Source organism: Typopeltis vanoorti, chromosome 2 (genome assembly GCF_054136105.1).
Source record: "Typopeltis vanoorti isolate ZY-2024b chromosome 2, IOZ_Tvanoo_1.0, whole genome shotgun sequence".
Classification (NCBI taxonomy): Eukaryota; Metazoa; Arthropoda; class Arachnida; order Uropygi; family Thelyphonidae; genus Typopeltis; species Typopeltis vanoorti.
Genome location: NC_143550.1, coordinates 139,324,091 through 139,396,179, shown reverse-complemented (window position 1 = coordinate 139,396,179; position 72,089 = coordinate 139,324,091). Strand labels below are relative to the sequence as shown.

At 37.4% G+C, this 72,089-nt stretch overlaps 1 long non-coding RNA gene across 1 annotated transcript; it reads left to right on the top strand.

Annotated features, from left to right (window-relative positions):
• Positions 1-21,015: 21,015 nt before the first annotated feature.
• LOC150109469 (uncharacterized) lies at positions 21,016-57,216 on the top strand. Its single transcript, XR_016550364.1, has 2 exons — positions 21,016-24,117; positions 55,989-57,216. It is a non-coding gene; the product is annotated as an uncharacterized LOC150109469 (long non-coding RNA).
• Positions 57,217-72,089: the final 14,873 nt, after the last annotated feature.

Genomic DNA, 72,089 nt, shown 5'->3' with positions numbered 1-72,089 from the left:
GTTACTTTCTTCAGCTAAACAAGCCCAACAATCACATTAAATATACGCTTTTTTTTCTGACTACTTCAGCGGTGTGAATAATAGTTTCAGTCCATGTGCTGCTACTTTGCCCATATAATCTTGTGTTCATTTTTTTTTTTTTCACGTAAGCTCTGAAAATATTATTCAGAATAATCCTAGAAAGAATAAAAGGCATTTTGTCAATAGAAATAGATAATACTCAGTCAGATTTCCAAAAAGATAAAGGTACAAAAGAAGGAATTTTCAATCTGAAAACATGTGAAAGAAGCCTTGATAATCAGAAAAGCATATATCTTTGTTTTATTGATTACACCAAAACATTTGATTCAGTAGATCACAAGAAATTAATACATATCCCAGAATAATGGTCTAAAAGGAAAAGATCCATTCATAATTATAAATATATACTGGAATCAAATAGCCTCAATAAGATACAAAAATGAATATTCTGATAGCTTTAAAATCAAAAAAGGAGTAAGACAAGGATGTATCTTATCACTTTTATTGTATAATATAATATATATATATATATATATATATATATATATATATATATATATATGTAGTGAACAAGTTTTTAAAGATATGCAGATTGAAGGGTCTAAAAGTGGGGTAAGAACTTCAACAACTTTAGATACGCAGATGACACAATCTTTATTGCAGAATCTGAAGAGGATCTTCATAACTTAGTCACAGAAATTTACAACCGAAGTTTAGACATGGAATTAATTATCAACCTGAAGAAAACAAAGTGCATGATCATATCAAAAGTACCAACAAATAAGAAACTAAGCATAACTGTTAATCAAAAGAAAATTGAACAGATTAAATCTTTTATATATCTGGGGCAAATGTTTACAGAAGGAGGAAATTTTCTTAAAGAAATAAAAAGAAGAAGAATAGAGATAGCAAGAATAACCTTCATTGGTATGAAAACTGTTCTAACATCCAGAGACATTAATAAGACCAAAGAACAAGATTAATAAAGTGCCAGATATAGCACTTTTTAAGCCTTTTCTACAATAGTGAAACTTGGACTTTAAATAAAGAAGCAGAGAAAAAATTAGATGCTTTCAAAATGTGGACCATCAAAAGAATGCTAAAAATATCGTGGACAGAGAAAATGAAAAATTAATATGTTTTAAAGAAAGCAAAAATGAAAAGAACATTACTGAAAATCATTAAAGAACAAAAACTTTAATATTTTGGACATCTAATTAGACAAGAAGTCATTCAGAAACTAATATTAGAAGGGAAAGTGGAGGGAAAACGAAGGAGAGGTAGATCCAGGAGAATGTAGTTTGAAGACATTAAGGACTGGACTGGCTTGAATTACCACAAATGTTCCAGAGCTGCAAAAGAAAGAAAAAAGTTCCAGACATGGTGCCAACCACCTAGGGGATGCTTGAAGAAGAAGGACATCGTGATGCCAAAAAAAAAAAAAAAAAATGATCCATGCAAAAAGAGCCTATAGAAACTTAGCCATGAATTGAATTAGAAATAATTAAAAGAATTGAGAAAAAAAATACCATGGAAGCCATCTGAAGCAAAAAAAGATGGAATTTTAGAAAGAGCCAAAAATTCTGACAATCTTGAGGCTCCTGTAATATACCCAAAACATCTTATCATTATTTAGAAATGGAAACACTTCTTAAATTTTGGTTTGATAGTTATATATAATTACAACAAAGGCTAAGAGCATTTATGATGATTTCAAAAGTAGGTTACGTGGAGGTTCTAGTGATGCGATGTCATTCGTGGGTACCCATCACTGATTTCATAGATTTAAGAAAAGTGCAAATCTTCAGAATTTGAAATTAACTGGTGAGACTGCATGTTCAGATATGATTATGTCATTGATGCCATCTGTTCACTTGCTGAATTATTCTCAGACTTCCCATATCTGTGGTCTCTATTCTTTGATTAGAATTTACTTCTAACCCAGCCTTCAGATCCATAAGATAAAATTGGTTTGAACACTTAAATACAGCTAGTGTAGTGTTTTTAGTGATCTCTCTTATTCCACATAAATTTCTTTAGTTGTTATTATTATTATCTCAAGACCCCATGGAGTCAAAGACTCATTCTAGGAGGTTCTTTTGTCATACACATAGCTCATCATACTCTACCTTAAACACACTCAAATTCTCTGCAGAACCACACTCTCAGGCAACCCATTCCAATCATTCACAACTCTACATGCAAAAAAACCTGCTTCTCATACCCTCCTTATACAGCTTCCAGGGATGACCTCTGGTTCTCCCACCATTTTCTGTAAAACCTCTCCAACATTTATCTTATAACAACCCTTTACTAACTTGTAGGTCTCTATCATATCACCCTTCTTCCTCCTATCCACTAGACTCTGTAAATTGCATCTTATCAATCTTTCCTCATACTTGACATTCCAGAGATCAGAAACTACCTTTGTCAGTTGCCTCTGGATCCTCTCCAACATCTCTTCATCCTTTTGAAAAATAGGTGAACAAATCTGTGCACAGTAGTCCATGTGCTGCCTAATCAAAGCTCTGTACAATGGAACAAGAATGTCCTTACTTCTACAAGTTAGTGTCCTCCACATCATTCCCAGAATTCTTTGTGTTGTCTTCACAATTTTGGCAGTGTGTCCCCTAAATTTCAGATCCTTATCCACTATCACCCCAAGATCTCTTATTTCTTCCACCTCTAATATATTTCCCCCACCAAGCATAAATTCTACATTACATCTTTGTTTCCCAAATTTTAAAATCTTACATTTTGCAACATTGAACTCGCATCCCCATTCCCATTCACTTAATTTATTCAACTCTTCTTGTAAGGTCACAACATCTTCTCTACTCTTCATAGTTCGTCCTAACTTTGCATCATCTGCAAACAACTGAATACTCCAATCCATATTTTCGCCAATATCATTAACATACAGGTTGAACAGCAGTGGCTCTAAAACGGGCCCCTGAGGCACACCACTAGTGACTTTCCTCTTCTGGAATATTGCTCTCCCATACACAACTTGCTGATACCTATCAGATAGCCAGTCTACGATCCAATGCACTAATCTAATCTAATATCCAACCCCATCCACTCTAGTCTGACTATCAACTTATCATGCGGTAATTTATCAAAAACATTTGCAAAATCTAAGTATACTACTGTGTATCCCTCTCTTCTCCAAGGAAGTTCAATAATACCATTGTTGGATCCTAGGATCCAACCCAATTCTGGATCCTAGTTCTCACCAGTTTTTCCTACAACTTAACCACACAACTAGGCCGATAATTGGATGCTTGAGTTCTGTCACCTCTCTTTTATGAAGTGGCACAATCTTGCCCTCCTTCCACTACTTTGGAACTTGATCCAATGCAAGACTCATATTAAAAAAAATATGTCAAGGCAGATGTCAACTCCCTGGCACATTTTTCAGAATGCATGGTGATATATTATCAAGTCCAACAGCCTCATTAACATCAAGTTTGCTCAATTCCCCATACATTTCTTGCTCACTTACAGCCAGTCTCTCCTGCCAGTCATCAACTGCTCTCAATCTCTCCATGATGTCACATTCACAAGAATGAAAGACTTTTATGAACTGATCATTAAGTATCTCCACTGTATCTTCTGCATCAGTTGTCTCAGATGACATTTTCTCCAATCAATGTCATCCTTCCATAATCATTCTTTTTTTTTTTTTTTTTTTTTTTTTTGCTGGCGACATATTGAAAGAACTCCCTAGGATTCTTTTTGGCTTCATTAGCTAACTGCTGCTCATACTTCGCTTTTGCTTCCCTTACCAACCAAGTCAGTCTCCTTGCCTGGTCTTTGCAATCCTCATGGAATTGGTTATTATCACTTCTTTTATGCTGCCTCCATAATGCTCTTTTTTTTTTCTCTGTATTGAATGTTTAATTTCTTCATTCATCCATTTCACACCTACCTTATTTAACCTTCTGACCCTTCGAATACATTTAGACATTGCTTCTACTAGATAGTTCTTGAATATCCCCCAAGCTGCATTGATCTCTTTTCCAGCTAACCCTTCATTCCATGTTACACCTGCAAGCTGTCTCCTGAGCGCCTCATAATCGCCAGCCTTTTAGTTTCTCATATACCCTTTTCTCACAGAGGCTGGCAACCATCCAATTAATCACCAATAGTTGATTCACCACCTGGATGGTAACCTCCAGGTAATCAACAATAGTTGATTTCCCATGATACCAATTTTGCTTATTCTGTTGTTTATTTTAATCATTAATTTGCCATTAATTGTGTTTAAATAGTGTTTTATTTGTTCAGTAGATATTGGTGTGATCCTACTAGGACTCACACTTTTGAATCAACAGTTTTATACATTTGTGGGACTACAGCTATTTTCAAGTATTCAAATAGGCTGGTTATTAATTCCAATTAGTTAGTAGATTGGTTTGGTTTATTTAGATTTACAGTCAAAGCAACTCAAGGGTTATGAGGCCAGTGTATTATGTATGTTAATTGTGTGTGTTCTAATGGCCGGTTTGCCTGTTCTGAGGGACAAAAAACCTGAGTTTTTGTGAGAAAAAAAACCTCTACCTCTGTATGAGGCCAGCTAACTAATCTTCAGTTGAAAAGCCCTGATAAAGGTTTCTTGCATCCTGAATGGGATTCGAACTCGGGTCTTTCCAACCAAAGGTCATCATTGAAACTGACTAGGCTACAGAGGCTCTTTAATTAGTAGATAACTCTACTTTATGGAATCATAAAATTGATGGATTATGCAATGAATTAGTTAGCAAGACACTGTAAACTTATAATTATTACAGTTCTTTTTCTTTATTATGCTCTATAATCAATTTATTTTTGGTTTTGATAATGCATCAAAAATTATAAGAGCCTAGTATGAAATGTTCATTTTCATTTATAGAAAATTCTGTGCAGTCAATGAACACTGCATTAAAACAGTTTAGGAGAAAGATTGAAGAAAGAGCAGATAATTGTGAATCAGATCAGTTAATTCTTCCAGATATTATATCACATTCTATAAATGAAGTACAGCATAATAATCGTAAGTTATTTTTCTTCTGAAATAAAAATAGTAAAAATGGATTATTGTTATGCACTTTATTATACTTATAAAAAAAAAATTATGTGTATAAGTGCGTTTTTCATCTCATCTTTGCATTTCGTGTGAGGTTCAATGGCCTCTCACCCACAAACAACTTGAATTCTTAGAAACCTAATTAATTGCCATGATTGGAAGGTCGGTGTTTTTTGCACCGACCTTCCAATCATGGCAATTAATTAGATGCAAAATCTGTATTACATGACTCTGCATGTAAACTCTGCACCTCTGTATGATACTGGTTACTCACCTTCAGTTGAAAAGTCCATATTTATATAGGTTCTATTATAACTGCTATTTTATATTTTTGAAGTAAAGTTTACATCTTATCAGTATACAATGAAGCTTCAACACTCAGTGGTAATTTGTTCCACAAACTCATCATATGTTGAAAATATTGTCAGCTGAAACCAATAATACACTGATTTTCTAATTCATTCCATACCCTTGATAGGCAACCCCGGTATCAAAGTAGGTATTTCCCACATGCTATACTTGATTTTTCATTAAAAACGAGTGTTTAATAAAGATTATTATTATTATTCAGGCCTCCATGGAGTCAAGTCAGTAGGAGTCTCTTGAAACCGGTCGTGGGAGGTTCTAAAGTCTATCATACCACTCCTTAAACTCATTGACTGTTCTTGCTCTCACCACTCTCTCACACAATGCATTCCATGGTTCAACCACCCTCCAAGCAAAGAAACCACTCCTCACTCTCTTGCTCACAGCTTCCTTTTGTAACTTCCAGGGATGGCCCCCTTGTTATCACTTCTTCCTGCGGTTCGACCAAGCGAGAGAACTCCCATATGTCCATCCTGTAACTGCCTCTCAACAGTTTAAAAATCCCAGTCATATCACCTCTCCTTCTTCTATCTACTAAACTCTGCAGTCCATATTCCCTCAGCTGATCCTCATAACCAACATTGTACAGTCCTGAAACCATCTTTGTTATCCGCCTCTGTAACCTTTCCACAGTTAATTTATCCCCTTCAAATCCTGGGGACCAAATCTGAGAACAATAGTCGATGTGTGGTCTCATCAGGGTCTTATACAACAGAATGATAACTCTTTTATCTCTGTAGGTCAGCATCCTTCTCATTATTGCAGCAATCCTCTGTGTTACCTTCACCACCTTTGCAATATGCTCCCTGAATTTCAGTTTTTTTATCAATCATCACCCCAGATCTCTTGTCTCTCTTACTTCCTACAGCACAGCTCCTCCAATAAAGTATGCAGCCTCCGATCGATGGATCCCAAACTTCAAGACTTTACATTTTGTGGCATTAAGCCGATTCCCCATTCATTTGCCCATCTGTCTAGTTTATTCAAATCCTCTTGCAGGGCTGCCACATCTACACTGTTACTGATAACCCTTCCCAGCTTCACATCATTCACAAACAACTGAATATCTCCTTGCAATCCATTGACAATATCATTAATATAAAGTGGAACAATACAGGTCCCAGTACTGAGTCCTGTGGAACCCCACTTGTAAGCTTCTGCCTCCTTGATATTGCCCCAATACACAACTCTCTGATACCTATCAGACAGCCAATCCTGAATCCAGTTGACTAACCTGACATTTAAATCCATGTGCTTCAACTTAAATATCAGTTTATCATGTGGCACCCTGTCAAGTGCCTTTGCAAAATCTAAAAAGCTGGCAGTATACATGCCTTTCCCTCATCAACTGCTCTTGTCACTTTATTATAAAAGGCAATCATATTACTAAAGCAAGAGTGTCCCTTAACAAATTCATGTTGATTCTCACAGATAACATCTGTAATCTGCCCAACACTATACATAGTCCCTCACTAATTTCTCTAAGATCTTAACAACTACTGTTGACACACAAACTGGTCTATAATTAGACACTTCCAGTCTGCTACCTCCCTTACACAATGGCACTATCTCACCTTCTTTCCATTCCTTGGGCACCTTTCCCATAGCCAGACTTTCATTGAAAAGCCAGGTTAAAACAGCTGTCAGTTCTTTAGCACATTCCCTCAAAACCCGTGGTGAAATGCCGTCCAATCCCACAGCTTTACAGACGTCCAGAGTACTCAGTATTTGGAACACACTACCCCTCTTGCACCTCTAAACCCTGAACCCACCCAATCCCACTAGTATTAAAACTTTCTTCTTCTTCACGATGTAATACTCCAATAAAGTGCTCGTTGAACAACTCCACTATGTCTTCTGCATCAGTCACTCTATTCCCATTTTTATCCTGCAATTTCATTCTTCCACAATCATTTCACCTCCTACCCACATAGCTAAAAAATTCCTTAGGCTTTTGTTTGGATCTTAGCGCCAATCTCTTATCATATTCAAGTTTTTCCTTCCTCACCATACTAGTCACTCTCCTGTCCTGCATCTTATATTCTTCATGCATCTGCTCTCCATCCCTCTCCTTATATCTCTTCCATAATCTCTTTTTCAACTGCAGTTCCTGTTTGATATTGTTTGTCATCTACTTTACACCAAATTATGTCCACTTCTTCACTCGTGGAATACAGCTTACTGTTTCTGCTAACAAATATTCCTTCACAATTTCCCAAGCAGTAATGATATCCTAGGCTTCCAATTCCACCCTCCATGGAACTGCCTCAAATTGATATCTAAGACTATTATAATCACCTGCCTTATAATGTCACATATGTTCCCTTTTCTTTGATATTCCTGCATGTCTATTCATCTTCCAAGTCAAAATCACATGGTCACTCTCTCCGACTGGTGGGAGAGATGTCATCTCAGTTATTATCAGCTCTTCTGATGCTATTAACAAATCCAAAAACTCCTGAACCTCTTGTTCCCTCTGTTACATGTTGCCTAAGACATTTGTGCCTCAAGAATTCTAGAAATTCCACTCCCTTATTACTACATGCATTTTCCTCTTCCCAGCTTATACTGCTGTAGTTAAAATCTTCCATAACAATCATTCTTCTTGCTTAAGTTCACATTGCCGAATTGAAGCCTTTGGCTCTTCATATAATTAGTAATTTATTAGGACACCTTGGCAATTCTTATAGTAGGATATGTAAGTTCTGTTTGCTACAAACTTGGTATTATCTAGGTCTACCTACTCACTGATGAGACCAATAAAGGTTAAAACCGGTCTGGGTAGTGACCTTCTCTCATAATGTAGAGCAGTAATACAACTCCTAAGAGCTGGGTTTCACATTATGGGTAAATACCAAGAATAGTGATCAGAGCTTGCTCCACCCTTACTATAAGTTGCCTTAGTGTTGCACTACCAAATGGGTTATGTGTTGCACTATCCAGGTATTTGCTTACGCTTGGACTCGCCGAACTTTATATATTTTCTATGTTCGGCATGAAACTCTTTGGAGTTTCTTATTTGGCTATGAAACTATATAGGATGTAATATCCCTTAACTTAAATAAGTTCACGTTGCCGAATTGAAGCTTTGGCTCTGCATATAATTAGTAATTCTTCTTGCACTTGCCAAGCTCAACTGCCTAAACATCTCCTGCTCCCCATCCTCTGCACTCCTTGGTTTGTAGCAACACCCTACTAAATATCCTGTCATGGCCACTTCTACTTCACACCATATGCTTTCAAAACCATTAGTGTCACTGCCTTCCTAAGCCTCAACTCTTAGAGGACTTAAGTCACACTTATCATAAGCAGTACTACACCACCATGTTTTCCTTTCCTATCCTGCCGAAAAATGCTGTACCCTGCTACTTCATTTCCTGTTATTATATCATCTTCCGTGAACCACATCTCCGAGCTCCCAATAATCTTTGGCCAGGCTGATGCTATCAGTGCCACCAGTTCATCTCCTTTATTTTGGATACTTCTGGCATTAGTATAAAGCATAAAAATGTCACTGCTTCTATACCTATCATTATCCCCTTTAGACCCCACTGGACTCAGTATTACCTGATGTCATCCCCTTCTCCCAAGCATCCATTCCCACAAGAGGCCACCCTTGCTATCATCTACCCTGGGAATTCTAGTTTCCCTGCATTGACACACTGACGTGTTCAGAAAACAGCAATCTCTCCAGATGCCTTCATCCTTCCTCATTCAAATGCAAGCAGTCTCTTGCATACAGTTCTCTTCTGTCCTCAAATGCCTTCCAAGCATCCACATATTCCAATCCTCTCTTCTGACACATTCTTTTTATTATGCTATTCAGTATTACTGCTCTTCTGTTCAGCTCGTCACTATCATACCTGGGCAACACACACACACACAGTCTTTTCTCTCTGTATTTTCTTTTGTACAACCTCAAGCAAGAATCTCGGCTCTCTCGCTGCCCAATTTACATTGCCTCTCAAGTGATTGGTGCCCACTATCACAATAATTTCATCCATCCTTTCACCCATCTTAATTGCCATAGCTACACTTTCTATCGTCCCTCCAGGCAAACACTCCTCTGGCTTCCTATTTTGCACACCACGGATCATCGAGTCTCCATACATAACACCAGTTACCACTCTGTTCCTTGATTGCTCACCTGCATCCCTCTCTCTCTCTCTCTAACCCTTTCTTTCTTTTTTTTCTCCTACTTACCTGCTCTCCTGGCATCACTCAATCCCTGGTTCCAACACTCCCTCTCATTCTTCTCATTTCCTCTCTCTGACTGTTTCCATTCTATCATTCCCATAACTCTCTCATTCTCTCTCTCTTCTACTGTTTCTTTTCTCTCCTCTTCTATCATTCTCATACCTCTCTCTCATTCCCTCTCTTCTGCTGTTCCTATTCTCTCCTCTTCTACCATTCCCATATCTCTCTCTCTCATTCCCTCTCTCCTACTGTTTCTCTTCTCTCCTCTTCTATCATTTTGATAACTCTCTCTCTCACTCCTACTCTGATTCACCTTGCATTCATCTCTTCCATTTGCCTAATCTCATCTTTCATACTTCTCATCTTGTTCCCGAGACATTCCACCTCCTCTTTCAGCTCATCTATCTCTCTCACTCTACAAGTTAGTCACTCCCTCACATTCTTCTCATTTCCTCTCTGACTTATTTCTATTCTCCCCTCTTCTATCATACCCATAACTCTCTTCTACTGCTCCTCTTCTACCATTCCCATCTCTCTCTCTCTCTCTCTCTCTCCCTCCCCCCCCCTTCCCTCTCTTCTACTGCTCCTATTCTCTCCTCTTCTACTATTCCCATAACTCTCTCTCACTCCTACTCTGATTTGCCTTGCATTCATCTCTTCCATTCACCTAATTTCATCTTTCATACTTCTCATCTCGTTCCCCGAGACATTCCACCTCTTCTTTCAGCTCATCTATCTCTCTCTCTCTCTACAAGTTAGTCACTCTTACTCGCCATTCATTCTTCCAATCAAGACCATCTCCAAAAAATTCACAGTCATTCAAGCCTTCCACACTCCCGACTCTTATTTTTCATTCATATTTCGCTCGTCATTCTCTCCTATCACACTACTTGTCTCCCGACATTCATTTCCCATCCCTGATGCAACTAGGTGAGTTATCAAAATAACTAGGTTCGATAACTGACCTAGTTATTTCGATAACTAGGTCAGTTATCGAAATATCTAATTCATTAAATTCCTCCCATTGCCAACATTTTGTGTATATGTTACCGCTAAAGTGCAGAAATCAGTTATTCTACAGATTATCTAGGTATTGTGCAGATTAACTAGGGTGATCCGTTAAAGTGCCGAAAATTGTTTCATTTCTCAAATTACCTAGGTAATCTGCAAATTATCTAGATAATCTGCACATTACCTACTAGGCACTCGTTAAAGTGAAAATAAGATCTTTGCTGGAACAACAGCAACGTTTCTGTACGCTTAAGTTAACATAATGTTATTTATTTATTTTTCGATATCTAAAGAATCAAGTTAATACAATCAAACAATCAACAAATTAGTTGATAGAATCAATCATCAATCAATTAAAAAACTATAATACAAAGAATCAAACGGTTTAAAATATTATTACAATTAAGGAAATGAATTTGCAAAACATATTACACTGGCGAAACCAAACTAAAAGTGGAGGGAGAGGGGGGAAGGAGTAGGGAAAGGAAATGAGAGAAACAAACTTTTGAACTTTAACGATAGGGAAGCCGTTAACGTGCACATTACCTAGGTAAAATGCGGAAAACCCTTGATTCTGCACCTTAACGGAGCAAATCAGTTAATCTGCAGATTAGCTAGGAAATGTGCACATTAACGGCTTTCGAGCTTTAGCGGTAACATATATATGCACTCACCCTTCTCTCACTGCCACATATCAACTCTTGTGACACATACGTACCGCAAGCACTGCATGCCACAAAATCCTTGATTATATTATGCAAAATTAGAGTCCTTAAATGGTGGACTTGGTGACACCCCATTTGTAGTTGGAGCTGCTGCCATCATTCACTTACTGCTGAGGAACTACTAAACTAAACGCTAAATATATATAATCTCTCTCTCTCTCTCTCTCTCTCTCTGTCTCTCTCTCTCTATATATATATATATATATGTAGAAAGTTTTTTTATTAAAAAACTTTCTACATCTATCTCTCATCCTGAGATTATGGTAACTAGTTTTGGTAAAATACTTATAAGCTCTGTATTACTTAAATCTTAAAACTTTCTACATCTATCTCTCATCCTGAGATTTTTATTTAATAAGGTCAAAACACCTTATGGTAACTTGTTTTGGTAAAATACTTATAAGCTCTGTATTACTTAAATCTTGGTATTTCTAAGCCTGGCTCCCACTGATGAGACCTCAATAAAAGTCGAAACCGGTCTGGGTAGTGGCCCCTTGCCTTCAATGCATAGCATCATACATCTCCTCAAGGAGATGTGCTTTGTATTAAGGGTAAATTACTATTACTATTATTACGGGCAACTCCACTGAGTCATTAGACTCATCAAGGGAGGCCCCAAATCATATTCATCACAACTATTTGACATTCATACAGTATCTATCATACCTCGCCTTAAATTCATTCACTGTCACAGCATCCACTACAGACTCAGGGAGCGCATTCCACTCATTCACTACTCTAAAAGTAAAGAACCCAGCTCTAACACCTTTACTAACCACACTTTTGCCCAGTTTCCATGGATGTCCCCTAGTCCTCCCACAACCAGCCCTGTTCTCAAAAATATCTTCTGAATTAATTTTATAGAAACCCTTCAGTAATTTGAATGTCTCAATCATATCTCCCCTCCTCCGCCTATCAACCAATTTTTGCAACCCACAAATCCTCAACCTGTTCTCATACGGTTCATTCCACAGACCTGCTATCATCTTGGTCACTCGCCTCTGGATCCTCTCCACCTCCTCCCCATCAAGAAGAAACCTAGGTGACCAAATCTGAGCACAGTAGTCTAGATGGGGTCTTATCAAGGCTCGATAGAGAGGAACAATAACCTGCTTGTCTCTGCTTGTCAATGTATTTCTCAGCAACCAAGTGATTTGATGAGCTGTTTTGGTCACTTTTGCAATGTGTCCCCTAAATTTCAATTCCTTATCTACCAACACTCCTAAATCTCGTGCCTCATCAATTTCCTGGAGCAGGGTTCCACCAATGCAGTAATCTGCTGCCAATCTTTTCACCCCAAAGTGCATAACCTTACATTTTGCCACATTAAACTGGCATCCATTCTCCTTAGCCCAGACCTCCAATCTATCCAAATCATCCTGCAAAATTTTGACATCATCTGCATTCACTATTGCCCTACCCAACTTCGCATCATCCGCAAACAAATGAACTGTTCCTCTCAGATCATTTCCTATATCATTTATGAACAAATTAAACAGCAGTGGTCCAAGAACAGATCCTTGTGGCACACCACTAGTCACAGGCCGTCTTGTGGACTCCACTCTCGAGTAAACCACTCTCTGATATCTCTCCGTCAACCACCCTCCTATCCATCTCACCAACCCCATGTCCATTCCCATATGCTGCAATTTACTGATTAGAATTCCATGTGGAATCCTGTCAAAGGCCTTGGCAAGGTCCAGCAGAATCACCGTAAACCCATTACCCTTATCCAGTTCAGCCGTCACTGTGTTATAATACGTGAGCAAGTTACTGAGGCATGATCTACCCTTCACAAAACCATGCTGTCCCCGATACAGTATCCCATTTTCTTCTATCCAATCTTGTATTTTCCTCTTGACTATTTTCTCTAAGACCTTGACAATGATTCCTGATATGCTAATCGGTCGGTAATTTACAACAGCAGTCTTGGAACCACCTTTATGCAGTGGAACTATTTTCCCCTCTTTCCACCCGCTCGGGACTAACCCAGACCCGAGACTCAAATTAAACAAAATGGTCAAGGGTACTGACAATTCTTTAGCTGCTTCTCGTACAACACGAGCTGGTATACCATCCAATCCCACAGATGTATTGACATTGAGGTTATGCAATAGACTACTCACCTCCACTTCATTAACCACAATTCCCGTATAATCTACTGGTTTATTCGTTTCTGCAATGTCACCACCTGGATGATATACTTTTGCAAAGTGCTCACTCAGTAACTCAACTATCTCAACTGATTCAGTTACCTCCCTACCATCGGCATTCTTTAAAATCAATCTGCCATGTACATTTTTCCTTTTACTTGCTACATATCTAAAAAACTGTTTAGGATTCTCTTTAGCCTGCATGGCCAATGTTCTTTCGTAATCCTTTTTTGCTTTTCGTACCACACTCGTCACCCTTCTGGCCTGCGCTTTATACCGTTCATGTGCCTGCCGGTCACCCTTCTCCTTAAATTCCCTCCATAGTTGTTTCTTTTTTTGCAACTCAAGCTTAATGGTGTTATTCATCCATTTAACCCCTACTTGATTTATTATTCGGACTCTAGGTATACAGTCAGCCATTGCTTCATGCAAGCACTTGTTAACTACCTCCCATGCACTATCAACTTCTAGTCCTTGCAGTTGTACATGCCATGGCACTGAACCAATCAAACTCCTAAGCTTGTCATACTTTCCCGCCCGATAATTCTACATGTACCCTGTTTTAATTGAAAATTCTACACCTTTAGCCACCTCCCAAGTTAAGACCCTATGATCACTCTCACCGATTGGTGGCAATGTGGTCATATTTGTTACAGCCAAATCCTCAGATGTAATTACTAGGTCAAGCACTCTCTGACCCCTAGTATTTTCCATTACATGCTGTCGCAGATAGTTATCCCTTAATAACCGCATAAAATCCAGTTCCTTCCTCCCGTGTGTCCTCTCCTCACTCCAATCGATGCGACCATAGTTGAAATCTCCCATAATAATCACCCTCCTTCCACCCATTTCTTCTATTTGCTTGTGCATACTGTCACCACCATCTTTTCCATCACCTGGTCTATAGCAGCACCCAATTGTATATTTAGTTCTGTTAGCCACAATCTCACACCAAATGGCCTCAAATGTGCTCTTTTCTCTATCCTGCAATTCAACTTCTATTCTCCTTGGCTGGAGCTCATCAGCTATCATCAACAATACTCCTCCGGCCATTTTATTCTCTCTGTCATTCCTGAACACACTATACCCATCACATTCAATCCCACTAGTTATATCATCTACAGTCAGCCATGTTTCACTAATACCTATAACCTGTGGTCTGGAAGCGCCAACCATGGCCAAAAACTCTTCCTTCTTGTTCCTAATACTCCTAGTATTAGTGTACATGAATTTAAGACCCCCATTAGCCCCAACCCTACCTTGATGCCTTATATTAACTATCCCACTCTGATTTGTTGTCCTTATTTGCTCTGGCATATTATATTCATTCTTACATTCAACTGCCTCCATAAGGACTGTATCTTCCCCCCCCCCCCCTAACAAATCTAGTTTCCCTGAATTTGCACATCCACTACATTCAGCAACACTTTCTCAAGTCTTCTTACACCGTAACCATTCAAATGCAAGCCATCCATCTTATATAGATCCTTTCGCCCATCAAACTCACTCCACACATCCACAAATTCCACACCACTCGTCATACATAACCCACGCATAAAGTCATTTGCAATTATAGCCCTCCTTTTAAACATTTCACTGTCATACCGTGGCAAAAGACTAATCATTCTAACTCTCTCACTCTTTTCTTTTGCTACCTCAAACAATTCATTCAGGTCTTCTATCATTTCCATTTTATCTCCTTTCAAATCATTCGTACCTGCCACAACAATCATTTCTTTCACCTTTTCCTTTTGCTCTCTAATAGACGCAGTTACGTCCTTTATGATCGCACCAGGTTGGTACGATTTTGTCAAATCCTCTACTAACACACCTCGTACTAACGAGTCTCCATACAGCACTCTATCCTTCATTTTGTTCATGTTCACATTCATACGTCTATTTTTCCTGTCATACCTTTTATTATTGGTTGGTTCATTCAGTCTACTTTTGTTCATGCACTCTAGCTACTGTTTTGCTCTTTCTATCGCACTATTCAGCAACGCGATCTCACTCAATGCATCTATCTCATCTTTTTTGTTCTCTGAGAAACCATTTATACTATTATTCACACTTTCTACATTAACACTCTCACAATTTTCATGTACAACCTTGCCGTTTCTTGTCATATCCCTATTTCCTTCATTCTGAAGGTTGACAAAAATATCACACTCACGATCCGAAATACACTTCAATTCCGCATTCTCCCTACATTTTCTACACACTGACTAGTACACTGACTCATTTCTTTTATGCTACCGTTCTTTGATAACGATGGCGAACCTTCATTACTGGCCGCCATTTTCCTACGCACAGGTGCCATATTTATCTGTAACGTGTTTTGTCAAATTAAACGTTATAACACACCAAAAATAGACGCACTAAAATACGCAAGGCAAACAAAACAAAACTACACAATATTAAGTAATTTGTATCGATAACTGAAAATGATACTTATCTTATCTGGAGCTTGCACGAACACTACTCATTACGAATTCATCTAGCGGCGACTTCCCGACATAGATTATGTTATAAAACACTTTAGTACACTAACCACGTTAATAAAGCTCTAATAATATACCAAAATTAAACACTTAAGTCCATTAAATTGAATCCAAAACACCAATAAATCAACAAAAAACACAAATCTCTCAGGAGCTCTCCGATAGCACGTCCGTTCACCAGCTAGCCTCGACACCGAAGTTATATGTTATATATATGTTATATATGGTCAATATATAATAAATATTAAGAATAGTGATCAGAGCTTATTCCACCTTTACCACGAGTTGCCTAGACTTGCACTACTTGCAGGCACAAACTTGACTTACTTGGGAAATTGATTAAAACCAGGTTTAAAATAGCTTGGTATCTTTAACATATATATATATATATGTATGTATGTATGTATATATAAATGATGAATATATATATATAAATATAAACGCTATATTTAACTATACTGAATAGCGAAAACTTATCTTCTCCACTGCAGGTGCATCCGACCTCGCCTTCTCGGTAACCCAAAAATAACACAATATATAAAACAACGAAACTCTAAAAGCAGCACCACTAAAGAACACTGGTGTTACGAACACTGTTGTTAAAAAATTAGCCTTTGCTGTAAACTTTGAAGTGCAGGGCTGATTAAATCATTGGTACTGTAGTAGTGCTGGCAGTAGGTATTCTTTAGAGCCATGGTCATTAATTTCAATTTATTTAAATAATGGAACTTCAAAATAATCCTTTTTGTGAATTATAATTAATTATAATTCACAAAAACATGTTCTGATCAACTGCCAGCGTATTTGATGTGGGAGGCTTTCTTCATTAGAGTTTGCTGAAAATAATACATAGCTGGAAAGGTGCTGGCTCTGCTCGAGTTCTGTTGTAGGAGATGTCTCTTTGATGCTCCTCTAGGTGGAGTTCGATGGATTTTTCTGTTAACGGAGAGGAAAGATTGGCAAAACAAGTATTCCCTGCCCATTTGGCAGGGAAAAAAACCAGAGGAAGACCAAGATATAGGTGGATTGATACAGTAAAAAGTGCCTTAGAAGATAGAAATATGAGATCTGATAATGTTGGAGTCTTGAGAGGTAACAGACCGATTTGGAGGAAAATTGTAGATTGGAAGTTAGTAATGATGTAAATTTTTCATGTAGTACTATCATATTCTGTACACCCCTTGAGGGTATATGTCAGGAATTTGATGACGATGATAGTGCATTTGTACTGTCAGTAAGCTAAGGAGTTTTTTCCCCCTGTCTGGAAACCCTGCTCTAGAGACCAAACATGGAACTTTTTTCAAGCCACTTCAGGCCTCCAATAAGCAGGGCAGCTCACACTAGACAATGAAATTCATCTCCCACCTAAAGACTATCATAAACATTCATGCCCACAGCAGGACTTGAACCCATAACCTGGTGGTTGGAGAGTGGTTATGCTAACCACTTTGCTAACCAGGCTGGCAATTGAACTTTTAATGTGATCATATTAGACAGAACAAAATTATCTTCACAGTTTTAAAAACTGCTCCAGGATCTATTATGATAATGAATTGTCACCCTATAGGAAACTATTAAGAAACATCTTTCTTTGATTGTTGGTTACTATTTCCTTACTTGTTTATATTGTAATAATTGAATGTCATGCTTTATTCTTTTTTTCTTTAAAAAAAAAGTTTATACTGGCATAATAGTTCATTCAGTTAAATGCTATCATATTAGTAGTTCTAAATCAATAATTTCCTTACTATTATGTATTTTTCCATTTTTACAGACAGCTCAAATGCTTGTGTGCAGCATTCACAGAACATACGAAGTGCAGATCCTTCCCTGTTAAATTCTTTTGAAGCAGCTGTGTTAAAATTGATAGAACAACAGGATAAACACTTCCAGCAGTTCATGGATTTCGAGAAAGAATGCTGGAAGAAGGAGATGGAATTTAAAGAGAAAATACTTCAAATGGAGGTTGCACAACAGGAGGAGAGAATGAAAAGATATTTGAAAGCTCAGGAATGTATGAGGAAAGAGGGGCATGCTTTACTTACACAAATGACTGAATTAATAAAACAGGCAGATAAATCCTCTATAATCCACAGAGTTAGAAATGCTGCAAACATATTTCAGTCACCAAGTGATAGCTAACATTCAACTGTATCATGTTACATAACACACACACACAAACTTCCATCCAGTATTAAATACATTTCACACAAAACATCATTTTTGTAAGGTTTATATAATCATTACATAAATTACTGAAAGAGTTATTACATTGCACACAACATTTATTGATGTTGTGTGCAATGTTTTTTATTTTTATTTATGTGTTTGTTTATATATTTATTGATAGATTAAATAATACCATAGATGCTTACTGTTGGAGACTGTAGTTAATAGTTTGTTGTGGTAGTAGGCTTAAAGGGAACATGGTTCGTGTGAGGGGGGGGGGGATTTCATCCTCATAAGTATATCAGTACACCTCTTAAAATATGAATCTCCTATCCATCTTAATAGAGTTGAAATGTTTTTAGAAGATTTATAGTTTATAAAATTTAATAATTTTATAGTTATTATTTCTTTAGAGGTAATAAATTTGGATTATGAATTCTGCAACAGAATTATTTATACTATTAGTTTGGATCTTAGAGGTCTATCTTACTGATAGTTTTTGTGAATACTGAGGAAAATTGTAAATTTAGTATAATGTTATTCAAATCATGTCAGTCAAATCATGAACCTGCATGATTTGAACAACTGATTAATATAAATCAATGAACTCGACAGCAATATGTAATATTTAATTATGATTAGTCAGTTTTAAGTCTGTTTTCAAGTAATAACTGGTGTTTCACTTTTGATTTGTACTCAAAAGTTATTCTTTTCAAGAATCAGCACTAAAATATTTAAGCCACAGATGCTGTTTTAGTTTCTTTATAGTTAATTTGATTACTTTATTGGTAATACCACCACCACCACCACCACCACCATCTTGATAGAAAACAATGTGCAATCAAAAGTAAATGTAAATAGCTCAAGATTTCCTTGACTCATTTTGTTGCTATTTTATCACTCATTCAGATGACTATATTTGACATTTCTTGATTATTTTATCTCTGGAAGTTTATTGCATATAGTCTAATTACTCACAGTGAGATGATCTTTCTTAGAGATTTTAACATCTATAATTCAGACTGGATCTTCTTTAACTTCACAGACTAAAATGGAAGAGAGAAGCTGAATTCTAACAAATTGGTCACCAGAATAACAGATAATTTTCATCGTTCTCTCAGCACCTGAGCTTTCTTAACTGGCTCTCCCTCCAAATACCCTGTGGATGTTAGTTCTTTTCTTGACAAATCTAACCATAACCTTGTCCATGTTTCTTTTTCTTTAGGTCATCTTTCTCTCAGCCTCGTATCTTGTAGCATAGTGCCAATGGGATGACCTGTGGGATTTCTATGCCTCTTTTTCATGATCTAATTATTGCTTCCACTCCCCTGATGCAGGTATTAATTGCTCTAATGAAATAACAAAAACTTCTTGTTGAAATCAGTCCTTTATTCTCCCTCAAAACTTCAACCCTCTCTCTTCCCTTGTTCTCCAGCAAATGTGCCAAAGCAGTCCATGACAAATTCAACATATATAATGGCTCAAGTTAAAAACTTCAGCTTCTCACTCAGCTGGAATTTTTCACTTCTGCTGATTTTTATAAAACAGATCTTTTTAAGGGTGAAAACCCTTACAAAGAGTGCTTTTCACCTATACAAAGGTCTGTTACCAAGTCTTTCCATTCCTGGTCTGTTACCAAAGATGTAGAGCAGAACTTCTGCTCTTCCAGGTTTCCACCTCTTTTTCTTCCTGATGGTACCAGGGGACGTCACCTAAAAATAAGGTAGACCAGACCTTTTAGCTTCAATCTTTACCTCTAACCATTGTCTAGATGACTTAGGTATTTCAGTAACACCCACAGTATGCTTCTGTGGGTGTTACTGAAATACCTAATCTCCTACTATTTCAGTAACAACCCACAGTATGCTTCTTTTATCTTTCACTAGAAGCATATCAGAAAAATAATCATTAGCCTTGATAATGATAAATCTCCTGTACCAGATGGTATCCCTCTAGTTGTACTAAAAAGAGTTGTGATCCAGAATTAACACCCATCCTGTATCACCATTACAAGCAGTTGTACTCGTCAGACATCTATCCAACAGTGTGGAAGCTCTTTACAGATGACCATTAGTTGGTCTGTAGAGAGCAGGAGCACTGAACATAAGTGGTTGTCTGAGTTGATGGCCCAGCCACCTCAGCTGACTTCTCTGAATTTTTTCTTTTATGACTCGTTGCTGTCTGGCTTCAAGAATGCCACGTGATCTTGCCATGTATATCCTAGTATTGATTGACAGCATATTGTCCCAATGCTATTGATAATTGTGATATTTCATGTCTCTGGGAACCATATAAATATGGTTCCCAGACATGGAATATCCCAAAATTCTACAAGTTAATTCCTTCACATATTTGGGATGCATGATTTCATGTGAAGATGAAAAGAACATAGATATGAAAATTACAAAATTCCTGTAAATAATGGGTGTAATAAATTGCATGCCTTAAACCCAACCTATTACATAGACTTAATTAAAAGTTTATAATACATTAGTTTTACCAACACTACTACTAAATGGAAGTGAAATTTAGACTATGAAACAAAAAAGATTATAAAAACAAAGAGACTATAAAAACAAAAATTAATAGCAGCTGAAATGAAATTTATAAGAAAAACAGCAAAATATACCTTATTTGATCATACAAAACAAATATAATGAGAGAATTAAATCAGGAACCAATAATATAGAAAATAAATATAAATGTAAATGGATGAAAATGTTAAAAGAATGCAAATGGAAAAACTAGTTTATTATAAACTATCAGGTTGTTTATTAAAGAGATTGATTGATGGGGCCAAAACAGGCCATATTGGGCTTAAATTCTTGAAGTGCATGAAGATGATAATGATCATAATGTTCACATGACAGAGATGTGATCTAGTACAGTGTTTCCAAACTCAAAGCATATCTGTGGTCAGTAAGATACTGTATTTCTTTGATTCTAAGATGGCATCAATTGTAAGGTGCACAATTATAATCTGTATTAACAAAAAAAAGTTATGATTCCAAATACAATTTATTGACAATATCTAAACTGTAGTAAATAATTTAATGTAGTTAACAATTTTTTTTACCATATACCTATTTCACTCCACAACTATCTGCATTCAAAACATTTACATTCAGTCTGATTTTTCTGAATCACTTTTTGACTCAAGAGTATTTTTATTTTGCCTTGTAAAATGTTGTCAATCCTAAATCCTAAACAAAATTTTAGGAACAAATCCTAAAACCCCATATCACCAGCCAGAGTTCAAGATCGGTACTATCAACATAAGAAGCCTGAATGGAAAAGAAATGGAGCTAGCTGAGGAATTGGATAAGCACCAGATCGACATAATAGGGATGACTAAAAAAAAAAAAAAAAAAAAAAACTGGTGAGATCTTTCTGAGCAATAAGAGGAATTTCAGAGAATTATAAGAGGTATTTCTCTACTGAGTGTTCCTGGTAAGATTTATTCCAGTATACTTGAGAAATGGTTGAGAAGGACTGTGGAAGGCTTGGTGAAGAACAAGCTGGATTGTTCTTCACCAAGCTATCTGTCTTCTCAACTATCTGTCGCTTTATGACAAATAGTTGAGAAGTTATGGGAATATAACAAAGATCTGTATTTAAGTTTTATCAATCTCGAAAAGCATATGACTAGGTGCCAAGAGAGAAGCTATTCAAAACGCTGCAGTTGTATGGTGTCAGTGGGGCATTATATCAAGCAGTACTTAGTCTTTATTTGAGCTGTAAGTCAGAAGTTAGAATTGAAGGAAGTACAGGAAGATGGTTTTATGTTAAATCTTGTGTCAGACAAGGATGTACATTATCCCCTCTGTTATTCATTATCTATATGGATTGCATTATGAAAGAAAGTGGTATTAAACCTGATATCTCCAATTTGGATATCAGGTTTAATACCAGATATGATGATGTTATATTTCTAAATAAATCCGCTACAAGTGTGCAAGATTCCCTAACTAAAATGAATAACTGTTGTAATAGATATTGTATGACGGTCAGCAATAACAAGACAAAGACAATGAAAATAGGCAGAAGCATTGAAAATATCAACTGCATTGTAAATGGAGAATCTATAGAACAAATAAAACATTTCAGCTATTTAGGCACAATTTTTAGTGAAGATGGTAAATTAAATATGGATATAGACAACAGAATCAACAAAGACAGTATGGTAGGAAGTCAACTGAATAAATTTATATGGAATAAGAAAGAAATTATTCAAAACACTAAATTAGTTGTATACAAGACAGTGTTCAAACTAATTTTAACTTATGGATCTGAGAGCTGGGCTAGAAGTAAAACGCTTGACCAAAGACTGGAGACCAACAGATATGAGAGTCCTGAGAAAGATTAGGGTGTGAACAGATGGCATCAATGGCAATATCATGTTAAAATCGAGGAAATTAGGAAAGAACTTTACATTGTTAACATCCAGGAATGTGTTAGCAGAGGTAATCTCAGATGGAATGGTCACTTAAACAAAACGGGAGAGGAAAGATTAGCAAAATAAGTGTTCTCTGCCAAGTTGGCAGGAAAAAGACTGGAGACCAGAGGAAGACCAAGATATAGGTGGGTTGATACAGTAAAAAGTGCCTTAGAAGATAGAAATGTAAGATCTGACAATATTGGAGTCTTGACAGGTAACTGATTGATTTGGAGGAAAATTGTACATAGGAAGTTAGTAATGATGTAAATTTTTCATGTAGTACTATCATGTCCTGTACACCTCTTGAGGATACATGCCAGGAATTTGACGATGATGTAAAATGTTGTCCTCTTTGCCATCTAATATGCTACTGATGGCATTTCTTAAATGAGTGTTCCATCAATGTTTCTGGCATTTTCTTCCAAGCAGTTCACTCATTCAGCTAGTTTTGAGAGTGGTGCTCTTTGTCTTATCAGAAGGCATCAAAAGGAAGGTTTTCAGGTTACTGCCAGAACTGATATTCCTTCATCAAATGGTTTAAATCCTAAAATGATTTGTTAACCGAAACATCAAGGGCTTGCAATTTAGTAGTCATGCCTCCAGGAATAACATTGAAGGCACATTGCTTTTCAGTAAGCCATTTTTTAAGTACTCAGATCAGTGTCCACAAAATGCATCAAGAGGTAACAGTTAAGTGGGATATGTAGAGTTCCTGAATGTCTGTTCCTGATGACCTCTAGTCATTCTTCCATTAATTATGCTTTCATTCATTCCTTTTTTTTTTTCTTTTTTTCCTCCCTCCTAGGAATCATTTTCCATTTTAAAAATTACATATGAGACAAATCGGCCATTAGCAGGTATGCATAACACCACAGTGATGTGCTGATTTTCATAACCTGTGTACTGACAATTGATAATTTTTTGACAGCTGTTGTAAGATTCATCCCATTTTAAGTGATGTTAAAACATGAAAAAATGTGCTCCTTTGAATTGAAAATTTGAAATATCCAGACTGTTAAAATTATTTAGGTAATAAATTCTTCAATAAGTACAATCAAGAGTATTTATTTACTTTTTTAATTACTGAAATCAGGACTTGACAAATATGATTGCCCCCTTGAACTTTTTTGAGTAGATTTTGCCCTCAATAGATGGCAAAATCTACTGGTGAATAGCTGCAGATTGGACAGAATAGGATATCTTTTAATTAAAAATAACTTTTTAAACAAATTCTTTTTAACTTTAAGAAGAATATGTGTAATGCAAATCGAATTCTAGTATCAAAAATTAATGTAGCAAATTATATTTAAAAAAAAAAAAAAAATTAGTATTTATATAATTTTTCCTATTATTATTTATTGATTTCTTCTTGGAAGCACAATGGAAATGTTCTCCAAGCAACAATACAGCTACTAATCACTTTTTGGAACTCTTATTGAATTCCATATAGTGGAAGGAGCGATCTTGGGTGAGTACTTTTTTTGTGGCAAGATTTTGGATAATTTGTCAATTCATGATTGAAATAAATCTCCAAATATCTGATTTCTCACACTTAGTCAAATGTAGAAATAGCTATCAGTCATTTTTGTAGAACTTATTAAATAAGCTTGTTATTAAATTTTTAAAGCTATATTTGGTACTGCAATGTACTGTTCAGGATGGAAAGATATATATATATATTCTCCCCCCCCTCCCCCAAAAAAAAAAAAAAAAAAAAAAACTGTATGAGTAGCATCGGTAAGCCCTGTGATGGGCAGCCTATTAGTAGGTATTAATGCAAATATTGAATGGGAAATGAGATGGCAATTTAGTATGATTTGTCGAGCACATTACATCTTGTATTGGTTTAAGTCAAACATATATTATGAAACTATAACATAATTAAATGTTGTGCTATATGAAATATCACTCAGTTGAACATATAGAGTGAGAGTTAGAAAGAAATCAGTTAGTCATACTTTGTAGTACCCCAAATATGAAATTTCTTTTGTAAGTCAGCTCAGAGAACTGATGGAATCCATGTCAGAATTATTATTATTATTATTTAGGCCTCCAAGGAGTCAAAAGACTCGTCGCGGGAGGTCCTTCCTAGGAAACACAAGTCTATCATGACATCGTGGAAAGTCCCTCCTAGGAAACACAAAGTCCATCATACCACTTCTTAAACTCCTTAACTGTTCTCGCTCTCACCACCCTTATCAGGCAATGCATTCCACGGTTCAACCACCCTCCATGCAAAGAAACCACTCCTCACCCTCTTGCTCACAGTTTCATTTCATAACTTCCAGGGATGGCCCCTTGTCATCACTCCTTCCCGCTTTTCAACCAAGCGAAAGACTCCCCAGTGTCAACCCTGTAACCACCTCATAACAGTTTAAAAGTCTCAATCATATCACTTCCCTCTTCTATCCACCAAACTATGCAGTCCACATTCCCTCAGCCGATCCTCATAACTAAACATTGTTCAGTCCTGAAACCATCTTTGTTATTTGCCTTTGTACCCTTTCCACTATTAATTCAGTCCCCTTCAAATCCTGGGGACCAAACCTGAGAACAATAGTCTAAGTGTGGTCTCATCAGGGTCTTATACAACAGAATGATAACTCTTTTATCTCTGCAGGTCAGCGTCCTTCTCATTATTGCAGCAATCCTCTGTGTTACCTTCATCACCTTTGCGATATGTCCCCTGAATTTCAGGTGTCTATCAATCATCAACCCCAGATCTCTTGTCTCACCTACTTCCTCCAGTATAGCTCCTCCAATAAAGTATGCAGCTTCCCATCGATATGTCCCAAACCTCAAGACCTTACATTTTGCTGCATTAAACCGATACCCCCATTCATTTGCCCATCTGTCTAGCTTATTCAAACCCTCTTGCAGGACTACCACATCTACACTATTGCTAATAACCCTTCCCGGCTTCACATCATCTGCAAACAACTGAATATCCCCCTGCAATCCACTGACAATGTCATTGATATAAAGGATAAACAATATAGGTCCCAGTACTGTGCCCTGTGGGATAGAGATCCCAGACACATTGGAAAAAAATATGGGACACTTATGACTGAGGGTGAAAGTTTAGTATGCGCATCCATCACATATGCCAGTGTTACAAAATGATTCTAACTTTCCAAGTGTGTGCGTGGTAAGGTTTACTGTGCACACACTTTACTAAGTATAAGTAAACAAATAGTAAATCAAATTGTTAGGCTGCATATTTTCATTAAGCCACTTTAAGTTGCCTTCGAATGGTTTTTTACTTACTATTATAGATACAAAATAGATTGTTGCATTATAGATATATAGGAAATGTATTATAGATACAAAATACAGTAATGCTCTTCTCACCTGACAATATTCTTATTTATCAATCAGTCTTGCCCACTCTTGAAATACTTTTCTGAAGAATGAATTTCACTTAACAATTGTTTGTTTTTAAGAATCATGTCATGAAAAGCTACACAATCCTCACTAAAGAATGATTTTACAGTTTTTACAGACAATTTGTTTTTCTCATCAGTCCACAGTGCGTTCATACGAGAAAACAATCTTTTGACACACGCATTTGTTCCAGGGATACACATAACAAACTCCACTACTTGCTTTAAATTTGATAGTTCTCTCTCAACATTTTTTAAGAGATCCACCCAGACTTCATCTAAATGTTTGGATTTCAAAATGTCCACTTCACTATCTTCTTTGGACTTCAGAGCTGTTTTCACTATCATTACTTCATCAAACAAATCAGATTCAACAATGTTTGACATGACAGCGGTTTGATTGATAGTTTGGACTGTTTGAAGAACATTTTCCCAACATAATGCTGTTCTCGGTTTCACCCAAGACATACTGTCTAATTTCAGCATATACTGTGACCATTCTTTTATATATAACACGTGTTGTAGAAATCAATTTTATGAGACTGGAATGCCTTTTCACTAATCAATCCTTCCTCTTGCAACTAATGAAGTAGCTTCTTTTCAGTGGTAGTTGTCAAATTTTCATCTCTTCTCATTTCAGTTTTTCCAACCAGTGACTGTATAATTGACTGTGCTTCAACGAAAGATATCATTTCGCTTTCTATGCTCCTGATAGTAGTATGGAACATTTCACATTGCAACTCCAGAAAAGCAGAAAACAGCTTCAACACTGGGTTCTGGAAAAAGTCTTTCAACATTGTCGGACATTTATCTATTGAAAGAAAATAGGCTTTAAGTCCTTCATACATTTCATTCAACCTTTTGATAGCTGGATGCAACGAAGACAGCCACCTTGTCTTCGAGTGTCCTAGAACTGTTTTATGCTCATTGTCCACAAATTCACAAAATTCTTTTAGGGACTGGACTCTTACAGAGTATATATACAAGTGTTGAAATATTTTAGCTATAACAGCCTCAGTGTCTACAGGCAATGTATCAGCTGCAGTTTGCACAGCATTATTTAAAATATGAGCTGAGCAACCAACTCCAATCAATCCACGGCCAAACCTAGTTCTCAATTTATGGTACACGTTTCTTCCCTTTCTCGAACATCCACCGAAATTAGTATTAGTATTGTCCGCTGACAAGGCTATGACTTTATCTTTAATCTTCCAAGATTTTAACAAGTCCCATATGTAATCCGTCGTTTTGCACTTTCACTAGGAAGGTCTGTAAATTCTAGAATCATGGTTTTAACACCTTTTTCTGGAACGAAATATCGAACTATCAATGGCACTAATTTTGAAGCATCAATCAGGATAAATATATAATTTGCTTTCTCCATTTCCAGTTTGAATTGCTTGATTGCAAATGGAGCCAAAACATTTACAATTAACGCTCATGTTTTTGTTTACCCAAACATAAATTTTATACCATATAACTTACATATTATTTTAGATGTACAATCCATTGATCGAAAATTCTGGTTTTGAAAACACGTGTGATGCACAAAAGTTGCTTCTTCTGCAGCAAGATTCTTTTCCACTTCCTCCATCTCTTTCTTGGTAAAGAAATCACTGACTTTTGCACTTGTAATAGCTCGAGATGCAGATTTATGTCTTTCATAGCAGTGTGCTGGGTAATGTTGGACTTTCCGCCTTGCTCAATGCTAAACAATCGCCAAAAACCATACACTCCATTTTATCTGTCTCACCCAATTTAGTAGATTTTTTTAAAAATGGAAATTGAGTTTTTAAAACGTCTGTATAATCACACTTCCCTTTCAGCATTTTCAACGTTCAACAGGGCCACAGGAGAATTGAAAAACCATACATTTTAACAGCAGCCATACAATAATTAATACTCTGCAAGCACCAACCTGTTTCTCTCGGAGCAAGCTTCTAAAATGGCATGGGCCAAGCGGACTGTTCCATGCTATTTAAAGCTGAGCTAATATCACCACACCAAAATATCAATGCACATGCGCACTGTTCTAATGAACTAATCATTGTAGTAGTGTTGCCATCACTCTCCTTGAGAAAATAACAACGCATCTACAGTTCTCTGTAATGACATCAATGTTTGTAATAGAATAGAAATTGTAACTCATCGATTTTGTTATTCAGTCTTGAACTCTAAAATAGAGGACAAAAAGCTGTCCTGAAGAGTTTTCTCGGGACAACGGGACGCATTAGCCAAAAACAGGGTGATCCTGTATTTTATAGCAAGTCTGAGATCCCTACTGTGGGACCCCACTTGTAACCCTCTGCCTCCTTGAAACTGCCCCATCATATGCAACTCTCTGATACCTATTGGACAGCCAATCCTGACATCCAAACCCATGTGCTGCAACTTTAATATCAGCTTATCATGTGGCACCCTGTCAAATGACTTAGTTAAATCCAAGAAAATGACTATATGCCTTTCTCTCGTCTACTGCTCTTGTAACTTTATTATAAAAGGCTAGAATATTACTAAAACAAGAGCTCCCCTTCACAAATCCATGTTGATTCTCAAGGATAATATTACCCTCATCTGCCCAATGTTGTATACGGTCCCTAACTAATTTCTTCAAGATCTTAACAACTACCAATGATACATAAACTGGCCTATAATTAGACACTTCTAGTCTGCAACTGCCCTTATGCAAGGGCACTATCTTTCCCTCCTTTCATTCCCTGGGTATCTTTCCTGTAGCCAGAGTTTCATTGAAAAGCCAGGTCAAAGGAGCTGTCAGTTCTTTAGCACATTTTCTCAAAACCCGTGGTAAAATACTGTCCAGTCCCACAGCTTTACTGACATCCAGAGTACTCAGTATTTGGAACACGCTCTCCTCCTACACCTCTAAACCTCGAACCTGCTCTATCCCTCTAGTATTAAAATTTACTTCTCCAGGATGAAATACACCAATAAAGTGTTCATTGAACAATTTCACTATGTCCTCTGCATCAGTCACTCTATTCCCATTTTTATCCCACAATGTCATTCTTCCACAATAATTTCTTCTCCTACTAGCCACATAGCTAAAAAATTCCCTAGGATTTTCTTTGGATCTTAGGGCCAATCTCTTCTCATATTCCAGTTTCGTCTTCCTTACCATACTAGTCACTCTCCCGGCCTGTGTCTTATATTCTTCATGCATCTGGTTTCACCTGTCTCCTTATATATCTCTTCCATGCTGCTTTTTCACATGCAGTTCCTGTTTAATATTGTTTGTCATCCACCAAATTCATTGTGGAATACAGAAAAATTGTGGAATACAGCTTACTATTGCTGCTAACAAATATTCCTTCACAATTTCCCAAGCACTAATGATATCCTGGCCTTCCAATTTCTCCCTCCAGGAAACTTCCCCAAACTGATGTCTAAGACTATTATAATCACCTGCCTTATAATTCCACATATGTTCCCATCTCTTTGATACTCCTGCATGTCTATTCATCTTCCAAATCAAAACCATATGGTCACGCTCTCTAACTTGTGGGAGAGATGTCATCTCAGTTATTATCAACTCTTCTGATGCTATGACCAAATCCAAAACTCTTGAGCCTCTTGTTTCCTTTATCACATGTTGCCTAAGACATTTGTCCCTCAAGAATTCTAGAAATTCCATTCCCTTGTTGCTACGTGCATCTTCCTCTCCCCAATTTATACTGCTGTAGTTAAAATCTCCCATAACAATCATTCTTCTTGCATTTGCCAAGCTCAACTGTCTAAACATCTCCTGGTCCCCACCCTCTGTGCTGTTTGAATTGTAGCAACACCCCACTAAATATCCTGTCTTGCCCATCTCTACCTCACACTATATGCTTTCAAAATCATTAGTGTCACTGCCTTCCAAGCCCTCCACTCTTAGAGGACATAAGCCGTCACTTATCGTAAACATTACTCCACCACCATGATTTCCCTTCCTATCCTGCCGAAAAATGCTGTACCCTGCTACTTCTATTCCTGTTATTATATCCTCTTCTGTCAACCATGTCTCAGTGATCCCAATAATTGTTCGCCAGGCTGATGCTATCAGTACCACCAATTCCTCTCCTTTATTTTGGATACTCCTGGCATTAGTATAAAGCATAAAAATGCCAGTTTCTATACCCAGCATTATCCCCTCTAGACTCCACTGTGCTCAGTGTTACCTGATGTCGTCCGGCTTCTCCCAAGTACCCATTCCCACAAGAGGCCAATCCTGCTACCATCCACCTTGGACATTCTAGTTTCCCTGCATTGACACACTGACTCGTTCAGAACAGCAATCTCTCCAGATGCCTACGTCCTTCCTTATTCAAATACAAGCGGTCTCTCGCATACAGTTCCTCTCTGTCCTCAAATACCCTCCAAGCATCCACATATTCCAATCCTCTCTTCTGACACATTCTAGCTATTATGTTATTCAATATTACTGCTCTCCTGCTCAGGTCACTATCATACCTACGAAGGTTGGTCGATTGGTAGAGCCTCTGCTACTAATGGCTCAGTTAAGTAAGTTTGAGCGCGGTTAGTAGTTGGGAGGGGGGCCAATCGTTCGATGCTGTCGGCACACTCTCCCTCGATGAGTCTTTGGACTCCCTGGAGGTGTCAAAATAATAATAATAATAAAATACCTAGGCAACACACACACTATCTTTCCTCTCTGCTTATTAAAAATATTAAGATTGATCTGGACTTCATTAGTATTCAAGAAGAGCTAATCTAAGAACTGGGAGATAGAAGATTAGTAAAATGCATTTGAATAGCAAGAAAAGATCTCGAAGAAGATTTAGAATTAAGTGGATTTTTTTTTTTTTAATCAATCATGCATATCAAAGTTTACAAGGCCTGTAATAAAGAAATGTATCTGTGGGCTAGGGTCAAGAGTAAAGTTATCGGTGGTATTCCTCTTAACCACCCAACTGGCACTACACATAAAATATCAAAAATATATGCTGTGTATTCATGTTATTTCTTTATTATCCAAAGGGTATATTGCCTTCAATAGACACTTCACATCCATGTAATTATGGACTTATATACATGTCGAGGCTGCAGAACAGTGGTTAAAAGAGAAAGTTGTAGTCTTGGTGGAATACCTCATATAGAAGGCTGTTCCACATCTCAAGTGGGTGAAATGAGAAATGGCTGGCAGCTGGTAAGTGAGTCAGAAGTTCAACTGTCAAAGGATGTTGGATAGCTGTTGCTATAGGATTGACAGAAACAGGTGGCAATGGATGCTAGATCTGCTGAACAACACCGTGGCAATATCTAGAAGAGAAATAGTGCAGAAATTGTCTGTGAGAGAGAGGAATGAGTCATTAATCAACCAAACTGTGCTTTCTGAAAGACAAGAATTTTTAAGAAACACAATATAAATTTAACTTATGTATATATTTTATTAGTATGAAATTTTTGCCCTAATATCAAGGGCATCTTCAGGATAACTCAAACAAGAACAGAAACCAGTAGATTAAAAACTTAAATGCAGCGAACTGCGTGTACATGATGTAGAGTGCCATAATCTAATTAGATTAAGGCTCTAGTAAAAATAACTTTAACAACAGATTTTAAATAAATAAAAATTAAATTCAGATAATTGTGAAAAACTATTTCCCATAGGAGAGATAATTTAAGTCTATTCCTTCTATTTGAATTCAGTCGATGTAGCAAGTCTCACTAATTTCTTGGTATAGACAGATATCAAAAAGTGGTATATGGAGCAGAAGAATCGAGGCAAAAACAGATGACTAGTGGTGTGCCCAAGGTTCAGTACTGGGATAACTGTTGTTTAATTTGTACGTAAATGATATAGAAAATAACCTGAAGGGAAATATTCAGTTATTTGCTGATGATGTGAAATTAGGCATAGTAATAGTTAATCAAGGCAATGTGGTGAGCTTGCAGGACGATTTAAATAGGCTGTCAGCATGGGCAAAAGATAATGGGTATCAGTTTAATGTGGAGAAATGTACAGTTATGCTTTTTGGGATAAATAGATTACAAACTGTATATCACACCGATGGCACTGTACTCCAGAAATAGGTGAGGCTATCGATTTAAGGGAGAAGGGGTAGTAGACATTTAAAGTTTAAAGGACATATTGCTAAGGTTGCTAAAGTAGCTCATGTGATTACTTGGTTATTGAAGAGCACACTAACAAGTAGAGATAAGGAAGTTGTTATCCCACCTTTTTAATTATTAAGAGATCTCATTGGAGGCCACATACTACATGCACCAGCTATTATACTTGTTCTTAAATTCATTCACATTGCTTGCACACACAACATCCATTAGCATCCATTCCAATCACACACTGCTCTATGAGAGAAAAATTTAGATCTCATCCCCTTCTTAGTGGCATTCATTCTCAACTTCTAAGGATGTCCTCTTGTTGAAAGGTTTTCACCTGGTTATATTATAAATTAAAGATACCAAGAAATTATATACTTGGTTTAATCCATTATTCAAGTGTAAACAAACAAAGTTTGCACTTGAAGTATCTTTCAGGACTTGGCAAAGGTGGTATAACTTCTCATCACTTGCCTCGGTATCCCATAATGCAAAGCACATCTCCTTGCTGATATGTATAATGCTATGCATTAAGGGAAGGGTCACTACCCAGAGCAGTTTTGAGGTTTATTGAGGTCTCATCAGTGGGAGCCAGACCCAGAGGTGGTGATACTAAGGTGGAAGTAATGGAGAAGTCATATTTCCATATACCAGTAATAAGTGATATCCATGGGGCAACTTGTGGCAATGGTAACTAGTAATAAGTGTTTCCATATACCTGTAATATAAAAAGGTGTGACACTTTTTGGCAACTGGTATATGGAAATATGACTTCTCCATTACTTCCACCTTAGTATCACCACCTCTGGGGCTGGTTCCCACTGATGAGACCTCAATAAAGGTTGAAACTGGTCTGGGTAGTGATCCTTCCCTTAATGCATAGCATTATACATGTCTGCAAGGAGATGTGCTTTGCATTATGGGATACTGAGGCAAGTGATGAGAAGTTATACCACCTTTCCCACAAGTTGCCCCAGTCCTGAAAGATACTTCAGGTGCAAACTTTGTTTGCTTACACTTGGATAATGAATTAAACCCAGGTACAGGTATCCCTTGCTTAACGCAGGGTTTGATTAATGCGGCAAAATTAATTGTGGAAATCCCTTGATATACGCAGCAAGAGTTTTGATTAACGTACCTTTAACCCTGTGGAGCTCGCAGCTGATCAGACAGATACATAGAAAATGTTTCATTTAATATAAATATTCTTACACAATTCAGTGTAATTGTATCTGAGAGATACCCCGACCTCCGATGTCAGTATGGTATGGTTCAGTTGTTTTTTTTATTTAATTCTTTGTTCATTAATTTCTAGATTGCAACTGAAAATAAATAAACCATCATGTATTACCGAAATAGAGAGCCAAAGGCTTATTTATCATACATGTCCTCCAGGAGATGTGCTATACAATGTAAAGAATGTAAAGTTTACATTATGGAAAATACTAAGGAAAGTGATCTTTCGCTTCCTCCACCTTTACGATGAGTTGCCCATAAGGTTGCTTATGCTTGCATCTGCCGAAACTTTTAGTTTCATATATTTCGGGACGAAACTCTTGTAGTTTCTATATTCGGCTATGAAATAATGTTGGATTCAATATCCATTTAATTTGTACCATCATGTATTATATTTGCAGTGTTTTTTTTTATGTTTTATTGCATTTTAGCACATACTAGTAATGAATGTATCTCTCAGATATACCGTGACCTACGCTGCAATTTTTACCACCGCAAGCTCTGCATAAATTTGTAACGTAAAAACATGTAAATCTCATGGCATGAGCATGATGACGTCATTCCTCCTACGCACCCTCCTATGAATTATTAATACAATAATCTATCATGGATGAATTGTTATTTTTACCATTGATTATTAGATTTGATTAATGCAATTTTGATATGTGCAGTAACATCGGGGGATACCTGTATATAATTTCTCTATATCTTTAATTGATGTCCTCTTGTTTTTTTCCCACACTCCATAAAATGAAAAATGTAAGATCTCCAGGGAGTCAGTGACTCATTAAGGGAGGGCACATACTTATACTTGTTTTGAATTCATTCACACTGCTTGCACATAACATTCAATGGCATCCATTCCAATCTCACACCACTCTATGGGAGAAAAATTCAGATCTCCGCCCCTTCTTAGTGGCATTCATTATCAACTTTCAATGATATCCTCTTGTCTTTTTTCCAATCTCCATAAAATGAAAAATTCCATTGACTGAAATCCTGTATGAGCCTTTCAGAAATTTGTAACTCTCAATCATATCACTCCTCTTTACTAGCATCTGCAGCCTACAAATTTTTGATCTGTCTTCATAATCAATATTCTGCAAACCTGATATCATTTGTAATGCTCACCTTTGACAAAAAAATTTACATCATTGCCAACCTCCTATCTACAATTTTCCTCCAAATCAGTCTGTTACTTATGTAACACCAACCAATATAAGATCTGATAATGACTCCAACATTATCAGATCTTATATTTCTATCGTCTAAGGCACATTGTACTGTATCAAACCACCTATATCTTGGTCTTCCTCTGGGTCATTTTCCTGCCAACCTGGCAGAGAACACTTCTTTTGCTAATCTTTCCTTGCCCATTATGTTTAAGTGACCATACCACCTGAGATTAGTTCTGCTAACGCATTCCTGAATGCTGACAATAATCAAGTTCTTTCCTAATATAATCGTTTTTAATATGATATTGCCATTGATGCCATCTGTTCACGCCACTCATCTTTCTCAGGACTCTCATATCTGCGGTCTCTAGTCTTTGGTCAAGTGTTTTACTTCTGACCCACCTCCCAGATCCATAAGTTAAAATTGGTTTGAACACTGTCTTGTATACAGCTAATTTAGTGTTGTTTAGACTAATTTCTCTCTTAATCCATATGAATTTATTCAATTGACTTCCTACCATGCCAGCTTTGTTGATTCTGTTGTCTATTTCCATATTTAATTTACCATCTTCACTAAAAATCGTGCTACGTAGCTGAAATGTTTTACTTCTACCACAAATTCTCCGTTCACATGCAGTTCACATTTTCAAAGATTCTACATATTTTCATTGTCTTCGTCTTCTTATTGCTGACCTTCATACCATATCTATTACAACAGTTATTCAATTTAGTCAGGGAATCTTGCAGACTTGTAGCGGATTTATTTAGAAGTATAACATTGTCTGCATAAAGCAAAGAGCTGACATTAACATCCCCAATTTTGACATCATGTTTAATACCACTTTCCTTCATAATGTGATCCATATAGATAATGAATAACAGAGGGGATAATGTACATCCTTGTCTCACACCAGATTTAACATTAAACCATCTTCCTGTACTTACTTCAATTCTAACTGCTGACTTACAACTCAAATGCAGACTAAGTATTTCTTGATTATAATGCTCCATTGACACCATATAACTGTAGCATATCGAATAGCTTCTCTCTTGGCACCTTGTCATATGCTTTTTCCAGATTGACAAAACTTAAATACAGATCTTTGTTATATTCCCATGATTTCTCCACTATTTGTCGTAAAGTGAAGATCTGATCCTGACAGCCTCTATTTGGCCTGAATCCAGCTTGTTCTTCAACAAGCTTTTCCTCCACAATTCTTCTCAACCGTTTCTCAACTATACTGGTATAAATCTTACCAAGAACACTCAGTAGGGAAATACCTCTGTAATTCTCACATTCAGTTTTATTTTCCTTTTTATATGTGGGTACTATGAGAGCTTTACTCCAATCATCGGAAATTCGTCCCTCTGTCCAGGCTTTGTGAGCTATGCAGTGCAGCCACTGTAAGACTTTTATACCACCATACTTCAGCATTTCTGGTTGAATATCATCTACTCCTGCTGCCTTTCCACATTTCAGGCCTTTGGTGGCTTTTTCTACTTCAAGTATGGTTATGTATTCCTGACTTGACTGTATGCCTGTTGAGTATTATTTACCACTGTGATATCACTGCTTGTTTCATTTAGCAATTTGTCAAAGTAATACTTCAAGGATATCTTTTTCTGTCGTTTTCATGTCATCTTTATCATCTCCTTTTACAGCACTCTTTCCACCATTTCTAAGCTTCTTCAAGAACCTCCAGAATATCTTACCACCTTCTTGATATTTATTTTCTATGTTCTTGCCAAAGTCCTCCCATGACTTTTGTTTAGCTAGTTTTACAAAGTGTTTAGCTTTCTTACATTTGTTTCTGTATTCTCTAATAGCACTAGCTGATTTATTTGCCAATAACTTTTGATATGCTTTCTTCTTTTCCTTCACTGGCTCTTTAACTTCCTGTGTCCACCATGGAGTTCTGATTTTTCTATCCTTGCAGACAACCTCACCACATGTCTCTGTGGCTGAATCAATCAGGGTTTTCTTCAAGGCTTGCCACTGAATCTCCAAGGTTTGGTTCCTGTTCTCAAATTCTCATTTTTTCTTCAATAATCTTTGTGTATTTTAGTCTACAGTTCACATGTGAGAGTTGCTTAACTTTAATTCTCTTTAAAACCTTACATGTCATTCTTTTCAATATGAAATTCAATTTTATCCTGCTCAAGACTAAATAGTGATCACTTCCAATTTCAAATCCTCTGTACACTCTGGTGTCCTGCACCAGGGAGAAAACATCACTATCAGCAATAACATAGTCAATGAAACTTTTCTTATTCCTTGCCTCTTCTCTCCATGTGAATTTGTGCACATTTTTATGTTGGAACATGGTGTTAGTAATAACCAGTCCATGTCCTGAGCAGAAATCCAACAGGTATTTGCCATTATTATTAGTTTTGTTCTTTTCTCCAAATTTTGCCAAAATATTTTTGTATGTCTGACAATCATTTCCTACTCTGCTATTTAGATTCCAACAAGGACCAACTTTTCCTTTTTCATTGTGTCAGTTGCTTTCTCTAAAGCCTCAAAAAATTCCTCCACTTCTACCTTAGTAGAACCTTCTTTGGGACCATAGACACAAATAAGTCTCATTGTCCAGTTCCCCATTCTGATATTGTCCACATCACCCTACTTGAGACTGCTTGCCATTCAAGAAGATTAGCCTCGTATTTAGTGTTGAATACTATGGCTACTCCTTTTCCTTCATTGTAATTGCCTGAATATAATATTTTGTTTTGTTACGTCTTCATTTTCCATAATTTATCTATTTTATTCACTCTATAGGGCCTCAAAGGTTATCTAGTAACTTGATTCCTGTGAGACATCCCCCTTTTAACTCAGGCAAATTTGTTTGATTAATTGCTGCACCAGCCTAAGTCTAAGGATAGAAATATCTTATCCTAGGGAAAGTTCACAGAGATTAAGTGTCACCAATAATATTAAAATAGATCAGGGAGCTGTGAATACCTTAGCTTTGTAGTCGTAGCCCTTTTACTCTTAATTTTCTTTGAATATTCCCCGCATGCAAAGGTTTGATAATTTTATGAGCTGTGAAGTCAGTCAACATGCTCAGAACACACACATGCATAAATTAGAAAACATGTTTATTTTACAACTAAAGATTACAAAGAAAGGCGTAATGTTAATGGCAATACTAAGATAAAGAATTGTTTAGAATTTCACGCACAACTCTCTCTAACTTAATATATACAAATCATTGTTATATTAAAGAATCATTTATGCAACTACTACATTAATCACATATTATCTGGTGCGTATTTGGCACAAAGCATTATTCAGGTTCTTAGATCACACAATACTAGGATTCTCAGACAAACAGTCCGAGATTTTCAAGTGTCCCTGACTATATTAAGTCATCAAAGTTCACTTCACTTCAGAAAGGATCTAAATTTCTTCCATTCACATATATCTAAACAATGTAACAAGAAATTTACTGTACTTATCAACACTGCACAGTCTGCATCAAGATCTTCTCATCTGTCACTTCTACTGGAATTTCACTGTTGTTACAACACTCTGCCATGTGGGAATCACGTGCACGATATGAATCTGCACTCGTCTTTGCTATTTAACATCTGCTTGCTTTCGCCGATGGCCCACGATTTGGATCTACCATTGTCTGATGCATCGCCTTGCCGCTACTTATGCTAGTCAGCTATCGGAACGTAGAGACTCGACATCGCGTTCTTAGCACGATGAGAAAACTGGAACAGAGAAATTAAATCGTGGCTTATTCAGACCTGCACTGCCATATTTATTTCATTTCTCAGTGCCCTCTTTTTGGCTTCAAATCTCACACATGGGAAACCCCTATTCGTTCTGACTGGGTGACATCATTCTGCCACCTTTTGGAGTCTTGTATTTTCGGGAACGTGTGGCCCCGAATGTCTTCCACGAATTCTTCAGCCTCAGTCGTTGCGTCATAACCTTGGTATTTCTGCAACTGTTGACCTTTTGTTGGTAGTGTGTTAACCTTCTTGCATGCACAGCTTTAATTCTACCGGTTAAGTTTTCACATATATTCAAAATACATTATTTCTATTTCATCGTTTTAGATTGCATAAAACCTCAGGTTTAATACTTCGTCTTTTATGTTATTCTTTCCACGTCAACATGATATTGTTTTCTTGATAAATTTAAGTTTGACTGCTAAAAGGGACAATATGTTCATCCATTTAAGCACCTCCTGTTAGATTCTGTATGGGTGACTCTTTTGTGAATAGTTTTCCATTCACGATATAACAGTATTTATTGCTCACAATATAACACAAAGATCTCACCAGTTTTTGTCTTTTTTATTTCAGTCATCCCTATTATGTCGATCTGGTACTTATCTAATTCCTCAAGCTAGCTCCATTTCTTTGCCATTCAGGCTTCTTATGTTGATAGTACCGATCTTTAACTCTGGTGATGTTGAGTTGTGGTGCATTTTCAGATTTGTTCCAGTAGCTGACCTTTCGCTGTTCACCCTGGTTCCCTGGCGAAAACAACAGGGGCCTTGTTTAACCGGGGAATGCCCCAGCCGGCATGAAATTTTGTATTTTGGTTTAAGCCAATTAGAATACAATTTGGTCTGCTAAATCCCAAATTACCAGCCCATCTTCATTCATTCAGTATCCAGGTAGATACTCAATAGGGTGCACCATGAGAAGGTGAGATTGGACGTTAGGTCAGAAGCCCTGGTCAGTTCTCCACATTCCTTTAAAGGCTATGTGGAAGTCTCCTCTCAGTTATACAGCTTTGTCCCTTTAGCACCCCCCCCCCCTCTTGTATTTTTCCCACCCTCCATAAAATGAAAAATGTAAGATCTCCAGAGAGTCATTGACTCATTAAGGGAGGGCACATACACTCCAAGTAAAAAAAACCTAGCTCTAACACCCTTGCTAACCACACTCTTACCAAGCTTCCATGGTTGGCCCCTAGTCCTCCCACTACCTGTCCTATTCTCAAAAATATCTTCTGAATTAATCTCATAGAAACTCTTCAGTAATTTGAATGTCTCAATCATATCACCCCTATTCTGCCTATCAACCAATTTCTGCAGCCCAGAAATCTTCAACCTGTTCTCATAAGGTTCATTCCATAGTCCTGCTATTATCTTGGTCACTCGTCTCTGGATCCTCTCCACCTCCTCCCCATCAAGAAGAAACTCTGGCACCCATATCTGGGCACAGTGGTCTAGATGGGGTCTTATCAAGGCTCTATACAGAGGAACTATAACCTGTTTGTCTCTGCTTGTGAAAGTGTTTTTCAGCAACCAAGTGATTTGATGAACTGATTTTGCCACTTTTTCAATGTGTCCCCTAAACTTCAACTCCCTATCCACCAACACTCCCAAATCCCCGGCCTCCTCAATCTCCTGGAGTACAGTTCCACCAATGTGATATACTGCTGCTAATCTTTTCACCCCAAAATGCAAAACTTTACATTTTTCCACATTAAGTTGACATCCATTTTCCTTAGCCCAGTCCTCCAAACTATCCAAATCATCCTGCAAAATTTTGACATCCTGAGCATTCACTATTGCTCTACCCAACTTTGCATCATCTGCAAACAGATGCACAGTTCCTCTCAGATCCTTTCCTATATCGTTAATGAACAAATTGAAAAGGACTGGTCCAAGAACAGAACCCTGCAGCACACCACTAGTCACAAGCCATCTTTTGGACTCCACTCCTGAATAAACCACTCTCTGATATCTCTCCATCAACCACCCTCCTATCCATCTCACCAACCCTATATCCATTCTCATATGCTGCAGTTTACTGATTATAATTCCATGTGGTATCCTATTGAAGGCTTTAGCAAGGTCCAGTAGAATCACTGTAAACCTGTTACCTTATCCAGTTCAGCCGTCACTGTGTTAGAACGTGAGCAAGTTACTGAGGCATGATCTACCCTTCACAAAACCATGCTGTCCCCCCATACAGTATCCCATTTTCATCTATCCAATCTTGTATTTTCCTCTTGACTATTTTCTTCAAGACCTTGACAACAATTCCTGATATGCTGATCAGCCGGTAATTTTCAACAACAGTCTTGGAACCCCCTTTATGCAGTAGAACTATTTCCCCTTCTTTCCACCCCCCTTGGGACTAACCCAGACCCGAGACTCAAATTAAACAAAATGGTCAAAGGCACTGACAATTGTTTAGCCGCTTCTCGTACGACACGAGCTGGTATACCATCCAATTCCCCCGGAGAGAATTGACATTGAGGTTTTGTAATAGACTATTCACCTCCACTTCATTCACCACAGTTCCCGTATAAGCTGCTGGTCCTTCCATTTCTGCAATGTCACCACCTGGATGATATACTCTTGCAAAGTGCTCACTCAGTAATTCTACTATATCAACTGATTCAGTTTCCTCCCTACCATCGGCATTCTTTAAAATCAATCAAGCTCCTTTGAGATCTTGGGACACATTCTGATATTGCATCATTTAAATATTTTTTAAATGCTTCCCATGCATTGTCGATATTCTTTCCATCCAGCAGCTGATACCATTGTACTGAACTCAGTATACCCCTCAGTTGGTCATAATTTCCTGCTTTGTAGTTCGACATGTAACCTTTGCTGAATGGAACATTCATCAACTTAGCCATTTCTCCTCTTTATAAGTCCTTGATACGTCCATATCTGGATTACTGTGCTCAAGTCTGGTCTCCTGGGTTTCTTGTGGATGAAGAAGCATTGGAGAAGATTTAGACATGAGTATTCAAGAGGGTTATTGGTCTGTGGAATGTTCCCTATGAGGATAGATTGAGCATGTGTGGATTGCAAAAACCGGTTGATTAGAGAAAAATACTGGTTATGTAAGAAAAAACCTCAATGTTACTTGAAGGGTTTATAGGATTAATGCAGGGGAAATATTTCAGCACTTGGCTAGAGGGACCAGAACAAGAAGTCATCTAGAAGTCAAATAAAGAGGTATTGTTAGTGGTGGGGGGGGGGAGAACTCGACATTTTGCTTGGAGAGTTGTGAATGAGTGGAAAGGGTTGCCAGAGTCAGTTGTAAGTGCTTTGTCTGTTAATGGGTTCCAGGAGAGAGAGAGAGAGATGATGGATTTTGTGGATAGTTTGGGTTCTCCTGCAATGAGTCTTCAGACTCCCCAAAGGTACCCATATAATAAAAGTAATGCATTTTCTTACAAAGAATTCGATGTTTAGTAATGATAGCATATTCTGCAAATCCCCATTTTCTGGTTTATGGAACTTAACATAGTGTAAATATTCATCCCGATTCACAGCGGCAGATCTATCTATCTGGTCAAAATGTACGATAATTCATACTGGTAAGAGAGCCTCTGTAGCTTAGTATAGATGAAGCCCTTTGTTCGGAAAGACCTGAGTTCAATTTTCGTCAGTGATATGAGGATCCTTTATCTGGTCTCTTTCTACTAAAGATGAGTTAGCCAGTCTCATACGGAGGTAGAGTTTTTTCACCCAGAAACTCGGGTTTTTCATCCCCCAGAACAGACAAACTGGACCCGTTAAACACACCCATGGAGTACAGTCATGAATACATCCCAGCCATACATGCTGATCCCAAGCCCCGATAAAATTGAGGGATTGGGGAAAGCAACGGTGAACTACCCTGTAAAAATCTCACCCGGGACACTTTGTAAGCAATGCATACAAAGTCAGCTATGGTTGGAAATAACTGAAAGGGAAAAAAACCAACCACACTGGTAAGAATTTGAATACAGGAGGCTCTCTTACCAGGGTAGACTAAAGTCAAAGGTTTATCTTTAGGCAAGACTAGAAAAGTAGCCATCTTGTGGGTTGAGTGGAAAGACACTTGTAGGTCAATAGACATGTGTAGTTTGACTATATCTTCTGAGACACCTTTAATATGGGGAATAGTGACAAGTTTAACAGAAATTGACCCAAACCAGACCCTTGAGATACAACACTAGTAACTTTCTTCTTCTTCTGGGATGGCATCCATTTTATTTTAATTACCAGCTTTTCATTTGGTGGCTTTGTAAAATCTAATTATATCACTGTATATGAATCACTTTCATCCATTGCATACTTTATCCAATCTTCCTTTAACAAACCCAAAGAGTTTGTTGACCACCAAAGAGTAGTATTTTTCTTTTGTCAACCTAAATCTTGAATCTTGGTCTTAACTAACCTCTCTAACACTTCAACCACAACTCTAAATACACAGCCTATAATTCAAAGCATTAGTCTTATCACTTTCCTTATGAATCAGAACAATTTTGACCTCTTTTCACTCCTGTGGAACATGATGGCCTACTGCAAGACTCATGTTGAAAAGATATGTAAAAGCTGTTATTAATTCCCCAGAACATACCTCAAAACACATGCAGTGAAATATCGAATCCTACAGCCTTATTAACATCAATTTTATTCAATTCCTGATATACTTCTTGCTCACTTATTAACAGTTACTCTTTCTCCCTTTCCACTGCATACTTGAATGCAGTGGAAAGGGAGGTATTATGTCGCATTTGTAAGAATCAAGTACCTTTAAGAAAATAAGTACAAAAATTAAACTCCATCTTTACCTAATAATTTATGTGTGCTTTTTTGTTCCTAATAAGTTCATTAATTCACTTAGAAATGGACTCTACCTAGAACACATTTTTCTTATTTTTGCATCTTGAAAACATACTTTTATAATGGACTATATTAAGTTTGTATCGCAATTGAATTTTCCAACTCTACTTTTCACTATGGCCCACAAATTTTCTATTGGGTTATTGTCAGGAGATGTTACCTGGCCACTGAAGCAATTGGATGTGATTTTTGAGGAACTCTTTCACTTTTTTTTGAAGTGTGGGATGGAGCGAGATCCCCTATTGGAAGATGAGTTCTTTGTCTTTTTGGATCTGTTGAACCACTCTTTTCTCCAAAATGTTTATGTTTTGGTCACTTTTCATCATACTGTCAACAGGGGCAAGTGATCCTGGACCCTCATGTCAAAGACAACCCCAGAATATTTTTTAGTTGGGTGTTTAGGAGCTTGTTGAAGGAGGACGGGAAGTCTTCTCAGCAGCTGATTTGCGATCATATGGACAAAGAAATAGCTCTTATCTGAGAATATGACCTTCTTCCATTTCTCAACAGTCCAATCTTTGTACACTTTTGCCCAATGGAACCTCTTTTTATGCATAGCCTTCATCAATAGTTGTTTATTTTATTTTTTTTATTTTTATTTTGTGAGCAGTACTTCACGCTTCCAGCAATCTTCGATGGACTGTCATGTCAGAAACATTAATCCTGCTAAACAGTAGCTGCTAAGTCTCTATTTAAGTCTATAGCAGGAAATCTTGGATTCATTTTGCTTGAGAAAGTGTACTTTTCCTTTTCTGTCAGGAGAAAAGTATCTGTCTACCCAAACCTCTTTAAAATCGATTAATAGCCCCCCCAGTCCAACAGCACACTCATTGGCAATTTGTCTTTGAGTCAAGGATGTGTGTGCTGAGAAAGACTACATATTTGTGAAAGATTTCTTGGAGATCTATCCATTTTTTAGCTATTTACTTACTGTCCTCTTCTGTCGGGGATGGGTTGAGTCTATCGTGTTTCCACGATAACCTCCAGGAGTCTCGGTTTCTTGCGTGACTGGTGAGCTGTCTATATGTTTGTAATCCGCAGTTGACCTTTATTGATGTTATTCATTTAGTTCTTGGTCTTCTTTTTTTTTCCTTTTTTTTTTTTAATCTTGCATAGAACACAAGGTTAGATAGCTATGCAAAATTTATAGCTACACAAAATGAATAAAAACAGTATGTGAACGAATGTGAACTTGTTTACACTATTAGAAATGCACAACTCTATTTATAAACATTGTAGAGACAGTTAAAACACACAGCACTCAACCAAAATAGTGAACTAAAACCAAACCAAAAAAAAAAAAAAAACTAATGAAAATTTGGCTTCTTCGGATTAATTTGTTCGCTACTGTGACGAAAAAACTCCCTAGGATTTTTTCGTTCTTTCATGATTTTAAAATGATAAGAATTTTAATTTTAATTTTAATAATCCTAAAATTTAAAAAAAATGCAGATTAATAATTAATTGAACTGGGGCTAATCACTTTTAATTAAGGTAATTCGCATAAATACTAAACCTATGCTATGCAAAAAAATAATGGATATGCATAGATAGAAAAATAACAGATATAACAACAATACCTAACGTTGCATTAATACAACAAAGAAGAAATGGGGGGGTCATCTTATACAGCCGACATAAGCATAAAACCTAAAAATAGCCTAAAATTTAGGCCTCGTCTTATATGCCGACATATACGGTATATAATTTTTCTAAAATCTGTAAATTTTCTATAAAAATTTTACTTATGTATTGGCATGGACATCTGCTCACACCATTAAGCTCTGATCAACATGGTAAGGTCAGAATCACTGATTATTTTAAATATTTAGGAAACTTGGTTTTATTATTTAAAAATTACATAGGTTTTATAATTTTTTTCCCCAGCATTTATAGCATCAGAATGTTCTCATCTTCCTTTTTAATTGTTGGATGCCTACTGCAGTTGTGAATTTCTCCTGCAAACCAGAACATGAAACTTTTTTAATTCACTTCTTCAGTCCTCAAATAAGCAGGATTATCCTGATTCTGAAATGTGTTGGAGGCTACTGCTAAATCACGAAGAATATTTTCTCAGGAAATTGAGAAAACAAGAATGCAAACATTCCTTCATTTTAATAAATTTAGTTTAATCCTTTATCCTTTATTTAAGCAAACAAAGTTTGTGCCTGAAAATATCTTCAGGACTGGGGTAAGGTGGTGCAACTCCGAGCAAAGGTGGACCAAGCTCTCATCAGTCCTAGTCTCAGTATCTCCCATAATGCAAAGCACATCTCCTTGTGGACATGTATACTGCTATGCATTAAGGGAAGGGCCACTACCCAGACCGGTTTCAACCTTTATTGAGGTCTCGTCAGTGGGAGGCAGACCCAAACGTGGAGATACTAAGGCAGAAGCAATAGGAGAGGTCATATTTACCCATACAAGTTGACAACAGGTGTAACACCTTATTATTGAATTACTCTGGATTTAGAAAAAGATGTAGGAAGTTTATTTTGCACTTGGTTAGACTATAATAAATTTAGTTTAATCCTTTATCCAAGTGTAAGCAAACATAGTTTGCACCTGAAAATATCTTCAGGACTGAGGTAAGGTGGTGCAACCCAGGCAACTCCGAGCAAAGGTGGACCAAGCTCTCATCACTCCTAGTCTCAGTATCTCCCATAATGCAAAGCACATCTCCTTGCAGACATGTATACTGCTATGCATTAAGGAAAGGGCCACTACCCAGACCGGTTTTGACCTTTATTGAGGTCTCGTCAGTGGGAGGCAGACCCAAACGTGGAGATACTAAGGCAGAAGTAATAGGAGAGGTCATATTTACCCATACAAGTTGCCAACAGGTGTAACACCTTATTATTGAATTACTCGAATTACTCTGTTGGAAGTTTAGGTCTGCCTCCCACTGACGAGACCTTAATAAAGGTCGAAACCGGTCTGGTTAGTGGCCCTTCCCTAAATTTCACCAACAGAAAAAAGTTGGTTTGGATCAAGTAAATACAATATGCTGTTCTTTATATGTATTATTGTGCTCATTTAATTTCTCATCTTAAATTTGCTTAAAATTAGCAATTAAAAATATAAATCCATGCTGCTTTTTTGAAGAAAAGAATATTCAGAGAATTGCATCCTGTTGTGAACCCAGGTGAAACCATGCTGTTTCAATTCCTCTTTTATTTTTATTCATTATAAAACTGATATTGTTATAAATAATAAAGAGCATGTATTATTCCATGGATGGCGAAGTTTTCTAGGCCCAAGAGCCACATAGGATGTTTTTCAGATTTTCATGAGCTTCAAGATATTTTCTAAAAAATTTAATTATTTTTAATTTGTAAATATAGACTATATAGAATAATAGAATGTTAAATATATGCATATGTTTATATGTGTGTGAAAAATATGATATATGTTATGAATATTTACCTTTTATGATAAATGCAATAAAAAACCATAACTGTCTCAAAAGCTGCACGAACCACCTCATGAACTGGGATTGGCTACCACTGTATTATTCCAAGAATCATGATTAAATAATGTTAATGAAATGTTAGTAAAAAAATAAAACAGAAAATATATATACACAGTTGACTCTCACTATAGCAAAGACCTTTAATAAATTTTTCAATATAAACTCAAAAAAAAAAGTCCAAAGTCCCATAGGTACGGTGCTGTTATGAAAAAAATTCACCATAGCAAACTGTTTATCATAAGTTATGGTTCCCATGAGAGTTTGCTATATCATGAGTGGACTGTTCATACTTATATGCCATCTTTCAAAATTACATTGCTAAATGATCAGACTGATTGTTCAATAATTTTTTTTAATTTTTTTTTTTATTGTTGTTGTTGTAACAGATAGCTGAAATGTTTATGAAGATTCTGAGAACACATCGAAGTATGATTATTCTCCCTTAAAGTGGCTTTCGTAAAATTAATAAAACAACATGAAAACCAAATACAGGAATTCATGGAGTTTGAGAAAGAATGCTGAATGGAGGAAATTGAATTTAAAGAGAAAATACTTCAAATTGAAGTTGCACAACAGGAAAGAATGAAAAACAATCAAAAGCTCAGGAATACACTCAATGGACAAAACATTAGAGATACCTACCTAATAGTGTGTCAGTCCTCCTCTAATAGAAATAACAGCCTGTACTCTGAGGCATTGACTCCATCAGATGCCAGAGGTAATTCCAGCCATGCCTGTTGCAGCATTGTCCACAACTGTGTCTCATTCATCGATCCTGGATACATGGATCTGATGTCTTTCTCTACAGCATTCCAGAGAGATTCAATCATACTTTAATCCACAGACCTTGGGAGCCACTGGATGGTCCCAAACTCAGATGAGTGTTCTTCAAGCCATGCCTGGGTGACAGTGATGCATTGTTCTGCTGAAACAGGCTATCGACTGCAAGATGCACAAAGGCCATGAAAGTGTGTAGTGATCATTCTGGTAGCATGCAGTGTTTAAGGACCTCACCAGATACACTATGTAACCTAATGTATCACATGAGAAGGCTCACCAAACCATCACAGAGCCACCACCCCACTTGAACATAGCCAACTGGCATGACGAGGCCATGACCTCATGCTGTTGACACTGCACCCTCCCATCAGCTTGGTACAACTGATAAGGGATTCTTCAGACCACACAACTCTGACCCACTCTGCAGAGGTCCAGTTTTGATGCTCCTGATACCAGGCAAGGCACAGTGCCTGATGACGTGCTGTCAAGTGGTTCACGATTAGGGCATTGATTCCCATAGCCCATGATATGCAGGGTACACCATACCATGAGCTCACTAATGCTGCTTGGACCTCCAACATTGAAACTGGATGTGATTTGTCCTGCAGTTGGTCTGTATGAGACTGGACAGTCTACACTGATCCTGATCATGAGTAGCTTGTAGTTGGCCACCACTTTCTCGCTGGTACTCCGTTGATGGTATACTTGTGGTAGACCCTTGATACAGTTGCCCTCAAGAACCCTAGGATTCTTAGCACTTGAGTGATAGAATGACCCATCTCTCTTGCACTGATAATACGTGTATGATCAAAGTCGCTAAGATCACATTTACTCATGTTCGTTGATTGCAGTAAACTGTTGGGAAACCCAGATGTCTGCCTGGTTACTGTCTGCATTCATTTTGGGTATGTTTCACTCTGCACAGTGTCAACATAATGTATTGTCCATTGAGTGTATATAAGGAAAGAGGGAACCTTACTTATGCAGATGACCAAGTTCATAAATAGGACACCTAATTCCTCTGTAATAATCTAGTGAGTCAGGAGTGGTATGACCATATTCAAGCAGAAAGCAGCGTGATATAATTGTTTACTGTTGCTTAATGTATACACCGCATTAACAACACGCCCTCCCCAACAGCCATTATACTGCAGATGCAAGAAAAACAAGTAGTATTATTGTATCCCTGAATAAGATACAGCCTTTTGCAGTCTGTGTAATATATTTCTCAAGAAATAGTGCAATTACAGACAGCTGAAATAAAAACAGCGCTAACTAATGAATCGCATGTCCCCTCTCATAGAGACTATGCAGTATAGACTCAAGCAAACCATATGTTGCACCAGAAAGACAACATCTAACTAAAAACTATTGTCCAATTTTTCAATTACATGGAAATAAGTGTTTGTTTTATTGCATTTGAAATTCTCGATGTCATTATGACAGATGACAAAGGCTAACTTCAAATACAATTCTACCACAAATTGAAATATGCCATATAATGCACGTGTGAGTTCCCCTGCCAGCTCAAATGCAAACAAGCAGCAGTAAAATTCAACTAAGGGTTGAAACTTTGTGCGAGTTGAGCCCACTGGTAATGAGAAGTTCCGTCAAAATGATAAACAACACCCCGTCGTGAATGTGTTAAAACTAAGAAATATATAGTGAATGTTGTTATGACAGATTTGTTTTTGGGTTGTGTGATCTTTTGTTAATACTGCGCCAATCATATGCATGTTTTCATAGCTGCTCTCTGGTGTAAAACAAAATTTAACTTGTACGTATTGTAACAATAAAAAAAAAAGTTGAATAATCTATAAGCGTATAAAAGGATATCACCTGTAAATCGTTGACGTGCCAGCAAAATTTTCGGATATGCCACCTCTGGCATGCATGCCATAGGTTTGCCATCTAGGGTGTAGGGCTTCAGCACTTTCTTTATACAAACATTCATTTTTATACATGGATCTATGTAACAGCTTTGTGTTTTCCAATTGGATCCTGTGGCTAGTATTATCAATCCTATCTTGTGCTAGCCCAGATTTGTGAGGTTTGATGAACAGGATGTGGTCCTGATGTTTAGAGATAGATTGATAGATTGTTTATTGATAGATCTTCATGTTTGTCCATAGTAAGACAGATTTCACGAATGTGGTACTTTGTATGCACCAGGTGGTATCATTGGTGAGAGGTAATAGTTTATGAATTTAGTAAACAGGTTTATAGGTAATGATGAGTTTATATTTTTTCATAATTTGTGCCAAAAGTTCAGAAACACATTTAATATGTGGTATAGAGTCCTGTGGATTTCTTGTCTTGGTTGCTGTGTAAGAGTTAATTATTTTCTGAGTTGTTCTTGATAGTTCTTCCAGTTCTTGTTTAAGAGAAGGAATTACAATGGGCTTACTATTACTTAACCTAGCCAACTTACATCTTCAGTCTTTAAAGAAACAATCCTATCTTGATCCCAAATCAATGATTTGGCTGTGGTACACTAAATGATGTCTTTGAATTGTGCAATCACACATAACCAGAATTCCATTTCTACCCTGCAATACCCTGCATCCTCATTAAGTTCACACTAGAAAAAAAATAATAAGTGAAAAATAATAATAATAATAATATCAGTGTAATATCACGATGAGAGACAGGAATGGGTAGGGGTTAATGTGGAGCCATAATACAAGAAGTGGGGTCAGTGGGACTTGTTATTAAAACAGAAATGAGCTAGTGTGTTTACAAATTCTAGAATTATTTGAAACATAAGGAATAAAATTGTAGCATTGATATAGTTCATTTGCCCAAAAATTGTTAGTATAACTGAGACATAGTTGAATGAGCATGACATTCTGACAGGAATAGAGATGGAGGGATATGTAGCCTGTTCATGAAGACAAGGTAAAAAAGAAAGGAGGAGTATTATGATGGCAGAGGAATTATGTCCATTATTATCATTATTGTATGGGCACCTCCATGGAGTCAGAAGACTCTTTGCGGGACACCCAAACTATTGACACAAACTGTCATACCTCTTTTGAACCTATTAACAGGCAAAGCACTCAAAACTGACTGGTAACCCACTTCACTCATTCACAACTCTCCAAGCAAAAAATCTAGTCCTTGCACCCCTACTAACCAGACCTTTATTTAACTTCCAGGGTCAGTAACTTATTTAACTTGTTCTGGCCCCTCTAGCCAAGTTCTGAGACATTTCCTCTGCATCATTCCTATAAAACCCTTTAAGCAACTGAAATGTTTCTATCATATATATCCTCTTTTTCTCCTATCAGCCAACTTCTGCAATCCATACACCCTCAATCTATCCTCATAGGGAACATTCCACAGACCACTCACCATTTTGGTTGCTCACCTCTGAATCTTCTCCACTGCTTCCTCATCCCCAAGAAACTAAAGAGATCCAGACTTGAGCACAGTAATCCAGATACGTTTGGATGTATCAAGGCCTTATAAAGAGGAATAACAACTTCATCTCTGCTTGTTAATGTGTTCTTCAACCTAGTAATCTTATGGGCAACCTTGGCAATATGTCCTCTAAACTTCAACTCTCTGTCTACCACCACCACCCCTAAATCTCTAACTTCATCTATTTCCTGGAGTAGAGTGTCATCAACGTGATACATGGCTTGTAATCTGTTTATCCCAAAATGCATCACTTTACATTTCTCCACATTAAACTGATGCCATTTTGCCCATACTCACAGCCTATTTAAATCGACCTGCAAGCTCTCCACATCATTGCCTTGATTAACCATTACTCTACCTAATTTTGCATCATCAGCAAACAACTGAATATTTCCTTTCAGGTTATTTCCTTGTCGTTTGTGTATAAAATAAACAGCAATGGTTCTTGCGCTGAACCTTGCAGCACACCACAAGTCACCTGTTTTCACCTCAATTCTGCCTCTCCATATACCACTCTTTGATATCTATCCAGCAACTATCCACTTAACCAATGTCATATCCATCCCCTTTTGTTCTAATTTGTGTAACAGTCCATGCAGTATTCTGTCAAATTTCTTTGCTAAATACAGCAGAATCATTGTGTATCCATTTCCTTTATCCAATTCATCTGCTATTCTATTATAAAAAGTTAATAAATTACTAAGGTGGAGATTCAAGGAGCAAATACTGACAGTGGTTTTGAAATGGTATGGTGTGAAATGGAGGTGGATAGGATGAGATAATTAAAAGAAACACACATATTAATCACAGTGAAAATTATTTAATTGTAAATATTTCATCCCAAGTATCTTAGGACATCATCAGTACAGTAGTTTTAAACAATAATAGGAATAACATACAGTTAGGGCGCATGATTACAATAGAATCTCATTAAACGTGCATAACGTGCTACAGTAGTACAAAAAAAAAAAAAATTATTTAACACAATTTTGTATGACAATTTCCCATACTTTAGGAATAGTAAGAACGTCGTTGCGGTTTAAGTTTGGTCTGTGTAGTAGGGCTTCAGAACTTTCTTTGTATAAACGTCCATGTTTATATAAAGATCTATGTAAAAGTTTAGACTTTTCCCAATGGATCCTATGGTTTGGATTTTCAATTCCGTGTTGAGAGAGGCCAGATTTCTGCGGTTTAAAAAGATGAATGTGGTCTTGATGTTCCGAGATGCGTTTCTGAACAGACCTACCTGTCTGTCCAAAGTAAGATAATTTGCATGAGCATGGAATCTCATAAACGCCAGGCAACATGAGAGTTTGTCCTTAGGAAAAGGTAACGAGTTGTAAATTTGGTTGATAGGTTTGTAAGTAGTGGCAAAAAGCCATCTTAGGATTGAAATGGAAACGCTATTGTCAGTGTGGATAGAAGATTGTAACCAAAAGAGAATTCCTCTTAGTCAAATGACTATAAAAACAAAAGCATTGAATTTGTTTTAAACAAACAAAAAATTTGTTTGTTTAAAAAGAAAACAATTCAAATTTTAGAAAGATGTTCTGAGATGCCTTTAACGTAAGGTATGGGAATCCTATGGACTTCTTCCTGTCTGGTTTGATGCGTGAAGTGACTACTGAGTTGTTTTAGGATTATATCCATTTAGGATGGCTGTATTTTTGATTACTTCTAATTCCTGGTTTAAATATTCTTCAGAGGAGCAGAATTTGTGTGCTCTGGAAACTAGTGATTTAATAATGCCAGATTTCTGAGATGGATGATGAGCAGAAGAATTGTGAATGTAGCGACGTGAGAATGTAGACTTGCGAAAGACTTTTTTTTTCTACTACTGTAGCATATTATGCACGTTTAATGAGATTCCATTGTAATCATGCGCCCTAACTGTATGTTATTCCTATTATTGTTTAAAACTACTGTACTGATGATGTCCTAAGATACTTAGGATGAAATATTTACAATTAAATAATTTTCGCTGTGGTTAATACGTATGTTTCTTTTAATTATGATCGCACCACAGGTTTCGTTATTTAAAAAAAAAAAAAAAAAAGGATGAAATGTTTAGTAGGGTGTTGCTATAGACCTGTTGGAAGGCAGTGAGAAGAAAATTCCAAATTGGTGTGAGTAATAACAAAAGGGTGATCATTATGAACACTTTCAATTATGGTAGTATAGACTGGAATGAAGAGACAACATCAGGAACCAAAGAATGAATTTGAGTTTTTAAGGAACAACTATCTTAAGTAGTACGTAAAAGAGGCTACATATGGATTGAGGATCTTGGATTTGATTTTCTCATCAGAAAATATTGTAAATGAAGTGTCACATCTTCCAGTTGGTAAAAGTGACCATGAATTGATCACTTGGTTGGTGGCCAGCTATATCAAGTCTTTTGTGAGAAAGAGTTATATGTGGAACTATAAGGCATCTAATTATGATAAACTCAGGAGGAGGCTTGTAGCAATGTTATGGAATGAAGAATTAGATGTGAAAGAAATCAATGCTGCTTGGTCTCTGCTCAGGAAGTATCTGGCAGAGGCAATTACTGAGTGTATTTCAAAGGTCAGGAGATTAAATAAGGTAGGGGTAAAGTGGATGACTGAAGAGGTGAAGCATGCAGTCTGAAAGAAAAAAAAGGCATCGTGGAGGCAGCACAAGATGAGTGGAGATAATCAGTTACATGGAAGCAGAAAGCAAGCAAGGAAAGTGACTCAGTAAGTGTTGCAAAAGTTCGGTATGATCAGCAGTTAGCAAATGATGCTAAAAGAAATCCCAGAGTTTTTTGATAAATGGACAGTAAAAGGAAGAATAATTATGGGAGGATGATAAAAACTGAGGACAATATAATAGAGGTGTTTTAATGAGCAGTTCAAAAGTATTCCATCGTTATGATTGTAAAATAATGCAGAATTTGAGAGCAGTAGGAATGGTGGAGGAACTACTGATGGTGAGTGAGCAGGAAGTATATGAGGAATTGAGTAAACTTGATATCAAGGCCATAGGATTTGATGGTATGTCAACATGTGTCTTGAGAGAATGTTCCAGGGAGTGAACAACAGTTTTAACATGTCTTAGATTAGGCCAAGTTCATGTTTATAGCAATCTGCTTACTTATCATAACAAGGTGACAAATGCATTGGACAAGAGGGATGCATGTACAATAATATATTTAGATTTTGCAAAGGCTTTTGATAAATTAACACACATGACAAACTAGTAATTAAATTGGAACAGATAGGATTGGAGATTGGCTAGCTGATAAGTATCAGCAGGTTATGATATGTGTATGACGTGGGGGGGGGGATATCCCAGAAGAGGAAAGTTGCTAGTGGTGTGCCCCAAGGGTCTGTTTTGGAGCCATTTGGAAAGGGCTTCAATGGTGATATAAAGTTGTTTGCAGATGATGCAAAGTTGAAGAGAGCAGCTAAGTAGAGGATTGGTGATGATATTTTAGAGAAGATAGACAAAAGATCTGGGGATTATTGGTGGATAGGGACGTGAAGTTTCATGGACATTTTGCTGAAATTGGGAGGGGAATCTTGGTTTCTGGTGTCAAGAATGTGGAATATGATGACGATTGAGAAAATGCAAATTATAGAGCCTAGTTGATGGAAAGAAGAAGGGAGACGTATAAGTTGATAAGTGGTATTTACCAGATGAACATGGATGAGAATTTTTGTGGAATATCTGGAGATGGGAAGAATGAGAGATCATTCCTGAAAGTTGTACGTATAAAGCGGGGATGAATGAGTAGACTTTTTGCATGGAGAGTGGTGGTTGATTGGAATGCATTGCCTGAGAGAGTGGAGTGGTGAGTGCAGGGACCGGGAGTTATGCATGTGAGAGTGGGACCTCCCAAGCCGCATGTTTCCATGGAGGTTTGTTGATAATAAAAGGAATTTCTTCTAGATGTAAGAAGGGAAAGTAATGAAATTTATACACTTGTGTCCAGAAGCTAGGGATGCACAACAGTTTTATCAGTATATATATATGAAAAAAAAATTCCATGAATACAGCCAAATGTGGACAAATTTATTGCCATCATACTAATAAAATTATATTACACAAAAATGTGTTACAAATTTCATACAAATTAAATTACAGTACGTTTTCGGCAAAAGATACTATGGATGTAGTTAAGGAATTAATGTACAGTGCTTACAGAAAATTATGCAGCGAGACATTTTAAAATATGTCCACCCGAAACTGCAATGCAGCTCTCACAATGTCATACCATGCTTAGCACCAAGTGATTCAGGAGTTCTTGAGGCAAACTGGTCCACTCCTTCAGAGCAAGGATAAGGCCTTCTTTGTTTTTTGGAGGGGAATTTCAAGCAGCAATGCTTGAAAAATGTGTTCTATGGGGTTGAGATCTGGGGAGCGTGCTGGCCACTCAATTTGATTAATATCCTTGATCTCCAGAAATATCTCCACTGCTCGTGTACAATGTGGCGTGGCATTGTCATCCATAAAAATTAATTCTTTGCCTACAACACCACAGGACATTGAAGAATTTCGTTGCATTGTCTTTCACCAGACAGAAAATTTTGTTAAAAATTTTTTTTATAGAAGGGGGGAACCTTTGTTAGATCTTGAATGGGAGAATTTATAAAAAAATTAATTCATTCAAGATTTAACAAGTCTAACATACCAACAAGGAGAAACTTGTACTTAAGCTATCAAAAGGATTGTAAATAGGGCTACAAATACCTTTAAATGTAGTATTATATAAGTAAACGTGTTTATTCAAATATAAGTAAAAATTTCCTGTTTGTAAAATGTAACTATGAAAGGGTATTCAATGTGAAATGAAATGTTTATCAAAGTGTAAACAAAAGTCCAAAGTTTGCGGGCAGACCATTCGAGTGAATCTTTGGCTTGAGGCATAAGCATATACACGGAAAGCGGCGCTAGTTCGTTTTCCCGGAAGGTGCTACACAAGGCGACGCGGTGTACCGGATCATCTCGCGGGCAAAGGAGATGAGTGCCATACGGAAGAATGTGGCAGTAAAGAGGGCACCAAGGATGCAGAATAAAAGGGGTTTGCTCCCCTCTATCGAGGCTTTTTTTTTTTGTCTTGTTCTCCGGACCCTTTCCGGGTGTTTTACGTGGTTGGACCTTGGGCATCTCTCTCTCTCTCGCTTCCTGGTGGATTCTGGATCACCCTGAGATGTTAGATGTTGGCATCCGCAGTTCCAGCGCCCTGATTAGCTATCTCCTTGGGATGAAATTCCTGAGCCAGCAACTCTGATGAGGACTGGCGGCATCAGAACCAGATAGATGTGGGCACATCGCCAGACGTTCGGTAAAGCCAAGTAGGATGACCTCTGTAAGTAACCACGTGGATAAAGGCCAAGCGGAGATGTTCTGACCCCAGTTCAAGGAAGAAGGTGATAATCGATGATAGCAGTGGCTTAACTCCACTGAGCATTTTGTTAGAGAAAGTTTATAGATGATTTGTGACAGGTATTTTATGTGAATAACTAACGTATTTTAGAAGAGAAATGAATGGATGAAATTAAGACTTGTATAATGTGTAGTTTAATGCTTAATCTTATAGAAGGAGCTAATGATTGTATCCAGTTGTGTTTAACTAGTTCTTTACTTTTTTTTTGTCTTGTTCTCCGGACCCTTTCCGGGTGTTTTACGTGGTTGGACCTTGGGCATCTCTCTCTCGCTTCCTGGTGGATTCTGGATCACCCTGAGATGTTAGATGTTGGCATCCGCAGTTCCAGCGCCCTGATTAGCTATCTCCTTGGGATGAAATTCCTGAACCAGCAACTCTGATGAGGACTGGCGGCATCAGAACCAGATAGATGTGGGCACATCGCCAGACGTTCGGTAAAGCCAAGTAGGATGACCTCTGTAAGTAACCACGTGGATAAAGGCCAAGCGGAGATGTTCTGACCCCAGTTCAAGGAAGAAGGATCCGGCTGTGTAAGACGAAAATGCGAATTAAGTGACGGATCTGTTAATCTTCCCAAGAGCTGGTAACATACAGAATTTTGTTATTCCTTTCCCACTTAGAGTGATGAAATGTTATATAGTTAGTGAGCAAGGACAATGTACTATAGAACTCTTAGGTGATAATCGATGATAGCAGTGGCTTAACTCCACTGAGCATTTTGTTAGAGAAAGTTTATAGATGATTTGTGACAGGTATTTTATGTGAATAACTAACGTATTTTAGAAGAGAAATGAATGGATGAAATTAAGACTTGTATAATGTGTAGTTTAATGCTTAATCTTATAGAAGGAGCTAATGATTGTATCCAGTTGTGTTTAACTAGTTCTTTACTTTAAAATGACATAAAATTGACTGACTGCATGAATGTAAAAATGTATAACCTTAAGATATGTAAAAATGTATAATCTCAATAAATGTGTTTTATGTTTTGTACCTGATATTAACCTGAGGATGAATTCAAATTACCATTGATAAAAACGGAACCTAAGCGGAGTAGAATATATGTTTAAAAGCCACGATTGCAAACGATATTAAACTTAGTGGATATTGAGAATTTCGGTACTAAGAATAAAAGTTAGATTCTTCACCTCTGTATGTTATCTGAGAGTTTCCCTTGTTAAGAATTCCTTCTAATCTAAAGATATTGGCTGGCGCAGCGTAATAAATAAATTTGCCAGTATCTGATCGAGAGACAATCTCAGACAGTAATCACAAAGGATAAACCCTTTGTCCGAGTAATTGATACACGGGATTAATCTAGAAATTCTAGATATATAGATCCTCTTTCTATATCGTGTACTGAAAGCAAAATTTAGGCTTAGATCTTGAGAGTAATTAGGGTAAAAGTAAATATAGATCTAAATAAGGAAAAACAAGTATAAATTAAAATAAAAGCCACGAAGTGGCGACGTAACAATAGTCCCTTTTTCCAGCACTCGTAGCTTGGTGCAACCATTAAGCATAATGCCGCACCACACTATGACCCAAGCAATACTATATGTATCCTGCTCAAGAAGATCATTGCGATGATAAGCAGTACTATTTTCATGTCAGATTAAGTGTTGTCTAGAATCTGAGAAGAGACTAAAACTACTCTCATCTGTAAAGAGTACATTAACCCATTGGGTTAATGTACTCTTTACAGATGAGAGTAGTTGAGATGTACACTACATCACTATCCACAGCTCATCTACAATGAGCTTTGGATAAAGTGATGTAGACTTTGGGCGTATAGGCCTACTTTTCCAAGATGTTTTGCCACAGTTTGTCGAGATGTATGTGTATCTTTGCTCGAAGTGAGCCAAATTGCAGGCTGACCTGCCATGGTGCGTCGATTACGTTTTGCTCTTATAACCAAAAGTCTGTGTGGGTGACCTCTTAGCGGATGTCTGGAACGCATTCTATTGGTTTGAAACGGTACCCAGTGGCTGGATAGAGTGCTATATGAGAGTCTAAACTCTGGCAATATGAGTAATTCTGCATCCTTCATGCTTTCCAATAATTCTTCCCAGTGTCAAATCATCTAGGTGATGTCTTTGAGACATTATAAGACATCCTAGTATGCAACTTTATTCCTTCACAAAAAGAACTTCCTTCAAGCACAATTCTCTTAGTACAGCCTTTTGCTTTTTATCCTGTTGAGTGCTACCACGTAAACTCTTTGCGCGCGATTCTAAACTTTGAATGTATACCCGCTTTTTAATCGAGATCATCAGTTATACAAATTGCCACAAACTGATTCGTCTGAATTTGCGGTTGTAATCTTCAAAAATAGGGTACATCCTTAGATTTTGGACAGACAGCATATAATGTAAATGAGATGTGAGAGTGTCAGATCTGGCCAGAGCATCAGAAAACTTCGCGGTGATCAATCTGCTCATGCTACCTCCACTTGGCAGAAGTGTTTATGTGGTCTTGACCTGGGAGTTTGCTTGGCATGCCCAAGTTTCTGTTAAGAATAGGTATATATATGTGTATATATATAATGTGTGTGTGAATTATAAAGCAAGTGATTATGATAAGCTGAGTCAGCTTGCAACAATGCAATGGCATAAGAATTTGGAGTGGAGAGATGGTGGAGCATGGGATATGATCAAGGGATGTTTGATGATAGCAGCATCAGACCATACCCAGAGTCAGGATGATAAATCAGGTAGCAATTGGATAGATGAATAGCTTCATTAAGTAGGAGTTGCAGAAAACGTTATTGAAGAAAAGAAAGATGATCAGTACAGGACATAGGGAAGAAGGGTAACTTCTGTGGTAAAGAAGGCCAAAGCTAATTATGAGAGAAAGCAGGATTATGAGGCCAAAAAATGATTCTAGACTTTTTTTTTTTTTTTTTTGCTATGCCGTGAGTATAAAGAAAAGTGACTATTGGAAGATAACTAAAAAGTTGCTGATCATAGGGAGATAACAGAAGCAGTTAAGTTGCTGTGTGATCATTTTGCAAATGCCCAATATCCAGGTGGCTATTGTAGTATCAGATGTAACATTGACTAATGTTGAGAATAGTTAATGAATGGGAGGTGCTTATGAAATATTTCCGAACCTTGGAAAGCAGAAGAATATGCCCAAATGTGACCTGGAAGAGAGAAATTGAAGCAGAGATAAAACAGCTGGGAAAATCCTGGCACAATATCAAGAAAGAAGCAATGAGCAGAGTCTGATGGAGAACAATTTGGGACTCTATGCTCTGCAGGGAGTGAGAAGGATAAGTAAGTAAGCAAGTCACTCTAATTCAAATCACCAGCTCCATATCAATCCCCCACTTGTTCCAATTTATGCAATCCTGTCAAATGCCTGTGCAAGGTTCAGCAGTATCTCTGAGTAATCTTTCCTTTATCCAACTCAATTGTCACTATTTTAAAAAGCAAGCATATTACTAAGGCAGAGATAGCTGCTCAAGACTATCACTTTAAGCAGCATCTGGTGAAGAGAAGGTAAAAAAAAGTGCTGCCATCTCATTGTCCCTAACACAGACACAATGTTTCTGAAATAGTGTAGGTTCTAAGGACGATTTTTTTGAGTTTAGAGAACTCTTTCTGATCAAAGGGGTCTGTCAAAACCAACTGAACTACGTAAGCTCATATTTGAGATATTTGATTAAATCTGCACAACCAGGATCTAAAAACCTCTTCGATATACTTAAAAAAGCATGAAAATGTGGAAACCATATGATGCAGCAACCTCCAATGTGTTTTAATATACACCTTGTACTACGTATAACAGTTAGCTTTTTTTCTTTATTGTTGCTTTTTTCTTTATTGTTGCAAAGACTATTGGATATAACTGAACTCTTAACATACTTAATTACATCGTGAACATTCTAAATATTTTTATTTAAATCATGAAAAATAAAATGAAATGAAACGCCAATGTCCTTCATTCTAGGGATATTTAGCCCTAAGATTTTTAAATTTAAATTTGTAAACTTCGAGTTCTTCCTCGTCATCATCTGAAAAATCATCTTCTGAATCACCGAACTATTTTCAAAGTATTTATTTTCATCAAAATTTGTCTTTTTCTGATAGAGAACCTTACAAACGGCTAAATGTACTATATACGAGGGTGATCTGAAAAGTTCTCGGCCAAACAATGAAAAAATGAATTTATAATTTCAAAATTATTTTTATTTTTCAACATAATCTCCCTTACGACTAATACATTTATTCCAGCGCCATTATCCCGTCCCTGTAATGGTTCTCAGTAAGATCTGCAAAATACCTCTCTACAGTTGCAATCACCTCTTGATTCGAATAAAAACGCTGACAAGCGAGGAAGAGTTTTAGTTTTGGGAAGAGATAGAAGTCAGAGGGAGCCAAATCTCGGTAATATGGTGGATGTTCCAACAATTCACAGTGCAGATCCCTTAATTTTCCCATTGCTAAAACACCTTTGTGCACAGGTGCATTGTCCTGATGAAATATGATTTTTTTCTTCTGCAAACCGGGTCTTTTCTCACGAATTTTTTCTTCTAGTCTGGTTAAAAGATCGGAACAATATTTCCCGGTTATTGTTTTACTTTTCAGGATAATTAATAAACAAAATGCCTTTAGCATCCCAAAACATCGATGCCATGACTGTTCCTGCTGGTGGAACTGACTTTGTTTTCTTGGGTGCTGAACAACAACAGGCTTCTGTCCACTGTTTTGACTGCTGTTTGGATTCTGGTGTGTAATGGTGAATCGAAGTCCCATCCATAGTAATAAATCGACGCTCTCGTTCACACGCTTTAAGCACTGTTCATAGATTTTCATTCGAGTGCGTTTTCGATCTGCTGTGAGCAAGCGCGGCACGCAACTTGCGCAAAGCTTTTTCATTTGCAATTCTTCATGTAAAATATATCCTACACATTCTTTTGAAATGCCTATAGGCCCAGCAATTTCACGCACTTTGACTCGTCGGTCATCCAATATCATATCGTGCATTGATCAATGATTTCTGGTGTTGTTACACTTTTTGAACGTCCTTCACTTGGATCATTTTGAAGGCTGGTACCACATTAAAGCCCATTTCTTAAACGTTGAAAACGAAGAAGGGTGGCCATAAACTTTTATGAACATCGAATGACTTTTTTTTGGCGTAAAACCTTCTTTTACAAAGAATTTTATAACAGCACGATACTCAATTTTATCCATTCCAAGGGATACAGACAACACTTTTGCTTTCATCAGCTGTATAAAATAAACTACTTAGTAGAATGACTTGCAATTTCACATGGATGCCTATGACAGATGTACCAACTTAAAAAAAAAAACCTTGCAAATAATGTTTTCATCTATGGTCGAGGGCGTGAACTTTTCAGACCACCTTCCTAATTAAGGCAGAAATAATACAAAACTGGCAATTCACGACGATAACTGATCATGCTGCTTTCACCGTCGTACGTGATCCCACAGTATGCCTATAAAAAACTGATATTGAAAGTTTAAAAAAAAATAAAAATCAGCTAAGGCCTTTTTTTATTCCTATATAGGTATGCGAGGCCGTTTCAGCCCTATCTAACTTTTGGAGACTGAGTGGGCAGTTCAATCTCTACTGGCACACAATCGGAGATAGCTGGCCCAAGGCTATCACTAATTAAGCAGCAAGCAGCGGAGAGGTTCTAAAATGATTTCTGCCAGTTGAGATTCTGAACATGAATTATAAATGTTGCTATCCATTTCATTCAGATTTCAGCGTATTTAAGGATACGTTGAAATTAGGTAGCGTCTTGGTACTTATCCATTCTTCTAGGATTAGACTAAATATCTGACCTCCCACAATTTTTCTTGCAATGACACTATTATCTTTTTTTTTTCTCATAAAGGATGACAACAGAAACTACTCTTTGGTGGACAGCATGAATTTCTTAAAGGAAGATGGTGCTTTAGTAATATGCTTAGTTTTTAGAATAAACTGACAAATGCATTGGATAAGGATATTGCATACACAGTGGTATATTTAGATTTTCCAAAGGCCTTTGATAATTTGCCACATGAAAAGTAATTAAATTGGAATGGATGGGACTGAATGGTAGATTAGTTCGCTGGATTTCACCGTCGTAGATGATTCCACAGTATGCCTGTAAAAACTGTTATTGAAAGTTAAAGTTCTAAAATGATTTCTGCCAGTTGAAATCAGTGAGTTGTCTATGGAGGAGCGATATCCCAGAGGAGGAAAGTTACTAGTGGTGTAACCCAGGATTCTCTTTTGGGTCGATTGCTGTTTAATTTGTATGTAATGATATTGAGAGGTATGAGTAATAATATGCAGTTGTTCACAGATGATGCAAAGTTGGAGATATCTATCAGAAGTAAAGTGGATGTTGTGGCTTTTCAACAGGAATTGAATACATTGGGTAGATGTGTGGGGATATCAATTTAGTGTTGCAAAGTGTAAGGTTTGAAATTTGGGAAGCAGAGCTGGATTATAGGGTACACAATCGGTCGAAATATATTGGAAGCGGTAGAGGAGATGAGAGATTGTTTACAAGGATCTAAAATTCGGGGACATGTTAAAATTGTGAGGAGAACACATCAGATAATGGGAATGCTACAGAGGGCAATCACTTGCAGAAGTAAGGTTGTTATGGTACCCTTGTATAAGGCTTTAATCAGGCCACATATGGATTATTGTCCACAGATTTGGTCACCTGGTTTTCAAAAAGATGATGTATTGGAAAAAGTCCACAGACAATTGAATAAGGGTTTCTGGTCCCTGGAGTGTTTAGTATGAAGACATTGAGAAAATGCAATCTTCAGAAATTGGTGGATAGAAGGAGGAGAGGGGATATGGTGGAGACATAAACTGTTAAGAGGTTAGTTATTACCAGATTTATTTCGAATGGGATTCCACCTTTCCTCCCCATCCTAAGAATATGTATTTTATGACTGTAGATCCGTGTGTGTTTACGGGGCAGGTTTGCCTGTTCTGAGGGACGAAAAACCCAAGTTTCCGAGAGAGAAAGAACCACATCCGTATGAGAACGACTAACTCATCTTTAGTCAAAAAGACCAGATAAAGTTTCCTCACGTCTTGGACAGGGATCGAATCCAGGTCTTTCCTACCCGAAGGCTTCGGCTATACAGACAGTGCTATGGAGGTTCTGTCGGGGAAGTTTTCTATAGAATAGATGAAAGATAGGGAGTGAACAGGGTTACCTTGGAAGCTGTATAAGGAGAGTGTGAACAAGGTGAAGGAGCAAGGTTTTTTTTTTGCATGGAGAGCAGTCAGTGATTGGAGTGCACTGTTCGAGAGTATCGTGAGCACAGAGACAGTGAACATATTTAAGGCGTGGTGTGATAATCTGTGTGTGTGTGTGTGTGTAACAGTGCGACCTCCCGCGATGAATCTTCTGACTCCATGGAGGTTTTATAATAATAATATTCATTTAAAAAATTGTGAATTAACTCATGTCGTCCCTTTTATACAGGGTGTCCCAAAATTCACGCAAGAAGTAATTTTGATAGAAAACACAGGTTTTTAATTAAAAATTGTAATTTCTTATTGATTCATAAAGTATACAGTATAGGGTTATTCATGAAATAGCATATCGGGTAAATGGCACGTACGCACTCTTTTGTCGAAAATTTCCATGACCGTTTTGCATAAATGTGGCTGAATTTCGTTGAATGTCGCACTATTTCCTCCTTCAAGGCGTGAGTGGTCGTGGGCTTGTTGGCATAAACCTTAGACTTCAAAAAACCCCAAAGAAAAAAGTTCAACCGCGTTAAGTCACATGATCTGGGCGGCCAATTCTGATCACCAAAACGCGAAATTACACGACCAGGAAATGACTCATGCAGTAATTGAATTGTTTCTCGGGCTGTATGGCATGTGGCACCGTCTTGTTGAAACCACGTGTCGTCCACATCCATATCTTGGAATTTAGGCACAAAAAACTAGATTATCATGTCGCGATAGCAAGCACCATTAATTGTTATTGCCTTAACAGCCGTATTTTCGAAGAAGAATGGACCGAAGAATGGACCTCCAGCCCAAAATCCGCACCAAACAGTGACACGTTGTGGATGCATTTGTTTCTCAACAATCACTCGTGGATTTTCTGAACCCCAAATGCGACAATTTTGTCGATTAACGAAGCCATCAAGACGAAAATGAGCCTCATCGCTGAAGATGATTTTGTTCGAAAAATAAGCATCCACTTGTTGTTGTTCCATAATCCATTCAACGAACTCTCTTCGCTGTGTGTGGTCATTTTTAATAACCCTGAACTGTCAGCTGTCACGCTGTCTTATTATTTTTTTTTTTTTTTGCCGTTGGCAACACTTTACCGCACAAATGGCGCTAAATTTAAATCTTGCGTGAATTTTGGGACACCCTGTACATACTTCAATAACACTTGATTTTTTGATTATGTTCATAATTATTGTCATATTATCAACAATTTCGTGAGTAAAACTAACAGTTTTATTCATGAAATTGCTGTCATTAAATATGATTTTTACGAAAGCTTGCCTCTTTGTGATTTGGTGTCATTCTGTAAAATAACTCCACGTTTAGCTGTTAATGTTTTATCATCGTTGAAGTGTTTCCATTTTTTCGCCGATACTTTTTTTTGTTAAACACTTTATACGTTGAACTTCAAGGTTTGTTGCTCACTGAAAATTTTCGAAATTTTTGATTTCTTTGCCACATTTAATTTTCTTTTTATCTGTTTATTCTTGCTGAACTTTATAAATTAAGAAATATTCAAACTCAAAATAAAAATACTTTTTAACGAAAATCAACATGTTCACATCCAAGCAGTTATATGTAGGCTACACTGGGTTTTTACTACGTGCAGGTTGAAAGAGTAGACATTGTCACATACATTGCTCAGAAAGAAGTCAAGGGATATCCATATGGGCAAGTGCATCGTGCCATGTATCGAGTCACGTGCTTGCAGCAAGCAGGGGCGGGTCGTGAATAGGCACTGCGGAACTGCAGCATCCCCAATTTTTCTCGATATATAAATATATTTATTAATTTATTTATATTTGCTTGTAATATTGAATTTTATCCTCAACAATTCTATGCAATTCTCTTATTTTGTATAAAAAAATAATAAAAATCAATCTTGTAGCACTTAGGAGGGTGAAGGACGCTAGCAGTACTGTGTTTACCACAGTGTCATATCGCTACGCTCGCATGCATATGCACGTCATAGTGAGATGCGAGGTATTAGCGTAATGCGGCACTGTCCGTCGCGCAGCTCCATTGCTTATATGCAGTTTTCGCCAGTAGTAATGTTCTTAGTGTTTATCATGTTTACTCCGTCTCTTTAAATATTTGGACATTACAAATTGTAATGTCCAAAAATTGTAAATCCATCCCTTTAATTACAATAAAGGAATGGATTTTATTTTAAAGTGATTTTGAATCATACTGAATTATATAATTTTATCGATAATAATATGTTTCCATGTTTAATTTTTACCATAATTTTGATATTTTATCCAAACACGTATACACAGTACTTACAGTGTATATGTATATTATGAAAGTTACAGCAACCCCACGATATCAAGCCACGAGCTGCCACTGATAGCAAGTATAAATTATAAAGGTAGCGAAAGAAAAGAGTGACAGAGTTAGAATGGTGAGTCTGTTTCCGCGGTATGGCAGAGAGGAGTTTAGAAGGAGGGCCATAATCGCAAATGATGTTATGCGCAGGTTATGCAGACGGTGTGGTGTGGAATATGTGGACGTGTGGAATGAGTTTGATGGGCGAAAGGATTTATACAAGATGGATGGCCTGCATTTGAATGGATTTGGTGTGCGGAGACTGGAAAAAGTGTTGCTGAATGAAGTGAAAATGGATGTGCAGAACCAGGGAACTACCAAGGAGGGGGGGAAGTGGTTATGCAGACATCAGTGAGATAGTTGAGTGTAAGAATGTATATAATGTACCCGAGCCAGGTACATTATATACATTGGGAATATGGGAATGGGATATTTAGAATAACGCATCAATATAGGGGTGGGACAAAGGGATCACTGCATTTCATGTATACTAATGCCAGGAGTATTACTAACAAGAAGAAAGAATTTTTGGGCTTGATTGGCTCTTCCTCGCCACAGGTTATTGGCATTAGTGAAACATGGCTGACGGAAGATGATATAGTTAGTGGGATAGAATGTGTAGGTTATAGTGTGTTTAGGAGGGACAGAGAGAATAAAATGGGGGAGGGGGTGTTATTGATGATAGCTGATGAACTGCAGCCAAAGAGAATTGAAGTTGTATCGCAGGATAGTGAAAAGAGATCATTTAAGGCTATTTGGTGTGAGATTGAGACTGGCAGAATAAAATATACAGTTGGGTGCTGCTATAGACCAGGTGATGGAATAGATGGTGGAGATAGTATGCATAAACAAATTGATGAAATGAGTGGAAGGAGGGTAATTATTATGGGGGATTTCAACTATGGCAACATTGATTGAAAGGAGAGGACACGTGTGAGGAAGGAAATGGATTTTATTCAATTATTAAGGGATAACTATCTGAGACAGCATGTAATTGAAAATACTAGGGGTGTCAGAGTGCTTGACCTGGGAGGTGGCTAAAGGTGTGGAATTTTCGATTAAGACAGGGTATATGTGGAATTACCATGCTGGCAAGTATGACAAGCTTAGGAGATTGCTTGGATCAGTGCCATGTCATGTACAACTGCAAAGGCTGGATGACGATAGAGCATGGGCAGTGGTCTAGGAGCATTTACAGGAGGTTATGACTGATTGTATACCTAGGGTCCGAATAGTAAAATAAGTAGGGATTAAATGGATGAATAACACCATTAAGCTTGAGCTGCAAAAAAGAAACAACTGTGGAGGGAATTTAAAGAAAGGGTGACCTACAGGCACACGAACGGTATAAAGTGAAGGCCAGAAGGGTAACGAGTGTGGGAAAAAAAGCAAAAGCGGATTATGAAAGGAAACTAGCTATGCAAGCTAAAGAGAATCCCAAACAGTTCTTTCAATATGCTGCAAGCAAGGAAAAAACTGTACAAGGCAAAATGATTTTAAAGAATGACGATGGTAAGGAGGTCACTGAATCAGTCGATATAGTGGAGGTACTGAACGAGCACTTTGCAAAAGTATATCATCCAGGTGGTGACATTGAAAAAATGAAGGAACCAGTGGTTTATTCGGGAATTGTGATGAATGAAGTGGAGGTGAATAGTCTATTACAGAACCTTAATGTGAATACATCTGTGGGATTCGATAGTAGATTGGCATGGGTCTTATGTGAAGTGAGTAAGGATTTATCGGTGCCCTTGACCATGTTGTTTAATCTGAGTCTCGGGTCTGGTTTAGTCCTGAAGGTGTGGAAAGAGTGGAAAATAGTTTCGCTGCATAAAGGAGGATCCAAGAGTACGGTTGCAAATTACCGACCGATCAGCAAATCAGAGGTCGTTGTCAAGATCTTGGAGAAGGTAGTCAAGGGAAAAATACAGGAATGGATTGATGAAAATGAGATACTGTACGGGGGACAGCATGGCTTTGTGAAGGGAAGATCATGCCTCAGTAACTTGCTCAAGTTTTATAACAAGGGGACGACTGAAGTGGATAAGGATAATGGGTTTATAGTGATACTGCTGGACCTGGCAAAGGCTTTTGACAGGATTCCACATGGAATTCTAATCCGTAAACTACAACATACGGGAATGGATATAGGGTTGTGAGATGGATAGGTGGATGGTTGGTAGAGAGATATCAAAGAGTAGTTTATTCAGGAGTAGAGTCCAAAAGACGGCCTGTGACTAGTGGTGTTCCGCAGGGATTTGTTCTTGGACCACTGCTGTTTAATTTGTTCATTAACTATATAGGGAAAGATCTAAGTGGAACAGTTCATTTGTTCGCTGATGATGCAAAGTTGGGTAGGGTAATAGTGAATGCAGAATATGTCAAAATCATGCAGGATGACTTGGATAAATTGGAGTTCTGGGCTAAGCAGAATGGATGTCAATTTAATGTGACAAAATGTAAAGTTATGTATTTTGGGGTGAAAAGATTAGCAGCAGTATACCACATTGGTGGAACTGTACTCCAGGAGATTGATGAGGCCAGGGACATGGGAGTGTTGGTGGATAGGGAGATGAAGTTTAGGGGGCACATTGCAAAAGTAGCTAAATCAGCTCATCAACTCACTTGGTTGTTGAAAAATACCTTGACGAGCAGAGACAAGCAACTTATTGTACCTCTGTACCGAGCCTTGATAAGACCTCATCTTGACTACTGTGCCCAGATTTGGTCACCTAGGTTCTTTCTTGATGGGGAGGAGGTGGAAAGGATCCAGAGGAGAGTGACTAAAATGATAGCGGGTCAATGGAATGAAACATGAGAACAGGTTAAGTTTGTGGGTTGCAGAAATTAGTTGATTGGAGGAAAAGAGGAGATATGATTGAGACATTCAAATTGCTAAAGGGTTTCTATAGGATTAATTCATAGGATATTTTTGAGATCAGAACTGGTGGTGGGAGAACTAGGGGGACACCTATGGATGCTGGGCAGGAGTGTGGTTAGCAGGGGAGTTTGAGCGCGGTTCTTTACTTTTAGAGTGGTAAATGAGTGGAATAAGCAGAATAAGAGTCTGTGTGGGTGCTATGACGGTCAGTGAGTTCAAGGCAAGGTATGATAGATACTGTGAGAATGTCGTACAATTGTGTGGACATGATGTTTAGGTCCTCCCTCGATGAGTCTAAGGACTCCCTGGAGTCGCCCATAATAATAATAATAATAATAATAATAATAATAATAATAATAATAATATATGATACAAGTCACTGAAACTCTGTCTGAGTGAAATGGTTTCAAGAAAGGAACTGTCGAAGTTTGAAAGAGGCATTTTGATAGGATGCTATGCAGGCATATTGTTCTGCAAATTGTTGACAAATTGGACTATCCCAGGTCCAAATTAGTGTTACCATTGTGAGAGGGAAGCGCAGGGAGTCATGTTTAAATATTACCTGCAGTGGTTGACTAACTACCCTCACTGATCTTACCTTAGAATGGAAGCTTGGAAAGCTGTGTTAAGGAGCGATGAATCACGCTGTAACCTAAACCGAGCAAATGGACGGGTCTTGGTGATTCGGATGCCAGTGAACGTATCTTATCAGAGTTTGTAACCCTAACTATGAACTTCGGAGGTGGCTGTGTGATGATATGGTTATGTTTTTTCTGGTTTAGCCTTGGACCTCTCTGGTTCACAAACATTGAATTTCAACAGGTATTTGAACATTCTGGACAATGCTTTGCTTCCTACTTTATGGCGTTTCAACAGAAGTGACGATTGTCTCTTTCAACTAGACAATGCAACATGTCATAAGGATGCTGCTGTAACTTCATTGTTTGTGAAAATGAGCGTCGCCATGTCTGATTTCAAGCCTATTGAATATCTTAAGGATAAACTGGAGCGTCGGATGAAGTCAAGGGACTGTGCCCTACAACAGTCCAAAACTGCATTGCTTGCCTACAGGAAGAATGGTACGAAATTACCATTGATCGCTATAGTACAGTTTTGAAAAGTGTGCTCTGCAGAATTGTTGCAATTATCACAACAAAGCATGTGTCGTATCTAATTATGGTGGGCACCATGAATGTTGGTTTCTCATATTATGGTGTGCATTGACTTCTTTCCAAGCAGTGAATATGTGAAACATGCAGACATCATCATCAACGACGTTCTCAATCCATTGCTGGACGAATATCTTTCCAATTGGGCTAGTTGTCATCAGACTGCTCCAGTGTGTTTTCTGATGTCATTGCTCCACTGGGTAAATGGTCATCTTCTAGGTCTTCTACAGTCTCTTAGGGTTCAATTCATTGTCTCTATAATCCAACTTTGGTCAGTTATTCTAATAATGTATCCTGCACATTAGCATTTTAGGATTTTCACAAGGGTGATGACGTCTTCGACTCTGCTCAGAATCGAAGATGTATTCGGTGCTTTTTTCTCATTTTAATTCCAATCATGCATCACTTCATGCTTCTAAGTGGTCTGCAGCCTTTGCATATCTCTCTAGGTAAGTCTCCAGTTCTTTGGTAGGAATTCGTAAGATGCATTTGTTAAAGATTTTCTCTTTAAGGTAGAATGCTCTTAAAGATATGATTTTTTACCAAATGCACTTCATGCTAGTTTCACGCATAATATATCCCTGGATTCTACCATCAGCTGTAATCTTTTGACTACATATGTGTAGTTCTTCAGATTTTTCCGCATTACATCCTCAATATATATCTGATTTATTATTATTATATGACATCTCCAAGGAGTCAGCCAACCCAGTTTATTCCCTAAATATGGATCAGGCCTTTATAAACATATGTAGCTTTTGGAGACTGACTGGACAGTTCAATCTCCACTGGTAGCCAATCAGAGATAGCTTGCCCGTGACTATCACTAATTATTAGTGGCAACCGATGAAGAGACAGGCAATCAAGTGCAGCTTTCTTGGTACCTAATCATAAGAGGATATGTTACTAGATGAAATATTGTGGATTCCACACTCAATTTTCTTGAGTTTACGGGACGAAAAACCCGAGTTTTGGGGAAAAACCCGCTTGCCCGTTCATCGGCCAAGCTAATTTTCTGAGATAGGCTAACTTGGTAATCGATCGATGAAAGGCTTGGAAAACGTTCCTACAGTCGGTGACTAGACTTGAACTTAAGTCTATCTTCAGGCGACCTAGCACAGAGAACGCAAGTGCCACTTCCAAGTGCACTGAGCTCCACAGACACTGCCCCTAATTCAGGAAAATATATAAATTTGAATTAAAACAAAATTGATTATTTAATGGTCGAAGTAAAATTTGGCCAGTTTTTACTACCGTCCAAACTTCCTGTCCTAGGCACTGCTGTAGTTGTTTAGTGGGTGACTACAGCGTTGTGTATACAAAATTTGTATTCTAACTAGCGATTTTTGTGTGGGTATCGATTCCGAATAAAAATTAAAAGACTCGACAAGGGTGGGTGTTCGGACTAAAAAAAAAAAAAACTAATTCCAACGTTTGGTTTTGTCTAAAAATAATAAATACACTCACCACAAATGTGTCATATCAACAGGGGAATAAAACAACCTCATCTATCTAGCTTACACTGCTGTAGAGTGTTTTCTGTGCACACTAAACACTCCTCTCAGTGAAGCTCATCCTTGGTTACTTACTACAAAGCATTCACCTTGATAGTCTACCCCAATGATATCACCAGAGTAGTTCATCCTGAAGAAGTTTTCACATACATAAACAGCATTTATATGCTATTTATGTCTGTGAAATATGCTGGGCCCACTGGTCTAATGAGGGGGCACAAACATCACAGAATCTATTTAAGATACACATATTCCATGCCAGAAGAAACCGAGGCGCACTAATCAGGACGTTTGTATGGCTTCATGCAAATACTAGTTAAATATGATCCACAGCCATTGCATCTATTAGAGAGAGCGTTATAATAATCATCATCCAAACTGAAGGAAGCGTGCTCTCACATACACTGAAAATTTTAGCTCCCCCAGAACACTTCTTCGAAAAATTCAATTAGAAATTGATATAGATCTACATGGAATGAAAACAACTGGCTCTCATACTCCTAGTTCTGTCTTCCCCTTCACAGGGGAGAGTAAGGCTTGGTTTCATTTGACTACATGATAGTAGCCTTTCCTACCCGTTTTTTATCAACAGTCTACATCACGAAATGCCACATAAACGGATCACAGAATACATTTATTCTGTCATCCAGCAGACATCTTTCCACTATCCTAAGAATGACAACAGTGCATATGCTACATCTAAATTGTAATTTATAGAGATTCCCCTCAGCAAATGC